General features: G+C 45.1%; 4 protein-coding genes across 9 annotated transcripts in view; 3 read left to right on the top strand and 1 right to left on the bottom strand.

Annotated features, from left to right (window-relative positions):
- Nucleotides 1-15,943, bottom strand: part of LOC118936274 (Wilms tumor protein homolog) — a 22,132-nt gene extending 6,189 nt beyond the window's left edge. Inside the window, exons 1-3 of one of the 2 annotated variants that reach the window (XM_036964162.1) lie at nt 15,072-15,943; nt 8,353-8,475; nt 7,511-7,610 (exon numbers count right to left, since the gene is read on the bottom strand). In XM_036964162.1, coding sequence (XP_036820057.1) covers nt 7,511-7,610; nt 8,353-8,475; nt 15,072-15,501 — 653 coding nt within the window. In that variant the 5' untranslated portion in view covers nt 15,502-15,943. The remainder of the gene's footprint in view (nt 1-7,510; nt 7,611-8,352; nt 8,476-15,071) is intronic. The other variant, XM_036964161.1, reaches the window with a different exon arrangement.
- Nucleotides 15,944-35,240: 19,297 nt separating this feature from the next.
- LOC110506940 (eukaryotic translation initiation factor 3 subunit M) lies at nt 35,241-43,551 on the top strand. The gene is made up of 11 exons (XM_036964045.1): nt 35,241-35,396; nt 36,102-36,234; nt 36,646-36,784; nt 37,009-37,132; nt 37,708-37,802; nt 38,383-38,466; nt 38,580-38,679; nt 38,847-38,928; nt 42,087-42,230; nt 42,587-42,647; nt 43,314-43,551. Exons 1-11 carry the CDS (start codon nt 35,355-35,357, stop codon nt 43,435-43,437), a joined length of 1,128 nt encoding a protein of 375 aa, XP_036819940.1. The 5' UTR covers nt 35,241-35,354; the 3' UTR covers nt 43,438-43,551.
- Nucleotides 43,552-47,340: 3,789 nt separating this feature from the next.
- LOC110506937 (transmembrane gamma-carboxyglutamic acid protein 4-like) lies at nt 47,341-52,622 on the top strand. Of its 5 annotated transcripts, none has more exons than XM_036963545.1 (8): nt 47,341-47,441; nt 47,638-47,680; nt 48,339-48,454; nt 48,578-48,741; nt 48,845-48,872; nt 49,275-49,416; nt 49,789-49,971; nt 50,904-52,622. In XM_036963545.1, the coding sequence occupies exons 3-8, from the start codon at nt 48,343-48,345 to the stop codon at nt 50,929-50,931; spliced, it is 657 nt and encodes a 218-aa protein (XP_036819440.1). In that variant the 5' UTR covers nt 47,341-47,441; nt 47,638-47,680; nt 48,339-48,342; the 3' UTR covers nt 50,932-52,622. The 5 variants fall into 5 exon arrangements, with proteins under 5 accessions (XP_036819440.1, XP_036819439.1, XP_036819438.1 ...); XM_036963544.1 differs by having other exon boundaries at nt 47,370-47,466; XM_036963543.1 differs by lacking the exon at nt 47,341-47,441 and having other exon boundaries at nt 47,473-47,680.
- Nucleotides 52,623-52,831: 209 nt separating this feature from the next.
- LOC110506195 (glutamine and serine-rich protein 1) lies at nt 52,832-68,084 on the top strand. The gene is made up of 13 exons (XM_036963542.1): nt 52,832-53,236; nt 57,409-57,509; nt 57,824-57,973; nt 58,342-61,647; nt 61,897-62,207; nt 62,391-62,507; nt 62,706-62,839; nt 62,939-63,156; nt 63,321-63,458; nt 65,877-65,974; nt 66,068-66,214; nt 66,460-66,555; nt 67,806-68,084. Exons 1-13 carry the CDS (start codon nt 53,130-53,132, stop codon nt 67,944-67,946), a joined length of 5,064 nt encoding a protein of 1,687 aa, XP_036819437.1. The 5' UTR covers nt 52,832-53,129; the 3' UTR covers nt 67,947-68,084.
- The last annotated feature ends 3,600 nt before the right edge of the window (nt 68,085-71,684 follow it).

Here is a 71,684-nt window from a genome sequence, read left to right as displayed (position 1 = left end):
CATGTGAGTCCCCTCTCCTCCCCTTCCACACACCACTTCACCTCTCCCTCTCCTCTCACTCTCCTCCCTCTCCTCTTCCTCTCCTCTCCCTCTCCTCCTTTCCCTCTCCTCTCCCTCTCCTCCCCTTCCACCCACCACTTTACCTCTCCCTCTCCCTCTCCTCTCACTCTCCTCCCTCTCCTCTTCCTCTCGTCTCCCTCTCCTCCTCTCCCTCTCCACCCCTTCCACCCACCACTTCACCTCTCTCCTCCTCTCCCTCTCCTCTTCCTCTCCTCTCTCTCCTCCCCTTCCACCCACCACTTCACCTCTCTCCTCCTCTCCCTCTCCTCTCCCTCTCCTCCTCTCCCTCTCCTCTTCCTCTCCTCTCCCTCTCCTCCCCTTCCACCCACCACTTCACCCCTCTCCTCCTCTCCCTCTCCTCTCCCTCTCCTCTCCTCCTCTCCCTGTCCTCTCCTCTCCTCTCCTCTCCTCTCCTCTCCTCTCCTCTCCTCTCCTCTCCTCTCCTCTCCCTCTCCTCTCCTCTCCTCTCTTTTCCTCTCCTCTCCTCTCCTCTCTTTTCCTCTCCTCTCCTCTCCTCTCCTCTCCTCTCCTCTCCTCTCCTCTCCTCTCCTTTCCTTTCCTTTCCTTTCCTTTCCTTTCCTTTCCTTTCCTCTCCTCTCCTCTCCTCTCCTCTCCTCTCCTCTCCTCTCCTCTCCTCTCCTCTCCTCTCCTACACTCCCACATTGTATCTGTTGTTTTTCCTCTCCATTTCCTTCCTCTCACATTCCTTCTATGACTCTGTACCAGTACCCCCTGTATATAGTCTCCACATTGACTCTGTACCGGTACCCCCTGTATATAGCCTCCACATTGACTCTGTACCGGTACCCCCTGTATATAGCCTCCACATTGACTCTGTACCGGTACCCCCTGTATATAGTCTTCACATTGACTCTGTACCGGTACCCCCTGTATATAGCCTCCACATTGACTCTGTACCGGTACCCCCTGTATATAGCCTCCACATTGACTCTGTACCGGTACCCCCTGTATATAGCCTCCACATTGACTCTGTACCGGTACCCCCTGTATATAGCATCCACATTGACTCTGTACCGTAACACCCTGTATATAGCCTCCACATTGACTCTGTACCAGTACCCCCTGTATATAGCCTCCACATTGACTCTGTACCGGTACCCCCTGTATATAGCCTCCACATTGACTCTGTACCGGTACCCCCTGTATATAGCCTCCACATTGACTCGGTACCGGTATCCCCTGTATATAACCTCCACATTGACTCGGTACTGGTACCCCCTGTATATAGCCTCCACATTGACTCTGTACCAGTACCCCCTGTATATAGCCTCCACATTGACTCTGTACCGGTACCCCTGCATATAGCCTCCACATTGACTCTGTACCGGTACCCCCTGTATATAACCTCCACATTGACTCTGTACCGGTACCCCCTGTATATAGCCTCCACATTGACTCTGTACCGGTACCCCCTGCATATAGCCTCCACATTGACTCTGTACCGGTACCCCCTGTATATAACCTCCACATTGACTCTGTACCGGTACCCCCTGTATATAACCTCCACATTGACTCTGTACCGGTACCCCCTGTATATAGCCTCCACATTGACTCTGTACCGGTACCCCCTGTATATAGCCTCCACATTGACTCTGTACCGGTACCCCCTGTATATAGCCTCCACGTTGACTCTGTACCGGTACCCCCTGTACATAGCCTCCACATTGACTCTGTACCGGTACCCCCTGTATATAACCTCCACATTGACTCTGTACCGGTACCCCCTGTATATAGCCTCCACATTGACTCTGTACCGGTACCCCCTGTATATAGCCTCCACATTGACTCTGTACCGGTACCCCCTGTATATAGCCTCCACATTGACTCTGTACCGGTACCCCCTGTATATAGCCTCCACATTGACTCTGTACCGGTACCCCCTGTATATAGCCTCCACGTTGACTCTGTACCGGTACCCCCTGTATATAGCCTCCACATTGACTCTGTACCGGTACCCCCTGTATATAACCTCCACATTGACTCTGTACCGGTACCCCCTGTATATAGCCTCCACATTGACTCTGTACCGGTACCCCCTGTATATAGCCTCCACATTGACTCTGTACCGTAACACCCTGTATATAGCCTCCACATTGACTCTGTACCGGTACCCCCTGTATATAGCCTCCACATTGACTCTGTACCGGTACCCCCTGTATATAGCCTCCACATTGACTCTGTACCGGTACCCCCTGTATATAGCCTCCACATTGACTCTGTACCGGTACCACCTGTATATAGCCTCCACATTGACTCTGTACCGGTACCCCCTGTATATAGCCTCCACATTGACTCTGTACCGGTACCCCCTGTATATAGCCTCCACATTGACTCTGTACCGGTACATCCTGTATACAGCCTCCACATTGACTCTGTACCGGTACCCCCTGTATATAGCCTCCACATTGACTCTGTACAGTTACCCCTGTATATAGCCTCCACATTGACTCTGTACCGGTACCCCCTGTATATAGCATCCACATTGACTCTGTACCGTAACACCCTGTATATAGCCTCCACATTGACTCTGTACCAGTACCCCCTGTATATAGCCTCCACTTTGACTCTGTACCAGTACCCCCTGTATATAGCCTCCACATTGACTCTGTACCGGTACCCCCTGTATATAGCCTCCACATTGACTCTGTACCGGTACCCCCTGTATATTACTTCCACATTGACTCTGTACCGGTACCCCCTGTATATAGCCTCCACATTGACTCTGTACCGGTACCCCCTGCATATAGCCTCCACATTGACTCTGTACCGGTACCACCTGTATATAGCCTCCACATTGACTCTGTACCGGTACCCCCTGTATATAGCCTCCACATTGACTCTGTACCGGTACCCCCTGTATATAGCCTCCACATTGACTCTGTACCGGTACCCCCTGTATATAGCCTCCACATTGACTCTGTACCGGTACCACCTGTATATAGCCTCCACATTGACTCTGTACCGGTACCCCCTGTATATAGCCTCCACATTGACTCTGTACCGGTACCCCCTGTATATAGCCTCCACATTGACTCTGTACCGGTACCCCCTGTATACAGCCTCCACATTGACTCTGTACCGGTACCCCCTGTATATAGCCTCCACATTGACTCTGTACAGTTACCCCTGTATATAGCCTCCACATTGACTCTGTACCAGTACCCCCTGTATATAGCCTCCACATTGACTCTGTACCAGTACCCCCTGTATATAGCCTCCACATTGACTCTGTACCGGTACCCCCTGTATATAGCCTCCACATTGACTCTGTACCGGTACCCCCTGTATATAGCCTCCACATTGACTCTGTACCGGTACCCCCTGTATATAACTTCCACATTGACTCTGTACCGGTACCCCCTGTATATAGCCTCCACATTGACTCTGTACCGGTACCCCCTGCATATAGCCTCCACATTGACTCTGTACCGGTACCCCCTGTATATAACCTCCACATTGACTCTGTACCGGTACCCCCTGTATATAGCCTCCACATTGACTCTGTACCGGTACCCCCTGTATATAACCTCCACATTGACTCTGTACCGGTACCCCCTGTATATAGCCTCCACATTGACTCTGTACCGGTACCCCCTGTATATAGCCTCCACATTGACTCGGTACTGGTATCCCCTGTATATAACCTCCACATTGACTCGGTACTGGTACCCCCTGTATATAGCCTCCACATTGACTCTGTACCAGTACCCCCTGTATATAGCCTCCACATTGACTCTGTACCGGTACCCCTGCATATAGCCTCCACATTGACTCTGTACCGGTACCCCCTGTATATAACCTCCACATTGACTCTGTACCTGTACCCCCTGTATATAACCTCCACATTGACTCTGTACCGGTACCCCCTGTATATAGCCTCCACATTGACTCTGTACCGGTACCCCCTGCATATAGCCTCCACATTGACTCTGTACCGGTACCCCCTGTATATAACCTCCACATTGACTCTGTACCGGTACCCCCTGTATATAACCTCCACATTGACTCTGTACCGGTACCCCCTGTATATAGCCTCCACATTGACTCTGTACCAGTACCCCCTGTATATAGCCTCCACATTGACTCGGTACTGGTACCCCCTGTATATAGCCTCCACATTGACTCGGTACTGGTACCCCCTGTATATAGCCTCCACATTGACTCGGTACTGGTATCCCCTGTATATAGCCTCCACGTTGACTCTGTACCAGTACCCCCTGCATATAGCCTCCACATTGACTCTGTACCGGTACTACCTGTATATAACCTCCACATTGACTCTGTACCGTAATACCCTGTATACAGCCTCCACATTGACTCTGTACCGGTACCCCCTGTATATAGCCTCCACATTGACTCTGTACCGGTACCCCCTGTATATAGCCTCCACGTTGACTCTCTACCGGTACCCCCTGTATATAGCCTCCACATTGACTCTGTACCGGTACCCCCTGTATATAGCCTCCACATTGACTCTGTACCGGTACCCCCTGTATATAGCCTCCACATTGACTCTGTACCGGTACCCCCTGTATATAGCCTCCACATTGACTCTGTACCGGTACCCCCTGTATATAGCCTCCACGTTGACTCTGTACCGGTACCCCCTGTATATAGCCTCCACGTTGACTCTGTACCGGTACCCCCTGTATATAGCCTCCACATTGACTCTGTACTGGTACCCCCTGTATATAGCCTCCACATTGACTCTGTACCGGTACCCCCTGTATATAGCCTCCACATTGACTCTGTACCGGTACCCCCTGTATATAGCCTCCACATTGACTCTGTACCGGTACCCCCTGTATATAGCCTCCACGTTGACTCTGTACCGGTACCCCCTGTATATAGCCTCCACGTTGACTCTGTACCGGTACCCCCTGTATATAACCTCCACATTGACTCTGTACCGGTACCCCCTGTATATAGCCTCCACATTGACTCTGTACCGGTACCCCCTGTATATAACCTCCACATTGACTCTGTACCGGTACCCCCTGTATATAGCCTCCACATTGACTCTGTACCGGTACCCCCTGTATATAACCTCCACATTGACTCTGTACCGGTACCCCCTGTATATAACCTCCACATTGACTCTGTACCGGTACCCCCTGTATATAGCCTCCACATTGACTCTGTACCGGTACCCCCTGTATATAACCTCCACATTGACTCTGTACCGGTACCCCCTGTATATAACCTCCACATTGACTCTGTACCGGTACCCCCTGTATATAACCTCCACATTGACTCTGTACCGGTACCCCCTGTATATAGCCTCCACATTGACTCTGTACCGGTACCCCCTGTATATAACCTCCACATTGACTCTGTACCGGTACCCCCTGTATATAGCCTCCACATTGACTCTGTACCGGTACCCCCTGTATATAACCTCCACATTGACTCTGTACCGGTACCCCCTGTATATAGCCTCCACATTGACTCTGTACCGGTACCCCCTGTATATAGCCTCCACATTGACTCTGTACCGGTATCCCCTGTATATAGCCTCCACATTGACTCTGTACCGGTACCCCCTGTATATAGCCTCCACATTGACTCTGTACCGGTACCCCCTGTATATAGCCTCCACATTGACTCTGTACTGGTACCCCCTGTATATAGCCTCCACATTGACTCTGTACCGGTACCCCCTGTATATAGCCTCCACATTGACTCTGTACCGGTACCCCCTGTATATAGCCTCCACATTGACTCTGTACCGGTACCCCCTGTATATAGCCTCCACGTTGACTCTGTACCGGTACCCCCTGTATATAGCCTCCACGTTGACTCTGTACCGGTACCCCCTGTATATAGCCTCCACATTGACTCTGTACCGGTACCCCCTGTATATAACCTCCACATTGACTCTGTACCGGTACCCCCTGTATATAGCCTCCACATTGACTCTGTACCGGTACCCCCTGTATATAACCTCCACATTGACTCTGTACCGGTACCCCCTGTATATAGCCTCCACATTGACTCTGTACCGGTACCCCCTGTATATAACCTCCACATTGACTCTGTACCGGTACCCCCTGTATATAACCTCCACATTGACTCTGTACCGGTACCCCCTGTATATAGCCTCCACATTGACTCTGTACCGGTACCCCCTGTATATAACCTCCACATTGACTCTGTACCGGTACCCCCTGTATATAACCTCCACATTGACTCTGTACCGGTACCCCCTGTATATAACCTCCACATTGACTCTGTACCGGTACCCCCTGTATATAGCCTCCACATTGACTCTGTACCGGTACCCCCTGTATATAACCTCCACATTGACTCTGTACCGGTACCCCCTGTATATAGCCTCCACATTGACTCTGTACCGGTACCCCCTGTATATAACCTCCACATTGACTCTGTACCGGTACCCCCTGTATATAGCCTCCACATTGACTCTGTACCGGTACCCCCTGTATATAGCCTCCACATTGACTCTGTACCGGTATCCCCTGTATATAGCCTCCACATTGACTCTGTACCGGTACCCCCTGTATATAGCCTCCACATTGACTCTGTACCGGTACCCCCTGTATATAGCCTCCACATTGACTCTGTACTGGTACCCCCTGTATATAGCCTCCACATTGACTCTGTACCGGTACCCCCTGTATATAGCCTCCACATTGACTCTGTACCGGTACCCCCTGTATATAGCCTCCACATTGACTCTGTACCGGTACCACCTGTATTTCGCCCCGCTGTTGTTATTTACTGCTGCTCTTTAATCATTTGTTTTTCTTATCTATTGTTTTTTTTAGGTACTTTCTTAAAACTGCATTGTTGGTTAAGGGCTTGTTAGTAAGCATTTCACTAGAAGGTTTACTACACCTGTTGTATTCAGCATTTCACTATAAGGTCTACTACACCTGTTGTATTCAGCATTTCACTGTAAGGTCTACTACACCTGTTGTATTCAGCATTTCACTGTAAGGTCTACTACACCTGTTGTATTTGGCGCATGTGACAAATAACATTTGATTTGATTTGATTTAGCTCTGTGTACAGTCTCAGACGTACACCTCCTTCATACCCTGGTGATCTCACTTCCTTCCTACCCTGGTGATCTCACTTCCTTCCATTGGTCATAAGGTCCTCCTCCCTCTCAAAGACAGACTGACATTTGATGAGCTCATCAAAGGCCATTGAAAATATATATATATATATATATATATTATTATCTCTATAGGACTTCCTGGTTGAAATATAAATACAGTACAATGAGTACTATCTGTGATCATCACTGGAGTCAGATCCTAAATAACTATGTAGTCAAAATGAACCCTGGTATCCTAGCAACGGTAGCACAAACATGTACAGTGTAATGGTATGAGAGTCAGGCGTATGGATCTCAAGCTATAGAGATCCAAGGTGATGAGGAGGTTTGTGAACAGAAAGGTACCTGTTATAGTTCCTCAGCAGTAGAGCCTGGCTGGTTGGACAGTTCTCTGAGGGGGGGTGGCAACCAAACATGGGGGGAGGGGCAGGGTACTGCTGGTCACCTGCATAGCATACAGTAAATGAACCAGACAAACAAACCAATGAATTAGCATAAAGACCTGTTGGACAGTAGTTACAGCACGATGAAACCACATGCTCAATATAACACCAGATTGGTCTGTTTACCAGCTGACTATCTCTGCTGCTATATCCCCAGGAGTCACAGAGAAAAGATATGTCATCCCCAAACACAGACACACACACACACACAGACAGGCAGACAGACAGACAGACAGACTCCCACACAAACACCAATAAAAACACGTTTCCTCTAAACAATGATCAAAACAGCAGTCCTCCCAGAGGTGGTAAACCAACCCAACTCCTTTTGAAGGACCTTCATAGCTCCTTCTCTGGCTCAGTTGTGGATTGGTCCCCTGGTGGCGGTCAACATTCCACCAAGTCTCTCATAAAGCTGTTTCCTTATAATTTCCAGAGCCAGTATATTAATTTGACCAAAATGAAAAGAAAACGTACACAGCTTTGAATAAGAGCATAGCGAGAGGTGGTGTTAAAAACACAGAGAGAGAGGTTGAGGGGAGACAGGGAGAGAGAATGGATGATAGTCATTTATAGCCCTGTAACCTCTGGGTGACTTCCTTACTAACCTTGCTGAGACCTCAGAGTCTTCATTGTTTGTGAGGTTAACTTTCACATGCTGCACAAACACACACAAACACTAAAACACACACACACTATCATACACACAGGTGGACAGGAAGTGTTAAGGACAGTGAATGTTACCCATGGTAGTTGGAGGGGACAGGATGTCCTCGTGTTTGAATGAATGACAGGAGAACTGAGGGGAGTGTTGAGACGGAGTGTGACCATAGCTGGGAGCCCCGTCCAGACCTACTGTCCCATAACCTACAGAGAAAAGACACATTATAAAGACAATACTTTCTCAGTTTCACCATCATGGCAACATTTTGGAGGAAACTGTGAGTCTCCGGGAGCCGGACGGATATCTGAATCCTCATAGCAACATCACTGTAGTAAGTTTATGACACCACTGAACCCCGTCTCCCTGGAAGGTTTTCATTCACGGTTTCAGTAAAGCTGGAGAGGAAAGTTGGCATCCAGAGAATATGAAGGTCAGTAAATCTAAGGACCAAGTGGTGTGTGTGTCTGCACTTGCTCATACACACAAACGCACAAGCACACACACTCACACGCACACACACAAGCATGCACATATTCACGCACACACACTTGCGCATGCACACACATACACACACGCACACACTCACCCACACATGACATTAGCAGGACAGGAGTCAAGGGGAGTGTTGGACAGTTCCTGAGGAGACTGACTCACCTACACGTCTCTAAATCACTGGAGCCCTTAAAGTCCCACACTGACCCTCAGACCACTTCATCAAAAACTACTTTCCACAGAATCAACAAACTCTCAGTGCTCAGTGGGTCTGAGCCTCACATTACCAATCACACAGGCTAAACCCTATATGAGCCTCACATTACCAATCACACAGGCTAAACCCTATATGAGCCTCACATTACCAATCACACAGGCTAAACCCTATATGAGCCTCACATTACCAATCACACAGGCTAAACCCTATATGAGCCTCACATTACCAATCACACAGGCTAAACCCTATATGAGCCTCACATTACCAATCACACAGGCTAAACCCTATATGAGTCTCACATTACCAATCACACAGGATAAACCCTATGAGCCTCACATTACCAATCACACAGGCTAACCCCTATATGAGCCTCACATTACCAATCACACAGGCTAAACCCTATATGAGCCTCACATTACCAATCACACAGGCTAAACCCTATATGAGCCTCACATTACCAATCACACAGGCTAAACCCTATGAGCCTCACATTACCAATCACAGAGGCTAAACCCTATGAGCCTCACATTACCGATCACACAGGCTAAACCATATGAGCCTCACATTACCAATCACACAGGCTAACCCCTATATGAGCCTCACATTACCAATCACACAGGCTAAACCCTATGAGCCTCACATTACCAATCACACAGGCTAAACCCTATGAGCCTCACATTACCAATCACACAGGCTAAACCCTATATGAGCCTCACAATACCAATCACACAGGCTAAACCCTATGAGCCTCACATTACCAATCACACAGGCTAAACCCTATGAGCCTCACATTACCGATCACACAGGCTAAACCCTATATGACCAATGGAAGTATGAATCAATACTGAAAATAGACTATCTTTGTTGACAAATTATCATGTTTATTGCTGTTGTCAAATTTGATAACGTCTCAATAATAGCACACAGGAAACAGAGAAATTAAATATAAATTCAGATAAATATCAGTTAAACAATTCCCCTGACTTATCTTCTGGGGTCAGATCTTGGGGGAACAAGACCCCAAATACTATTGGGACTAATAAAAGACCCCAAATACTATTGGGACGAATAAATAAAAGAAACCCGTAAGTCAGCGCTTGTCTCATGTCAACATTTGTTTTTAAATGAAATTAATGAACAATATGGGATTCGGAAATTGGAGAGAAATATAGACCCTAGATATTCTTTTAGGCTTTGTGTAAATCTTGGAGTAAACATCTTAACCCAATATATAATTTTGATTTAGAAAAGCCTGTTTCGGAGCGGATCATTGCAATTTGGGCTCAGGATAGGTTTCTCCTTTGGAAGGAAAAGTGTTCTCAAGGTCTGGCTAATTGTCACGATAGTCGTAATCATACTCAGACCAAAGCGCAGCGTGATATGGGTTCCACATCTTTTATGATAAGTGAAGTGCACAACAAAACAACAAAGAAGAAACGAAACGTGACGTTCTGGAGTGCTCACAGGCAACAACACAAAAACAAGATCCCACAAAACACGGTGGGGAAATGGCTGCCTAAATATGATCCCCAATCAGAGACAACGATAAACAGCTGCCTCTGATTGGGAACCATACCAGGCCAACATAGAAATAAACAACCTAGATAGGAACACCCTGACCTAACCGAAATAGAGAATAACAAGGCTCTCTATGGTCAGGGCGTGACAATAATAAAGTAAGGCTAAGTGTTAGTCTGCAAAAAGTGTGTTTGAATGTGAGGTGTTTTTGAGGAAACTACATGAAAACACTCAAACATTATCACACATAGAACACATAACATCAAATGTTACAACATTCCAGAAATCCTAAGAATCAGGCGTGTGTTTTCACGTGTGTGTGTGTGTGTGTGTGTGTGTGTGTGTGTGTGCGTGCTTGTGTGTGCGTGCTTGTGTGTGTGTGCGTGCTTGTGTGTGTGTGTGTGTGTGTGTGCATGCATGGATGAACACACGCGTGTGCGATGCGTGCATTAGTGCGTGCTGTGCGCAGGTGTGTTATCAATTTCTATGGCACAGACAGTGACGGTCCAAGGTAATGTCCTTTTCCCACGCCCTGTATGGCGACTATACTGTTAGCTTTACTAGTCAACATCTTCACACCTCTTTAAACAACTTTTGAGGGCTTCATAGAGCATACATAAAGGCTTCATAAACACTACATAAATGCTTCACTAATCATCTTTAAGCTTATCTCACGCTCTGTAAATGGTGTATGAACATACATAGTGTGTTTTGTCACATTTGGCAATTCAACCTACAATGGTTTTGTCACCCTTTATACACCTTCTATAGAGTATGACATACGCTTATAAATTATTTGTGAAACGTTTATGTAGTGCTTATGAAGCCTTTATGTATAGTATATAAAGCCTTTATAAGGTCTACTTTATTTAAGGGGGGACCGAATAAACAGTAATATGACTGTAACTAGACACAGTAAGAAACTGTACAACTAGGAAAATTATACAGGAAAATGTTGTCTTCCAAACAGGTTAATTTAAATCAGGAAACATTATGATAGGAAGGTTTTTATTTGATCATTTGTCATCATACTGCATTAGTATTTTAGTTTGTAAAAAAATATGATTACATTGTTTTTACTGAGGGGAAACACTGATAATGTAGATAAACTGGGAAGATATGATTACATTGTTTTGAATGAGGGGAAACACTAATAATGTAGCTAAACTGGGAAGATATGATTACATTGTTTTGAATGAGGAGAAACACTGATAATGTAGCTAAACTGGTAAGATATGATTACATTGTTTTGAATGAGGGGAAACACTAATAATGTAGCTAAACTGGTAAGATATGATTACATTGTTTTGAATGAGGGGAAACACTGATAATGTAGCTAAACTGGTAAGATATGATTACATTGTTTTGAATGAAGGGAAACACTAATAATGTAGCTAAACTGGTAGGATATGATTACATTGTTTTGAATGAGGGGAAACACTGATAATGTAGCTAAACTGGGAAGATATGATTACATTGTTTTGAATGAGGAGAAACACTGATAATGTAGCTAAACTGGGAAGATATGATTACATTGTTTTGAATTAGGGGAAACACTAATAATGTAGCTAAACTGGTAAGATATGATTACATTGTTTTGAATGAGGGGAAACACTGATAATGTAGCTAAACTGGGAAGATATGATTACATTGTTTTGAATGAGGGGAAACACTGATAATGTAGCTAAACTGGGAAGATATGATTACATTGTTTTGAATGAGGAGAAACACTGATAATGTAGCTAAACTGGTAAGATATGATTACATTGTTTTGAATGAGGGGAAACACTAATAATGTAGCTAAACTGGTAAGATATGATTACATTGTTTTGAATGAGGGGAAACACTGATAATGTAGCTAAACTGGTAAGATATGATTACATTGTTTTGAATGAGGGGAAACACTAATAATGTAGCTAAACTGGTAAGATATGATTACATTTTTTTGAATGAGGGGAAACACTGATAATGTAGCTAAACTGGGAAGATATGATTACATTGTTTTGAATGAGGGGAAACACTGATAATGTAGCTAAACTGGTAAGATATGATTACATTGTTTTGAATGAGGGGAAACACTGATAATGTAGCTAAACTGGGAAGATATGATTACATTGTTTTGAATGAGGGGAAACACTAATAATGTAGCTAAACTGGTAAGATATGATTACATTGTTTTGAATGAGGGGAAACACTGATAATGTAGCTAAACTGGTAAGATATGATTACATTGTTTTGAATGAGGGGAAACACTGATAATGTAGCTAAACTGGTAAGATATGATTACATTGTTTTGAATGAGGGGAAACACTGATAATGTAGCTAAACTGGGAAGATATGATTACATTGTTTTGAATGAGGGGAAACACTGATAATGTAGCTAAACTGGGAAGATATGATTACATTGTTTTGGATGAGGGGAAACACTGATAATGTAGCTAAACTGGTAAAATATGACATCATATGAATTCCTCCCTTAATGGACTGAATCCTAATTTGAGATTAGTGTGCATGGTAGGTCTGTCTTTCATATGCACGTCAATGCTGTGTTTACTCTCTCATCTCAGCTACGGATTCGGCCCATTATGAATTTGAATTTGAGTTGAACAATTCATTAGGGAAAAGTGAACATAAAATTGTATTATGAAGTTGGTGGTTCGAGCCCTGAATGCTGATTGGCTGAAAGCCGTGGTATGTCAGACCGTATATCACAAAATATGAATTTTTATTGTTCTAATTATGTTGGTAACCAGTTTAAAATAGCAATTAGGCATCTCGGGGGTTTGTGATATATGGACAATGTACCACGGCTAAGGGCTGTGTCCTAGCACTCCGCGTTGCGTCGTGCATAAGAACAGTCCTGTACCGTGGTATATTGGCCATATACCACACCAACTCGGGCCTAATTGCTTAATTAAACAACATTTTGTATTATAAATAGATTTTGTGAACAACAAGTTTATCATGCTTATTATCATAGCTATAATAATGTTGTACCAGCCACCACATCTATGAGGTAGAATATGTGTCCATCGTTGACAACATTATTTTGTGATAGCTAGGTAGAAATAGATTCCGTTCATTATGTCAGGGATTACTATGATGTAACAATGTTCCTGTTTATGTCATTTAAAAAAATATATTATGATTTTTTTACAAACAAAAAAAGTAAATGCAGAATGATGAGAAATTATCAACTGAACTGAAATAGCTGATGGTTTGAAATTAGCTGAATAAAAAAGAAGACAGTTTTACAAAATACTGTCCAGAACTACAGCATCAAAACAATATTAATTTGTAAGTTTTACAAAATACTGTCCAGAACTACAGCATCAAAACAATATTAATTTGTAAGTTTTACAAAATACTGTCCAGAACTACAGCATCAAAACAATATTAATTTGTAAGTTTTACAAAATACTGTCCAGAACTACAGCATCAAAACAATATTAATTTGTAAGTTTTACAAAATACTGGGGGGGATAAAGGGGAAATCTGCAGTTGCTACATCCATTTGGGGATTTATAAATGATGTACACATTGATTCTTCAATAATATAATTTATAAATGCCTCATGAGCTTAGTTCAACGGTCCTACCCCATCAGAACCCAACATATAATCTTGTTTTGCTACAATGTTTGTAAATAAAGTAAATGTAAATAAACACTACAGTATATAGCCTCAAATCATGGTTAAAACTATCATTTGTATATCATGGATGGCCAGTTCTTGCATCCATAGCTCTGTCTATGTATTTGAGAGAGGTTACATTTCTCCAGCCCTGTCCCTCAGCTTTTAACCAAAACAGGGATGGGGAAAACGCATTGTTATTGTTTCAACCGCTAATTGCCCCTTTAACTTGGATATTACAATCAACAATACATTTACAGCTGTATTTAAATTAGGTATTTTTTTAAAACACTGCTTTTTGTATTATTATGTTTCATTATTTTGAAGCACTATGTTCTTTGAGAATAAAAGTGAAAGTGAACGTGTTTGAACACAGGCTGAGGGAGACCTCTAGGCCATATTGTTGCATTAACTCCGTGAGTCGGGCCAGCGATAGGAAAACTGACAGCTCTCTTCCCTGTACAGGGCAGAACGACCCTGTCTAGTACAAAACATCCTGTTCAGACACAACACTGTGGACAAGGCCCAAACATCAACTCTGGACAATTACACCCAATGCAAATAGACACAGTCCAACACATTCACACAATGACCCAGGAAGTAGGGCATGGCCACATGAGAAACTCACAGACACACTCCGTCACTGACATCAGACAGTGTAGGTGCAACGCTGATGGCCTAACAATCAATCAATCAATCAAATGTATTTATAACTCCCTTTTTACATCAGCAGTTGTCATAAAGTGCTTATACAGAAACCCAGCCTAAAACCCCAAACAGCAAGCAATGAAGATGTACAATAACTTTGGCCTTGAGTGGTGAGGAGTAGACAGCTTAGCTTGAGCTGAATTCAAGAGATGCTGCAGAGGATAGAGTGAGCCCAGAGAGGGTCAATGAGGTGGCTATAGAGGAGGAGAGAGGGGAGCAGAGAGCAGCCTTACCCTGGTTCCTGTGGGTCGGCGGGCTGTCCACACAGCCTGGGAGGTAGGCTCCATTAGGAAACACCCTGGACTGGCTTGGAGCTGGCTCACCGAAGGCCCCAACCCGACAGGGGCTTGTCCCAGTGAACTGGCCAGAGAAGTGCAACGTGAAGGCCCCCAGGCCACAGTGAGGGTCCTCCAGAGGGTCCGTGGAGCCCCAGCCAGGCTCCTGCTTGATGAGGGAGTGGTGGGAGGGCAGGGAACCGTAGGGAGAGCCAGGGTGGAGGTCCAGGTAAGGTGCCCACTGAGGGGCACCCCCAACGGGCAGGCCACAGCCCCCGCTGCTCACTGATAGGGAAGGTACGGAGGGCACCGGGGGTAAGAGAGAGCTCAGGTCTCGCACCTCGGAACCCATGGACCCCATCATCCCATACGGCTCTGTCAGCATCATGGAGGATGGCAGGAGATGGACCCTGAAAAACACAACCCCCTGAGAGGCAGAGACTGGAACAGACTCCTGAGGCGCAGAGAGGAGGATAGTCGAAAAATCTAACTATGTATGGGTGTGAGAGCCTCCTTAGGAACAGTGAAGAAAAAGATTGAAAAAATAGTCAAGGCAACTTCTCTTCGGTGCGATTTAACCCGGAACTGAACGCAAAGTCAAAAAGTCCACCAACGAACCATCTTTTTCCACTTGGATCCTCTCTGTTTCAGTCCATTTCAGCGATCGTCCAATGGAGTCGTAGAGTGTTCAGGTTGTCAGTTCAGTGGACAGGCCAGAGAGTGTAGTATCACAGCCGTGTGGATGCTGTGCTGTGTGGGAGTGTGTGTAGTAGTAACAGTGCCTTGTCTCTGAGTGTGATGTCTGGTTTTCCTTACACTGCTGAAGGCTCTACTGCCTTACTCACAGGCCAGGGGGAGGAGCAAGGACCGAAAGGATGACTCCTTCACTTTATCCACTACAGGCATACCATAGAGATATATAGAGGACTCTATTGCCCAAAAGCTCATTTTAACATGGGCAGCACTATGGAGGACTTTCACCATTTTGAAGTTGTCAACTGGTTGGGACTTCCTATGGGTTAAGGAAGGTCGCCAGGAGGGATCAGCCAATTAATTTTATTTGTGAGCAAACATTCCATAACTGCAGGGGGCAAATCTTTTACCAGATAGGGGGTGGCAGGTAGCCTAGCAGTTAAGAGCATTGAGCCAGTAACCAGAAGGTCACTGGTTCAAATCCCTGAGCCGACTAGGTGAAAGATCTGTCGATGTGCCCTTAACCCTAAATGCTCCTGTAAGTCGCTCTGGGTAAGAGGATCTGCTAAATGTAAAATTGTTTGTACCTGTTTAAACAACAATCTCCCGGTGGCAGTACACACCTTTTCAGTTTGTTTACCGACTCGTAGTAGTAGAATAAAACAGACTACTTCGAAATGGAAGTGGCCTCAATGGCCCTGCCCATCATAATGGGACAGATACAATGATGTGATATCTATCTAAGTCTATGAGACACATACACTCACTAAGCTGTGTGTTTGCATTTTTCATCACTTTTGATATAAACTTCTAAACATGGATCATTCTAAACATGGATAATTCTAAACATGGATCGTTCTAAACATGGATGTTCTGAACATGGATCGTTCTAAACATGGATGTTCTCAACATGGATGTTCTAAACATGGATCGTTCTAAACATGGATGTTCTGAACATGGATCGTTCTAAACATGGATCGTTCTAAACATGGATGTTCTCAACATGGATAGTTCTATACATGGATCATTCTAAACATGGATAGTTCTAAACATGGATCATTCTAAACATGGATAGTTCTATACATGGATCGTTCTAAACATGGATCATTCTAAACATGGATAGTTCTAAACATGAATGTTCCAAACATGCATTCCCTAAATGTCCTTTCATTCTGACATGTTTCACACATAGAAAAGTCTCCTTAGGTCCACTACATATGAGCTTATTGGACATTTTACAATTACAATTAACTTTTTTATCAGGCTATTAAAATATGTTAAGCAGTTAAAATTCTGTTTTGTTGGGTACAAATAACCAAAATACAGCATTTTCAATCAAAGCCTACTGTTTGCTCTACGATATTGTCCACTTATTTTGCACAACTTTGTCATTCTTTTTAATATAAAGATTTATTAGCCGTGTTCCGTTGGAGCACAGCACACGCATTTTGTTGCCAAAGCTTCGTGTAAAACTTGCTGACAGCTTTGGGAGAGCTTGAAGCGAGGGCCCAGCTGCTCCTCAGTGCGCGGGTGTTTCATCCACATTCATCCACACAAGAGACGTATTCGCTGCTAATAAGCACAAAATACAGAAGATCCGCTCACAGTCAACATAAAAAAAAATCTACAAATAACACTTGTGTCGATAGATAAATTCCATTATCATCGAAAAATGTATCAAACTATTACAAAATATAGCGTCTAAATAAAGCCTAAATATAGTCTATTATCAGACTGTTTAAACAAATTACAAATGGTTCCACGTTAAAATTAGGATAGGGCTAAACATATTTCCCGGTCATTCTTTTAATTACTTATTAAATCATACAATTATTACGAATCTATATTGTTATATATGCCTACTTACTTACTGTGTAATGGGTAAAATGCACAATCCCCGTAAATACAATTTTAAGAAATATGTAGGCCTAGTCTGCAATGAAAAACAATTGTTCATATTCACTTCTTGAACTAAATTAAACTGAAACGAATTATTTACTGGCTGAATTGGACAGTTTGAATTGGATGGGACCTTATTAAAAATATATTGACGCTTACGACAGCATCTTTGCTGCTGCTGCCGTTTATTACTATATTGGTTGGTTTGCCAAGGGATATTTATCTTTGACTAGAGAGGTGATGACCCAGGTTTGGATAGACTGGGACAAAGAGGAATGGAGCGACAGGATTCTGGAACTCTGGAAAACTCCATAGCTTCTGAAGATTCATGAAGATTCAAAGGTTTTCCCTCACAGCAAATTGTCCAGTGTTAAATCAACACTGAGAGCGTCAAATGTAACACTGGTCCAGTGTCTCTACTAGTCCACACTTTTCAGGTCAACACCTTTCAAGTGAATTGTAGAGTTTCCACCGTGACTGTATTTGATAGTGACATGACATAGTGACATGGTTGTTCTCTGTCCTGTGGCCTTCACCAAGGGAGATCCTAAGTGAATATGTTATCTTGAAAATACAATTATTTAACACAATACAACACATATTTCATAAGGCCTTCTTTTGAGGGCCTAGTTTTACACTAATACAGTGACCTGAAACTTGTGGTTTACAGGCAACATCAGACCTGCAAGTAACATTATGCTGGCTTGCAAAGTGATGTGTAATCCATATTGGAACCAGCCAGAGTGGCTGGATTCAGAATGGCTGCCAGGTGCGAAGACTAAGATATGAAACTACAGTATCTTAACTGGAACAACCATTTCCGTAAAGGGTGTGATAAGTCCAAGTAACCGTTTGGATTAGTTTAGAATTCTTTTTTATTTATATTTGAGTAGTAGAATGTTAATTAATCAATCAATGCAAAACATAGATATTGAAACAAACAATTATAAAAACCAACCTGCAATAGAGCATGCTGGGAAATATGATAGTAATAGCCGTGGTTTTGGTTTAACGCTGGTTATTAAACAGACACTGAGGTTATTTTACACCAAATGAGCTTTAATTTAACACTTACAGAGTTAAAGATGCACTATGCAGAAATAACTCTTCCATTTCTTGGTTGATAAAATTCTAATAGTTTGCCTAATTTCAGTTTATATGACAAAACAAGAAAATATAATGTAGAGAATCATTGTACCATCTAAACTGCTGTGAAATACATTTTCCAGAACCAAAAATATTGTATTTACAGCTGTTTGAAGCTGGTGTACAAAAACGAAAGTGAAAGACACAAAAAATAAACTTACAAACGGAAAGCATAGAAATAGCACACATAGAAGGGATTTGCCGCTTCTTAGTCTTGCTTTTGTAACTCATATTTTGTGTGAATTTTGTCAGGTCGCCCAACACGTTTCATATTGCAACTTTAATTTAAAACCTGAATTACCACTAGAAATGTTACACTGAAAATTCAACACTAGGGAACACTAATCAATTTGCTGTGTCTCCTTTTGCTCACTGATAATTACCAATACACACGTGGAAATAATTGATTTAAAAAAAAGTAGTTTAGGTCATTTAAGGGTATCAAGAGAGTAGTGTTTTAGAAAATGCATGTAAAAAAACAAGAACAGGTGTAAAAAAATGAATTCACTTCCTGACTGAATTAAAAACTTAATTGACCCCAATTCTGACACCAAGCCTCACTAATACCCTGCATCTAATACTTATCAAAAGTTCCCTCATAATTTAAAGTGTCAATCTGCAGTTCAAACAACAACAAAGCGGATCCTTTCCCCCGCCACCTTTTTGGGTAAACAGCTTAGGGATGGGGGTGGGGAAATAGAACCATTCTCAAATTCATAGATGGGGCTGTGGATGCAAAGACTGACCATCCATGAGATCAGAGTGATAGTTTTAACCATGTTGTGAAGCTTTATAGTGTTTGATTACAATTACTTTAAAAACAATGGCGTAAAACAATCTTTTTTGGGGGGGGGGGGGTTCTGATGGGGTTAAACAGTCTTTTGTGTTGGGTTCTGATGGGGTTAAACAGTCTTCTGTGTTGGGTTCTGATGGGGTTAAACAGTCTTCTGTGTTGGGTTCTGATGGGGTTAAACAGTCTTCTGTGTTGGGTTCTGATGGGGTTAATCCGTCTTCTGTGTTGGGTTCTAATGGGGTTAAACAGTCTTCTGTGTTGGGTTCTAATGGGGTTAAACAGTCTTCTGTGTTGGGTTCTGATGGGGTTAAACAGTCTTCTGTGTTGGGTTCTAATGGGGTTAGACAGTCTTCTGTGTTGGGTTCTGATGTGGTTAATCCGTCTTCTGTGTTGGGTTCTAATGGGGTTAAACAGTCTTCTGTGTTGGGTTCTAATGGGGTTAAACAGTCTTCTGTGTTGGGTTCTGATGGGGTTAATCAGTCTTCTGTGTTGGGTTCTGATGAGGTTAATCAGTCTTCTGTGTTGAGTTCTAATGGGGTTAAACAGTCTTCTGTGTTGGGTTCTAATGGGGTTAAACAGTCTTCTGTGTTGGGTTCTGATGGGGTTAAACAGTCTTCTGTGTTGGGTTCTGATGGGGTTAAACAGTCTTCTGTGTTGGGTTCTGATGGGGTTAATCAGTCTTCTGTGTTGGGTTCTAATGGGGTTAAACAGTCTTCTGTGTTGGGTTCTAATGGGGTTAAACAGTCTTCTGTGTTGGGTTCTGATGGGGTTAATCAGTCTTCTGTGTTGGGTTCTGATGAGGTTAATCAGTCTTCTGTGTTGAGTTCTAATGGGGTTAAACAGTCTTCTGTGTTGGGTTCTAATGGGGTTAAACAGTCTTCTGTGTTGGGTTCTGATGGGGTTAAACAGTCTTCTGTGTTGGGTTCTGATGGGGTTAAACAGTCTTCTGTGTTGGGTTGTGATGGGGTTAAACAGTCTTCTGTGTTGGGTTCTGATGGGGTTAAACAGTCTTCTGTGTCGGGTTCTGATGGGGTTAATCAGTCTTCTGTTTTGGGTTCTGATGGGATTAAACAGTTGAACTAAGCCCGTGAGGCATTTATAAGTTACTTGTATATTCTTCAAGAATCAATAGGTATATATTATGAATTTAAAAGTAAAAAAAAAATAGATGTAGCAATCGCAGATCCGTCCTTTACGATACATGACCCTAAACATGAGGCTCTTAATGATGATAATGTATTGAAAGAATGTGAACGTAATCCAGTGGTTGCTGCATCCCTGATGAAGGGAGTTAATGATAAGCTCCACACCCTGTTTCTCCTCTCATGACTGTGGCTAGCGGTCCATGTCTGACTTTACTCTGCATGGGTCTGAGGTGTGGGCTAGGCCCTAGTAGGATGAGTGCCTGCCTCGGGGAACTGCTACCCAGGAATTGAGTGAGGTTAGTGGGCCGCTTCTCGTCACCACCTCCTCTCCTACCACCACCTCCACTATGTGGAATTTCAGTCTTGTACTCCAGAGAAAGTCACTGACCCCTGATTCAACTGGGGGAAGGAGGAAGGGAGCGGGAGCAGTCTGTCATGAATGGATAGCCCAGTGTGTCAGAGTGTGCTCTGTTTTATCATTATCCAGGGGATTAAAGCTACTGGAGAAAGTCCTCACTTTGTCATTAGACTGAGAAATACATACAGCAGACTCTCACAACCCTGTAGAAGTGAAGAAATCAACATATCTGGGTGAGAAGACAATAAATTAAATGAACTTCATTTATCCATGTAGGAACATTGTTTCTGGGCTGAAAGCGGCGATGCAGACAACATACACCAACAGACAGGACAGATTCTTACATTAACACACTTCCTGTTGCTGGACTCAAAAGACATGGAGTGCTGATGAAGCATTATTGCTGTTATTCTGTTTTCAGACAGAGTGACGCAACACTATGGCCTGGATGAAGAAATGTTCTTTCAATGTTTTCCCTTTTCACAACGTTTGCCAAGAAAGTGTCACAGTTCCTATGTTATGTTGGTTATTGTGGTGAAGGGACGGGTGGACTGGACACACAGAGGCTGATTCACTGCTTGAGTTAGAGGGACATATTTACTAAGAGTTTGCACCATGACTGCACCATGACCTCCAGTTATGTAGTAATTGGTCATTAATAAATCCATATTTACGATAAATCCAACACCATTTTAATCTATTCACATCCTTGAAATGATAAGGTTGTGGTGATGAAAAGAACAGTGTGCTCTCTGACTCACTCTATTTCTGGGACAAAAAAATTGTGCAAAGGCAGCTTTCTCTCCCGAAGGAGCACACAGACATTCTGAAAACGTCCAGGCGGCCATTTTGACAAATTACAGCAAAAGAAAAAGAATGGATCCCAATACAATTCTAATGTATTTCTTCCCATCCACAGCAAACAACAAATTATCTAGTGTACTAATATATATAGAAACCCAGTGTACTAAGCACAGAGAAGTGTTCCTGACATCAGCATGGAAACACAGTGTACTAAGCACTGAGAAGTGTTCCTGACTCTAATATAGAAACCCAGTGTACTAAGCACAGAGAAGTGTTCCTGATATCAGCATGGAAACCCAGTGTACTAAGCACAGAGAAGTGTTCCTGACTCTAATATAGAAACCCAGTGTACTAAGCACAGAGAAGTGTTCCTGATATCAGCATGGAAACCCAGTGTACTAAGCACAGAGAAGTGTTCCTGACTCTAATATAGAAACCCAGTGTACTAAGCACAGAGAAGTGTTCCTGACTCTAATATAGAAACCCAGTGTACTAAGCACAGAGAAGAGCCATTTGTTACAGTGAGTCATCAGTTCCTCCATATCTGCCTTCTCCTCTCTCACCACAGAGATAGTGACAGACAGTCAACAACATCAAAACAACTGAAGATCCATTGTACTGTACACTTCAGCATATCAATAAGTATACACTTGGGGCAGCAGGTAGCCTAGTGGTTAGAGTGTTGGGCCAGTAACCGAAAGGTTGCTAGATCGAATACCTGAGCTAACAAGGTAAAAATCTGTTGTTCTGCCCCTGAACAAGGCAGTTAACCCACTGTTCCTAGGCTGTCATTGTAAATAACAATTTGTTCTTAACTGACTTTCCTAGTTAAATAAAGGTTAAAACAGTGTCCCTACAATCTCTCCAACATTAGCAAACCTCCAAAAGTTACCCAGCAAGCTAGAAAACACAATTTCCTATATTATTTTCATATCAACTCTCAACATACTTCAAAGTGAGCTGGGTATCAGAGTGGAGATAAGAAAAGGGGAGCTAGCATGAGACACAGCACTGGTCACACTCCCTCCGGTCACCCCCACCTAATCTCCCTGCTTTAGTCTCTCAGTCCCCCACAACATGATACAGCAATGCTCTCTCTCTTTCTCTCTCTCTGTCTCTCGTTCAACTCTCCCATTCAACTCTCTCTGTCTCTCTCTCTCTCTCTCTCTCTCTCTCTCTCTCTCTCTCTCACAAACACAGGAGACAGCCTCAGATAGCACAAAGACAATATACTAGATGAAATAAAGTCAGTGCTGAATGACAAACTTCTGAAATGAAAACACGATAAGACCAGACGTCTGAAGTCCATAGTGAGTGTATCAAATGTGCCAAAATGTATCAATCAAGGCCTCAGAGTACATTTCAAGGGACGATAACTAGGGATATGTCAAAGGTCAAAAACTACAGACATTCCAATCAGTATCACATGTGGTGATAGAAGTTTGATATGAAACAGTGGATGATATGAAGGGAAGACTAAACTTGATGGTTTCCAATGAGAAGCTGTTTCCAAGAGTGTCTGGAGACACAACGAAGTACAGCATCTGTTGGAGCTGGCACAAGTTCAGAGGAGAGGAAGGCAGAAGAGATACTGGGACTATTCAAGAGGACCAACATATAATATGTTGTAGTTGGACACTGGATTAGGCCCATATACTACTAGCAAGAGTGGTGCCATTCACACATCCCTCTATCCCTCTCTCTGCCCACGCTCCAGCTTCAACAGCCTGGAACTATAGTTCTTCTTGAGGAAAAACTCCAGCTCCAAATTATAGTCTGGGAAATGGGACAGGATCCCTCCAAGCCAGGGTGGTCACAATCACCCAGACAGTGGATGGGATGACTGAGGGTCGTTATGTTGGCTAATTACTTGGTAAGAGTGATGGATACTTCTTAACCTAAACAATGTATACTAACATTTCTGACTCCCAGTACTCTAATACTGAGGCTCCATACTCCAGTACCATGCCTAACAGGCTACAGTGCCTATCAGACTACAGTGCCTATCAGGCTACAGTGCCTATCAGGCTACAATGCCTATCAGACTACAGTGCCTAACAGGCTACAGTGCCTATCAGACTACAGTGCCTATCAGGCTACAGTGCCTATCAGGCTACAATGCCTATCAGGCTACAGTGCCTATGAGGCTAGAGTGCCTATCAGGCTACACTCCCAGTACTCTAATACTGAGGCTCCATACTCCAGTACCATGCCTAACAGGCTACAGTGCCTATCAGACTACAGTGCCTATCAGGCTACAGTGCCTATCAGGCTACAGTGCCTATCAGGCTACAGTGCCTATCAGGCTACAGTGCCTATGAGGCTACAGTGCCTATGAGGCTACAGTGCCTATCAGGCTACAGTGCCTATGAGGCTACAGTGCCTATGAGGCTACAGGGCCTATCAAACTACAGTGCCTATGAGGCTACAGTGCCTATGAGGCTACAGTGCCTATCAAACTCTATGAGGCTAGAGTGCCTATCAAGCTACAGTGCCTATGAGGCTAGAGTGCCTATCAGGCTACACTCCCAGTACTCTAATACTGAGGCTCCATACTCCAGTACCATGCCTAATAGGCTACAGTGCCTATCAGACTACAGTGCCTATCAGGCTACAGTGCCTATCAGGCTACAGTGCCTATCAGGCTACAGTGCCTATGAGGCTACAGTGCCTATGAGGCTACAGTGCCTATCAGGCTACAGTGCCTATGAGGCTACAGTGCCTATGAGGCTACAGGGCCTATCAAACTACAGTGCCTATGAGGCTACAGTGCCTATGAGGCTACAGTGCCTATCAAACTCTATGAGGCTAGAGTGCCTATCAAGCTACAGTGCCTATGAGGCTAGAGTGCCTATCAGGCTACACTCCCAGTACTCTAATACTGAGGCTCCATACTCCAGTACCATGCCTAACAGGCTACAGTGCCTATCAGACTACAGTGCCTATCAGGCTACAGTGCCTATCAGGCTACAGTGCCTATGAGGCTACAGTGCCTATCAGGCTACAGTGCCTATGAGGCTACAGTGCCTATGAGGCTACAGTGCCTATCAAACTACAGTGCCTATGAGGCTACAGTGCCTATCAAACTCTATGAGGCTAGAGTGCCTATCAAGCTACAGTGCCTATCAAACTACGGTGCCTATCAAACTACGGTGCCTATCAGGCTACAGTGCCTATAAAACTACAGTGCCTATCAGGCTACAGTGCCTATCAGGCTACAGTACCGATGGGTCTACAGTGCCTATGAGGCTACATTGCCTATGAGGCTACAGTGCCTATGAGGCTACAGTGCCTATCAAACTACAGTGCCTATGAGGCTACAGTGCTTACGAGGCTACAGTGCCTATCAAACTCTATGAGGCTAGAGTGCCTATCAGGCTACAGTGCCTATGAGGCTAGAGTGCCTATCAGGCTACACTCCCAGTACTCTAATACTGAGGCTCCATACTCCAGTACCATGCCTAACAGGCTACAGTGCCTATCAGACTACAGTGCCTATCAAACTGCGGTGCCTATCAGGCTACAGTGCCTATAAAACTACAATGCCTATCAGGCTACAGTGCCTATCAGGCTACAGTACCTATGAGTCTACAGTGCCTATGAGGCTACATTGCCTCTGAGGCTACAGTGCCTATCAGGCTACAGTGCCTATCAGGCTACAGTGCCTATCAGGCTACAGTGCCTGTCAGCCTACAGTGCCTATGAGGCTACAGTGCCTATCAGGCTACAGTGCCTGTCAGCCTACAGTGCCTATGAGGCTACAGTGCCTATGAGGCTACAGTGCCTATCAGGCTACAGTGCCTATCAAACTACAGTGCCTATGAGGCTACAGTACCTATGACGCTCACTGGTTTACCACAGCAGGTGTTAGTGAGTCAGAGCTCTGGAAGGATACAGACGCCCATCATCAGCTCTTTACAGTAACACTGTCTTCACCCTGCCACACCCCAACAGATGTGTCTGTCTGAGGAACACACCCAGCAAGTTCAACTGTGTTTATTAGTCATATACACATCATATACGTGGAGTACAAAGTGCAACAATAGAAAAGTACTGAAGTGAATAAAAGAGTAGTAGAAAATAAAAGCTTCATGAATAATAATAAGATACTAATATAATACAACAAGATACTAATATAACACAACAAGATACTAATATAATACAACAAGATACTAATATAACACAACAAGATACTAATATAACACATCAAGATACTAATATAACACAACAAGATACTAATATAATACAACAAGATACTAATATAACACAACAAGATACTAATATAATACAACAAGATACTAATATAACACAACAAGATACTAATATAATACAACAAGATACTAATATAACACAACAAGATACTAATATAATACAACAAGATACTAATATAACACATCAAGATACTAATATAACACAACAAGATACTAATATAACACATCAAGATACTAATATAACACAACAAGATACTAATATAATACAACAAGATACTAATATAACACAACAAGATACTAATATAATACAACAAGATACTAATATAACACAACAAGATACTAATATAATACAACAAGATACTAATATAATACAACAAGATACTAATATAATACAACAAGATACTAATATAACACAACAAGATACTAATATAATACAACAAGATACTAATATAATACAACAAGATACTAAACAACAAGATACTAATATAATACAACAAGATACTAATATAATACAACAAGATACTAAACAACAAGATACTAATATAATACAACAAGATACTAATATAATACAACAAGATACTAATATAATACAACAAGGCACTGAAAGGAATTGAAGCAGGATATTTCTACATGTTCTGGGGTGTTGACATTGTGCAGTAATATACTACACATCAGCAAGTATCTGAGATAGCTTGTGTGGTTTTCCTTCTTTTGCAAAGTCCTGTTACCTGTTACCTACAGGGAGTTTGGATGTATTTTGATGATGATGGTGGTGATGATGATGGTGATGATAATGGTGATGATGGTGGTGATGATGGTGAAGATGACAGTGATGATGGTGACAATGATGGTGGTGATGATGGGGTGGTGGTGGTGATGATGATGGTGATGGTAGTGATGTTGATGATGATGGGGAAGATGGTGACGATGATGGTGGTGAAGATGGTGGTGATGATGGTGATGATGGTGGTGATTATGATGATTATGATGGTGGTGGTGATGATGATGGTGGTGATGATGATGGTGGTGATGATGGTGACAATGATGTTGATGGTGATGATGATGGGGATGATTAAGATGATGAAGATAATGATGGCTAGGGGGAAGTGTGTTAGGTCAGACGTGGTTTTAAAAGTGGTCCATATGTCACAGTGAAGGAGATGGCTCACCACATATCAGTTTACTGTGTTCCAGTAAGAGGCCAGTTGTTTTCTTACTGACCTCCACTAGAGTGCCAAGGAAGCAGCACACATATAGATCCACCCACTCTCTCCCCTTTTACTAAGCTTATTTCTAAGAAATCCTGACGGAGAGTGAAAATGAGGATGATGTTATTTTATATTTCTAAATCAGTGCTTTCCGAGTATTCAGACCCATGAGACAGGTTGTCAGCACAGTCATCCAGAGTCAATGTGTGAGGATGATATGTTTGTGCTTCTGGGTCTGAGTCTTATCTTAGTGTGACCAGTTTCCTGAGGTCATTCGCCAGTGGAAGTTGATTAAATAAATGGCACAGTTCAGGAGAAAATCTCAAAGTCAAGTACTTTAACATGCCTCAAGGTATACTGGGAAATGAATACCCCACTCAACAACAGGGTATGTATCTGCTGTAATTACATTTGTGATCAAATCAAATCAAAACAAGTGTAGACCTTACATTGAAATGCTTAATTACAAGCCCTTAACCAACAATGCAGTTTTTTTTTTAAATACCTAGAAAAAAGTTAGAAATAAAATAAACAAATAATTAAAGAGCAGCAGGAAAATAACAGTAGTGAGGCCATGTACAGTGGGTACCGGTACACAGTCAATGTGCCGGGACACTGGTTAGTCAAGGTAACTGAGGTAATATGTACATATAGGTAGAGTTATTAAAGTCACTATGCATAGATAATAACAGAGAGTAGCAGCAGCGTAAAAGAGGGGGTAGGGGGGCAATGCAAATAGTTGGGGTAGTCATTTGATTAGATGTTCAGGAGTCTTATGGCTTGGGTGTAGAAGCTGTTTAGAAGCCTCCTAGACTTGGTGCTCTGGTACCGCGTGCCGTGCGGTAGCAGAGAGAACAGTCTATGACTAGGGTGGCTGGAGTATTTGACCATTTTTAGGACCTCCCTCTGACACTGCCTGGTATAGAGGTCCTCGATGGCAGGAAGCTTGGCCCGGTGATGTACTGGGCTGTGCGCACTACCCTCTGTAGTGCCTTGCGGTTGGAGGCCAAGCAGTTGCCATACCAGGCACTGATGCAACCCGTCAGGATGCTCTCGATAGTGCAGCTGTAGAACCTTTTGAGGATCTGAGGACCCACACCAAATACTTTCAGGCTCCTGAGGGGGAATAGGTTTTGTCATGCCCTCTTCATGACTGTCTTGGTGTGCTTGGACAATGTTAGTTTGTTGGTGATGTGGATGCCAAGGAACTTGAAGCTCTCAACCTGCTCCATTACAGCCCCGTCAATGAGAATGGGGGCGTGCTCGGTCCTCCTTTTCCTGTAGTCCACTATCATCTCCTTTGTCTTGATCACATTTAGGGAGAGGTTGTTGTCCTTGCAGCACACGGTCAGGTCTCTGACCTCTTCCTATAGGCTGTCTCGTCGTTGTCGGTGATCAGACTGTTGTGTCATCGGAAAACTTAATGATGGTGTTGGAGTCGTACCTGGCCGTGCAGTCATGAGTGAACAGGGACTACAGGAGGGGACTGAGCACACACCCCTGAGGGGCCCCCGTGTTGACAATCAGTTTTGTTACCTACCCTTACCACCAGGAAGTCCAGGATCCAGTTGCAGAGGGAGGTGTTTAGTCCCAGGGTCCTTAGCTTAGGAATGAGCTTTGAGGGCACTATGGTGTTGAATGCTGAGCTGTCAATGAATAGCATTCTCACATAGGTGTTCCTTTTTTCTAGGTGTGAAAGGGTAGTGTGGAGTGTAATAAAGATTGCATCGTCTGTGGATCTGACTCTTGCCATTTGGTCAGCGCATGTTTGGAGTACACGTCCTGGTAATCCGTCTGACCCTGACCTGTTTAAAGGTCTTACTTACATCATCTGCAGAGAGCATGATCACGCAGTCATCCGGAACAGCTGATGCTCTCATGCATGTTTCAGTGTTGCTTGCCTCGAAGCGAGCATAGAAGTAATGTATCTCGTCTGGTAGGCTTGTGTCACTGCTTTCCTTTGTAGTCTGTAATAGTTTGCAAGGCCTGCCACATCCGACAAGCGTTGGAGCCGGTGTAGTACGATTCGATCTTAGTCATGTTTTGATTCTTTGTCTGTTTGATGGTGTGTCGGAGGGCATAGGATTTTTTATAAGGTTCAAGGTTAGAGTCCCGCTCCTTGAAAGCGGCAGCTCTACCCTTTAGCTCAGTGCGGATGTTGCCTGTAATCCATGGCTTCTGGTTGGGGTATGAATGTACAGTCACAGTGGGGACGACGTTATCGATGCACTTATTGATGAAGCCAGTGACTGATGCGATGTACTCCTCAATGCCATCGGAAGAATCCTGGAATATATTCCAGTCTGTGCTGGCAAAACAGTCCTGTAGCTTAGCATCTGCTTCATCTGACTACTTTTTTTATTGACCGAGTCACTGGTGCTTCCTTCTTTCATTTTTGCTTGTAAACAGGAATCAGGAGGATAGAATTATGGTCAGATTTGCCAAACGGAGGGCGAGGGAGAGCTTTGTACACATCTCTGTGTGTGGAGTAAAGGTGATCTAGATCTTTTTCCCTCTGGTTACACATTTAACTTGCTGATAGAAATTAGGTAAAACTGATTTAAGTTTCCCTGCATTAATGTCCCCAGCCACTAGGAGCGCTGCCGCTGGATGAGCGTTTTCCTGTTTGCTTATGGCTGCATACAACTAATTGAGTGCGGTCTTAGTGCCAGCATCGGTCTGTGGGGGTATGTAGTGTTGTAACTTTAATGTGTTACAGAGTTAATGTTTAAGTTTATTCTTTGAGCTGTATCTAAAGATATTTCTTTAGATTTATTTGCATATGTAATTGTATTGGGTTGTGTTGAATTACGCTTTTTGACTGCAAGTCCCAGAATGCCTTGCGAGAGGAATGAGTGATAACGCGCCAATTATGTGCAGGTGCGGGGGATTGTGGCTGACTTTCCAACAGCATCTTACCTGCATTGCTCTGTACCAAAACAATTGTTGTTAAATGTAACGTAAACAAGTATTCTTACAAAAATAAGCTTTCGTATCAAACCCGACGTCCCGAGTCATTACTAAGAAGTTAGTTAATCTAAAATGTAGACAGCTACGAAATATACAGATAAAAACTCTCTAGGTAGATAGTGGGGTCTACATTGTATCATGAGATACTCTACCTCGAGACTTCCTTAGACATCATGCACCAGCTGTTGTTTACAAATATACATAGACCGCCACCCCAGCGTCTGTGATCTGTGATGATATCGTATGCGTGCCACACTACGCTCTAGTCACACAGTATCCTCCCCAACAAAAAAATCAAAACATATTCCTTTTTCCTTCTCCTTTCTAAACCCAGTCTCTCTTTGTCGTCAATGAGTGTATGTTGTGTAAACACTCTATGATGACAAGAGGCCAATCTATCATTCCCAAGCCCCCTTCCCATTTCCGCTGCACTGACTGGGTCCTTCAGATGGGATTCTTAGCAGATTGGGGCTCCTTGTTCATGACATTAGGTTGAAACAGAGCACACATATTCCACAAAGGGGAATTAATGACCTCAGATAGCTCAATGCTAACTGTTCACCCACAGTTTGATCGTTAGCCAACTTCTCAGTGATATGGAGTTGGTATGTGCTCATTAAGAGATATGGCATGTGACTGATGTCAGTGTTTTATACCGTATGTTTCTTTTGTGGACATAGTTATGCCCACTATGTAAATGCATCCTGGTAAAACAGTGGTCCTATGTGGCAGATGAGGGTTTGAAATGCTATTCTCCTGAAGGTGTAAAATAAAAGTCCACATGTGGCTTCTGTGTGTGTGAAATAGGAAACTAATGTTTCAATTAAAAATATTTTGTCACCTCGTTTAGGGTATCTTTTTTCTTTCCCAATCTGGCAGGTCAGAGATCCATCAGATCGTGACTCCCTTTCAGTATTGATTATCTCGTGTCTGGCCAGATAAGGGATCACAGTCATTGAACCGCTATCTAAGCAGACCACAGACATGCAGCATCTATCAAGATACACACAGGCGAGCACAGACAAACATGCATGTGAAAACACACACACACAGGGAGGCAGATTGTCATGGGAAATCATTCCGACTACGCCAAAGGTCATGTCTGATGCTTTGAGAGAAAACAAGTAATCAACTAGATGAACAACATAAGGTCTACATGTTTATTTTAGATTGAGTACATTGTGTGTGTGCAAGAGGTGTAGGGAGGGGTAGAATATTTAGGGGGGTCAGCATCATTGCATACTTCTATCATAACGCTGAAAAGTTATGACAGAATACATCTGCTTCTCACCATTACAATTCTACACCAAGATAGACCTCTGACTGGCACACAATGGCATACAATACAATTTAGGATTAGTTTACCAGCCTCAAATCCTAACCTGAACCATTCAAATAAAACATGTAAATCACACTTTATTTGTTGCACGCACCGAATACAACAGGTGTAGTAGACCTTACAGTGAAATGCTGACTGACAAGCCCTTAAACCAACAATTCAAATAGTCTGGGTAGCTGTTTGATTAGCTGTTCAGGAGTTTTATGGCTTGGGGGTAGAAGCTATTAATTATTCCTTGTGGCGCCAAGACTTGGCGAGTCGGTACCTACATACAGGATGAAATGGCAAAACCATAGAGCCGTTTTTTAGGGGAAACTTGGTCTTATTCCAGTGCTCACTCAAGCGAGGCGCTCTTTGATGAGGTCACTGCTAGTCTGATAGATGAGCCCAGGGCAGGGATTGGACAGTGGTTGGAGAGGTGAGGAGGACAGTGGGAACCAGATGGAGAAAGTTGGGCGGCCATGTTGTGTGATGATGATCATGAGAGCGATTTACGTGATGGGTTAGTAGGTGGGTAGGCTACACTTGGCTGAGAAAACAGACACCTAAACTAAATCCTCTCCTAATACAGCCTTTTCTTTTCACACCCCCATAATGTCAAAGAGAAGACGGGTTCATCTCTGCCATTGCTATAGCTGATGTCATTGAGGACATTTATGCTGAATTTCTGAATAAGTCACACTCTGATAGCAGTGGGGCACAGCACACCTAAATGATCTGCTACTCTGAAACAGTCATGTACCAACCATTTCCTGTGAACAAACTCTGACGATGAGTCACACACATACTGCAATAGCTAATGGGGCTGACTGACCAGTCATTTTCTACTGAAATGTGCGCTAACACTTCAATACACACAGACACACACACACACACACACACACACACACACACACACAGACACACACACACAGACAGACACAGACACACATAGACACACAAACACATACAAGGTATATTGGGTCAGAGTGAGGTCAGCCTGGCTAAGAGAAATAAGACAGACAGATTGTTACACAGTGGACCAAGTAATGTTTCAGTCCAATGAACCTGTAAGACCATGCCTCATAATGTCTGCGGCTTATACCCTGACCACAGCCTTCATTTGCGATCAAATTTTGGTTTAATTTTCAACTAACGTGAATTCAACAAAACGTTTCACCAGATCATTGGATTTAGGTTAAAAGTTGGGTGAAAAAACATAAACAATTCCCTTATGCTGATGACGTTTTGCAAATCCAATCAATTTTCCATGTTGATTCAACGTCATCGCTTTGAATTTCTTTGTTGAAATGACGTGGAAACAACATTGATTCAACCAGTTTTTGCCCAGCGGGATCTAACCATAGGAAGACATGCCCTCTCTGTTACATACAGAGGATCATATCCAAACCTGCCGTTTTAATGCTTCTTCTAAAAAAGACAAACAATGTCTCGTATGCATCTGGAGCTTCAAAACCATAAAAAATACCCTTTTATTCTGCAGTTGAAATACAACAGGCACTTGACAACAGTTGTTAATCACCTAATGAAATGCTCAGAGTTACACAAGCAAGCACACTTTGGGAGTAGAAGCGGCCATAAATTCCTGGCTGTGACAGCCAAAGAGGGCAAGGAGAGAGTGAGGGGGGAGCTTGGTGCTTGGTACCAGGCACTCTCAGGCTGATGAGTGTTACACATTGTACAGGGGCCATGGTGAAACACTCCACCGACCATTTACCCCTAGCTCCCTATTTAAGATCCTTATCCTACTAAACATAATAAAAATTAACTTGGTTGGTCTAAACTTGGTTTAAACTGTAACTGCAACGTGAAATATCTGACTGGCAGACTCTCCAGGAATTATGGTCTGGCCGCTCTCTCTCTCCATTTCATGATGTGAAATGTTCCTGTAATCAAAGAGGAATTACTTGTTATAAGCAAACTGTGACCTATGTGCAGTTCATATCTCACTGCTATTAGATCAGTTAAAAAGCCATTTCTATGCTACGTCAAAGTGTCTCAAATGGGCAACATACATAGACATGGATTACAGCAAACTGCTCTACATGTTATAAAGGAAACAGTACTGTATGGCTGAGTAAAGTTGAGACAGTTAACCCACCAAGACTTGGTATCCAAGGTCAGGATAGTATCCGTTTTATGAGACAGTGAAGAGGAAAGAAGAGAACACCATTGTTTGGGAGTGGAGGGTGCTTGGCTTTACTCTTAACGTGAAGATGTATGGCTTTACACCCCAATAGCTTGTAACCTGAGCCAGCTTTTAGGGGCAATTGCATCTCCAGTTACTCTTAAGCCCCCCCACCTCAATCACTCCAGGAGAAAGTGGCCTGCCTCTGCGGCTGACTAAATCACAGCATCCCACTTGATATACAGGCCCTGGTGCCATATCGCTGGGTCAGTGGGAGGGCTGTGTAAATGTGCTCCCCTCTGATGCTCACATTGTTTCCGGTGTCAACTCTGGGGAAAGTCATGGTGGTCCGAACAGAGAGGTAACTCAGCCAGATAACCTCCGTCCGAGGATCACCTCTACCACTGTAACTCTCAGCCAAGACATCCTGGGACTAGCCCCCCAGATGATAGATTGATACCTGGATAAGAAGAGGAGAAAGGATGGCATGGACCATGGCAGTGGGTCTCGTTAACTTGTGACCCTGACCATACACTTTGAACCCAGTCTGTTCTTTTTGGAGCGCTCAAGCTGAGGTTATCCATTTCCAGATGGTGCATAAGTCATCTAGCAAAATAAACAGAATTATATGATTCCACTACCTGTTTCACACATTCAGTATCTCGGGAATCCTTATTGAAATCCTTCAATAAAAGTGTTTATTAACAAGATTGTAGGATGTTCTCAAAGAAACTGGGGCTTGGGGCTCCCGAGTGGCGCAGCGGTCTAAGGCACTGCATCTCAGTGCTAGAGGTGTCACTACAATCTAGAAGAAAAAGAAACGCACACCTATTAAGACGAGGTGCTGGCTAGCGGAGTAGAAAACTTGAAAATAAAAGAGAGCCGCACACTCTTGGAGCTCAGATGCAAAAATGTAATACCAACGTTTCGACAGCCAAGCTGTCTTCATCAGGGTACAATCACAAACACTGCGGGATGACCCTGATGAAGACAGCTTGGCTGTCGAAACGTTGGTGTTACATTTTTGCATCTGAGCTCCAAGAGTGTGCGGCTCTCTTTTATTTTCAAGAGGTGTCACTACAGACATCCTGGTTTGAATCCAGGCTGTAACACTCCGTGATTGGGAGTACCATAGGGCAGTGCACAATTGGCCCAGCGTCGTTTGGCCAGTGTAGGCCATCATTCTAAATAAGAATTTGTTCTTAACTGACTTGCCTAGTTAAATAAAGGTTACATTTAAACATGTAACAACTGGTGGGGGGAACAAAAACTAAATGGTTACATTGTATCATAATTACATAATCAAACACGAATAAACATTAAATCGTTTGGCCATATGTTGTAAATGTAGAGGTTAGGCTACCTAAGCATTTTGTATGAAACAATATGAGAAAAAGTCCAGTCCAGCTGAATTATCACTACGGTCACTTTAACAGGATGACCCGGAAGTGCATCATGTTTGCCGGTCGTAAAGCGTTCTCTTTTCCGGTGGCCTCAGCGGTAGTGCGAGCGTGGATTTGATCTAGGCTCACTAAAATAACTATAAAATGAGTGTCCCAGCATTTATCGACATAACCGAAGAGGACCAGGTACGATTGAAGTGTTTTAGTAATAGTTACAAAATAATGAGCACATGATATGTAACGTTACGACAAAGGATGACATGCCAGATAACATTAGCATGCTACCGTTAGCCATGAGTCGATGACTATGATCAGTACACTAGCTAGTTAGCCTAGCTGTTTGTTAGCAAGTATGCTAACTTTACAGCTGGTTCCATTTTCACCCCCAGTTAAATGGATCTAGATCTCTTTGTAAACTTTAGCTATATCCCCGTGATTTATGTTTACTTAATACAACGTATTGCCAGCTGATGCATTTGTTTTACACGTAACTAGGATTGTACGTTAGGTAACTAGCTAACAGTTAGTTGCAGTCTACAACATCAACAATTTTTTGTCATTGTGCAGCCTTAATCAAATGTACAATTTAAATATCTTTAATGACAGCTGTTAAGTAGTGCACGTTTTGTTATTGGACTAAGTGTCATCGCTGTGTCTGTAGTTTAATCTGGGGTGTATTCATTAGTCTGATTCCGTTGAAAACTTTTTACAACGGAAAACATGTACTGTTTACTCAAGGAACCAAACAGAAGCAAATGGGAAAGGACCCAATAGAAACTGTAGTTTTCGTTGCAGAACTTTTTACGTTTGGTTTCACAGACAAAATGTTTCGCATTGGAATCCAACTAATAAATACACCCCTGTTCTTTTATAACGTGTTGTTGTTGACAGGCCTCAGAGCTCAGGGCCTACATCAAAGCCAAAGGAGCAGAGATCTCAGAGGAAAACTCGGAAGGTGGTCTCCATGTGGACCTGGCTCAAATCATCGAGGCCTGTGACGTCTGCCTCAAGGACGACGATAAAGGTGAGTGACACCAGGGAAACGCTAACCTATAGCCAGTGGCACTTCTAAAGGACTGCTCACATTGGTGAAGTATCCATGTAGAGAAGGCAAACATGCCCAAGGCATCTACAGATACACCTGTCTGCATGATGTCAGCACACACATGAACTGTAAACTGTCCTCTCTCACTCTTCTCTTTCTGTCTGTCAGCCCCTCCCCCTCCTTGTCTTGTTCCCTTAATTCATCTGCTGTTTCTACCTCTGCTGTTTTCCTTTCCATCTCCCAACCCATCCTGTCCTTTCTGTTTTCTCCTGGACCCCCACTTATGTTTGTTTTTCTGTTTCCTCCTAAAAGTGGCTGGTATGAATGAGTCTTGAATGATGATGAATGGTGTCATTGTGATTGATAGTTGTCTCTCTCTCCTCTCTGTAGAAGTGGAGAGTGTGATGAACAGCATAGTGTCGCTGCTACTCATCCTGGAGACGGAGAAACAGGAGACCCTGATCGAGAGTCTGTGTGAGAAGCTGGTCAAGTCCCGAGAGGGAGAGAGGCCTTCCCTCAGGATGCAGCTGTAAGTCCACACACTCATCTATCTCTGTTCTCTACTAGTCTCCCTGACCGGTGAAGTATGCAGCCACCCACTAGATGCCTGGAGCACTCGGACATAGTTAATGGAGTCAGCGACCCAAGATTTGGGTTTGTTTATGCACGATGGAAGAAGTGGGACCCTTGTAAACACTAACCGTAAGCCATGTCTTAATGGTCAAGTTAACGTGTATGGTTTTGGTTGTGTAGGCTGAGTAACCTGTTCCATGGTATGGATGAGACAGCCCCAGTGAGGTACACAGTCTACTGCAGCCTCATCAAGGTAGCAACCACCTGCAACGCCATCGCTTTCATCCCCACGGACCTCGACCAGGTACGCTCACCGTGCACACTCGCCATATACTGTCACACTCACCGTGCACACTCGCCATATACTGTCACTCTCACTGTGCACACTCGTCATACACTGTCACTCTCACTGTGCACACTCGCCATATACTGTCACTCTCACCATGCACATTTGCCATATACTGTCACTCTCACCGTGCACACTCGCCATATACTGTCACTCTCACCATGCACATTTGCCATATACTGTCACTCTCACCGTGCACACTCGCCATACACTGTCACACTCGCCATATACTGTCACTCTCACCATGCACATTTGCCATATACTGTCACTCTCACCGTGCACACTCGCCATACACTGTCACACTCACCGTGCACACTCGCCATATACTGTCACGCTCACCGTGCACACTTGCCATATACTGTCACTCTCACCGTGCACACTCCCCATACACGGTCACTCTCACCGATGTGCTCATCCAATCCGCTCACACCACACTTTACCAGTCACATGTAAGGGCTCTGTGCAGGAACAAGACCTTGTAGAGGGAGGATGATTGACGTTTCCATGGCTCTGCTTGTGTGTTTGTGGTTCAGGTGCGTAAGTGGATCACAGACTGGAACCTGAACACAGAGAAGAAACACACACTGCTAAGGCTGGTGTACGAGGCCCTGGTCGAATGTAAGAAGAGGTAACTAACTACACACAGCCTTGTGGTGTCTTCGACACAGTCTGGTGCCTGGTGGTGTCTTCGACACAGTCTGGTGCCTGGTGGTGTCTTCGACACAGTCTGGTGCCTGGTGGTGTCTTCGACACAGTCTGGTGCCTGGTGGTGTCTTCGACACAGTCTGGTGCCTGGTGGTGTCTTCGACACAGTCTGGTGCCTGGTGGCGTCTTCGACACAGTCTGGTGCCTGGTGGCGTCTTCGACACGGTCTGGTGCCTGGTGGCGTCTTCGACACGGTCTGGTGCCTGGTGGCGTCTTCGACACGGTCTGGTGCCTGGTGGCGTCTTCGACACGGTCTGGTGCCTGGTGGTGTCTTCGACACGGTCTGGTGCCTGGTGGTGTCTTCGACACGGTCTGGTGCCTGGTGGTGTCTTCGACACGGTCTGGTGCCTGGTGGTGTCATCACTTTCTGTTATGATTGTTTATTTTCCATATTTTTCTAAAAGTAATTCCTCAGTACAATGGGATATGTGTTGTGTATCTGCAGTGTTTGTATTTTTCTTGAGCTGGTTCTTGTGTCACTGAGTGTGTGTGTTCCTCTGCAGCGAGGCTGCAGCTAAGGTGATGGTGGAGCTGTTGGGGAGTTACACAGAGGACAACGCCTCACAAGCACGCGTTGATGCCCACAGGTACACACATACACACCTCTATCCTACTGTTATCCTACCATCATAACTACAAGATCTGACACGTGACTGGCTGTCTTTGCTGTCACTCACCCCTCTCTGGTTCCTCCCCCCAGATGCATTGTACGAGCCCTGAAAGACCCCAACACCTTCCTGTTGGACCACCTCCTGGCCCTCAAACCTGTCCGCTTCCTAGAGGGAGAACTCCTCCACGACGTGAGTACTGAAGCCCAGCTCAGGGAACAGCTCATCCTGCTGTTAACAAGGCCGTGACATTTGAACTCTGAGGATTTAATAGCTTCATATGAATCCATTCATAACAATGATGCTACATTATTACCTGATTGTTTTAACAGTGACTTCTCTCGCTCCTTCATTCACAGCTCCTAACCATCTTTGTGAGTGCAAAGCTAGCTGCCTACGTGAAGTTTTACCAGAGCAACAAAGACTTCATCGATTCCCTCGGTGAGTGATCAAGACTCAATGGGGCTACCTCGCGGCTAGTGACCTGACTGCAGAGATCAAATCCCTTGGGACACACACACACCCTGCCTAGCCTAAATCGCTGACCTCTGTGGATACAGGGTTGGAATGTGTGTGTCAGCAGTGTCTCTCTGTCCACACACTGCTGAGAACGTAGGGGTCCAATTAACATGGTTGGTCCTCCCACATAAGTCAGGTGGTATTGGCTCTCACTGCAGACATGGTGGTGTTTGTGTTAATATGCCTAGTCACTGTAGTTCCACACTGCTGGGCACAGAGGCAATTAGCCAATGGACCCTCCCTGAGTCAAGTGGAATTGAGTGTGCTTGTGTGTTCATCACAGAACGATTACTTCTTGGAGTTTCCCTCCAAGGTCTCCCTGAGAGTTTGAACCATAGTCAGTTACATTCTTCATCAACCAGCCAGTTGACAATTAATGTGCATTCAGTAATTATAGTTAATGATCTCATGATTAATGGTACCTAAGAGTTGGTGACCTGTCATTTATATCTATTTCATTGTCATGTCTTGTTATTCCTGTGTTTTAATAACTCTCTTCCTGTCCTCAGGTGTTAACCATGATGTTAGTCCTGTCCCCAGGTGTCAACCATGATGTTAGTCCTGTCCCCAGGTCTCAACCATGATGTTAGTCCTGTCCCCAGGTCTCAACCATGATGTTAGTCCTGTCCCCAGGTCTCAACCATGATGTTAGTCCTGTCCCCAGGTCTCAACCATGATGTTAGTCCTGTCCCCAGGTCTCAACCATGATGTTAGTCCTGTCCCCAGGTCTCAACCATGATGTTAGTTCTGTCCCCAGGTCTCAACCATGATGTTAGTCCTGTCCCCAGGTCTCAACCATGATCTTATCCTGTCCCCAGGTCTCAACCATGATGTTAGTCCTGTGTTTTATTGACGGTCTTCCTGTCCCCAGGTGTCAACCATGATGTTAGTCCTGTCCCCAGGTCTCAACCATGATGTTAGTCCTGTCCCCAGGTCTCAACCATGATGTTAGTCCTGTGTTTTATTGACGGTCTTCCTGTCCCCAGGTCTCAACCATGATGTTAGTCCTGTCCCCAGGTCTCAACCATGATCTTATCCTGTCCCCAGGTCTCAACCATGATGTTAGTCCTGTGTTTTATTGACGGTCTTCCTGTCCCCAGGTGTCAACCATGATGTTAGTCCTGTCCCCAGGTCTCAACCATGATGTTAGTCCTGTGTTTTACTGACGGTCTTCCTGTCCCCAGGTCTCTTCCTGTCCCCAGGTCTCAACCATGATGTTAGTCCTGTGTTTTACTGACGGCCTTCCTGTCCCCAGGTCTCAACCATGATGTTAGTCCTGTGTTTTACTGACGGTCTTCCTGTCCCCAGGTCTCAACCATGATGTTAGTCCTGTGTTTTACTGACTGTCTTCCTGTCCCCAGGTCTCAACCATGATGTTAGTCCTGTGTTTTACTGACGGTCTTCCTGTCCCTAGGTCTCAACCATGATGTTAGTCCTGTGTTTTACTGACTGTCTTCCTGTCCCCAGGTCTCAACCATGATGTTAGTCCTGTGTTTTATTGACTGTCTTCCTGTCCCCAGGTCTCAACTACGATGTTAGTCCTGTCCTCCCCAGGTCTCAACCATGATGTTAGTCCTGTCCCCAGGTCTCAACCATGATGTTAGTCCTGTCCCCAGGTCTCAACCATGATGTTAGTCCTGTGTTTTACTGACTGTCTTCCTGTCCCCAGGTCTCAACCATGATGTTAGTCCTGTGTTTTACTGACGGTGTTCCTGTCCCCAGGTCTCAACCATGATGTTAGTCCTGTCCCCAGGTCTCAACCATGATGTTAGTCCTGTCCCCAGGTCTCAACCATGATGTTAGTCCTGTGTTTTACTGACTGTCTTCCTGTCCCCAGGTCTCAACCATGATGTTAGTCCTGTGTTTTATTGACTGTCTTCCTGTCCCCAGGTCTCAACTACGATGTTAGTCCTGTCCCCAGGTCTCAACCATGATGTTAGTCCTGTGTTTTATTGACGGTCTTCCTGTCCCCAGGTCTCAACCATGATGTTAGTCCTGTGTTTTATTGACGGTCTTCCTGTCCCCAGGTCTCAACCATGATGTTAGTCCTGTGTTTTATTGACGGTCTTCCTGTCCCCAGGTCTCAACCATGATGTTAGTCCTGTGTTTTACTGACTGTCTTCCTGTCCCCAGGTCTCAACCATGATGTTAGTCCTGTGTTTTACTGACGGTCTTCCTGTCCCCAGGTCTCAACCATGATGTTAGTCCTGTGTTTTACTGACGGTCTTCCTGTCCCCAGGTCTCAACCATGATGTTAGTCCTGTCCCCAGGTCTCAACCATGATGTTAGTCCTGTCCCCAGGTCTCAACCATGATGTTAGTCCTGTGTTTTACTGATGGTCTTCCTGTCCCCAGGTCTCGACCATGATGTTAGTCCTGTGTTTTACTGACGGTCTTCCTGTCCCCAGGTCTCAACCATGATGTTAGTCCTGTGTTTTATTGACTGTCTTCCTGTCCCCAGGTCTCAACCATGATGTTAGTCCTGTGTTTTACTGACGGTCTTCCTGTCCCCAGGTCTCAACCATGATGTTAGTCCTGTGTTTTATTGACTGTCTTCCTGTCCCCAGGTCTCAACCATGATGTTAGTCCTGTGTTTTACTGACGGTCTTCCTGTCCCCAGGTCTCAACCATGATGTTAGTCCTGTGTTTTGACTGTCTTCCTGTCCCCAGGTCTCAACCATGATGTTAGTCCTGTGTTTTATTGACTGTCTTCCTGTCCCCAGGTCTCAACCATGATGTTAGTCCTGTCCCCAGGTCTCAACCATGATGTTAGTCCTGTGTTTTACTGACTGTCTTCCTGTCCCCAGGTCTTAACCATGATGTTAGTCCTGTCCCCAGGTCTCAACCATGATGTTAGTCCTGTGTTTTACTGACTGTCTTCCTGTCCCCAGGTCTTAACCATGATGTTAGTCCTGTGTTTTATTGACGGTCTTCCTGTCCCCAGGTCTCAACCATGATGTTAGTCCTGTCCCCAGGTCTCAACCATGATGTTAGTCCTGTGTTTTATTGACGGTCTTCCTGTCCCCAGGTCTCAACCATGATGTTAGTCCTGTGTTTTATTGACGGTCTTCCTGTCCCCAGGTCTTAACCATGAGCAGAACATGGCTAAGATGTGTCTGCTGACGTTCATGGGCATGGCGGTGGAGTTTAAAGAGATCTCCTTTGGCACCATGCAGCAGGAGCTGCAGTTAGAAGAAGACCAAGTAGAAGCCTTCGTCATCGACGGTACCAACACCGCCTCAAATCCAATCTGACCCACACACACTCTCTCTAATAATACTATACTCCCCTCTGACAACGCTGGAATTCCCCCTCAATGCAACAGTCCACCTAACATCTATAAACACAAAAAGTTAAAACGGTCAAAACAGGATGTTGTCTGTAGATTTATTTTTTTTGACAAATTGAGGAACCAAACTGTCCTAGGAGCAGACATGTAGGAGTTAGTATCCTTATTGTTACTGTGACGTTGGTCGCCCTCTCAGAAGTCTGTAATGTGTTTGAGGGTTGCCTTGACACACGGATACTCCCTCTTGTCTGCCGCCCACCTCTCTCAATGTCTTCCTGTCTCTTGTCTGTAGCTGTTCGGACTAAGATGGTGTACTGCAAGATTGACCAGACACAGCGAAAGGTTATCGTGAGGTAAGCCAAAATAATCATCTTTAAAAAACGTGCTATTCTAATCAAGTGTGTTCTGCGATGTCAGCGGCTGCGTTTGGCAGGCTGAAGCTGTGTCGTATTACGGCGCAATGTAGCGAAACCAAAAACAGAAACTGCCGTTGTAGTAGTCCCTCCCCTTTTCTTCCGTTTGGTACCTAATGAACGACCCTGTAATAGAGACACTGTAGCAATCAGTTCAAGGTTTCTGACAACCGTTCTTCAGAGCTCCCCACTATAAAACCATAGCGATGGTCTTTGTTCTTGTGTTGCTGTACAGAAATACTTTTTTTCACCTTTTGGAGGCTTTTTTTGCCAGTTGAGTATCAATGCTATTGTTGATGGGTTTCTGCAAAGGAAATCTAGACATCTATTTTTATTCTGTGCTACAAAGCAGGTTCCCTTTGACTCTGATCTGATTGGTGCTTACAGTTGTGGTATGTTCAATGCATATCTATTAATAATAGGGTTTGGTTGTGTGTATGACAAGGAAAATGTCTTCCCTCTAGGTACTTCAGACGTATTAGGCACTACACTGTCAGAGGGAGACTCAAAGCTCTTAAGATTTCCAATGATACCTTTCAGGGTTGCCAGGTATGGCATTATGCTCCCCTTTCCCTAACCAGGTGTCTTTATCTCTGCCCCCATCAGCCACAGCACACACCGCACCTTCGGCAAGCAGCAGTGGCAGCAGCTCTACGACAGTCTCAGCTCCTGGAAGGGCAATTTGGCAACTGTGAAGACCAGCCTCCAGACCCTGTCCCCCTCTGCCTAAGATCTCTCTCTCCAAAACCCTCTTTAAAAAACTTCCCCCTTTGTTAAACTCCCTTGGTTGAATCTTCTGTCACCATTTTTTTATTCACCCAATAAAAGACTAATTGAGATCTTCCATGGTTGTTTTGCTTGTCTTAATACCAGATGTAAATCATGTCTAGCTGTTTACAGGGGCAAGTGGTAGCGCAGAAGTTTCAGCATCACATGCGAACATCAGCAGTGACCGTGTTCTCCAGAGAAGCTGCTGTCTGTTGTGTGGTTGTTCTTCACCTGGCGACCCGGAGCATCTGGCTCTAGTTAGACCCAGAGTGGCCATGTGAGATGGGGGGTGACGGGGCCTGTTACTGAGGGTGACAAATGGGTCACCTGATTAAGAACTTTATAGACCCTACTCTTATCAGTGCTATAAACCTGACTCCTCAGCTGAGGTCAGAGCAGTGTTACTTTCAGCACTAGGTTTTTAGACTTTGGGTGAGGTGTTGGGAAACTGATCTAGTGTCAGTTTGATGTTGTTACACAGGTTAGGAATACCGTGTCCTATCTCAATGGTCTCCCACCTCTAATACAAAGCAGTTTTATGATTTCACTCAAGATTTACTGTAATATTTATGGTATGACTGGTCTTCTCTTTTTCTGTGCCACTTCCACAGAAGACTAGCGACTGGCATTGACCACATTCCTTGCACTAGCCTGGTCCATCTTATTTCATGCAAAATGTCAACAGGAAACGTTAAAACACTTCAACAGCTCTGGACACTGTTGGACAATTCTGAATGATAAAAGAGAAAATGTTCACAAAATACACTAATGAGCTGACCAGAATGGAATTCCACTCCCTCCTAATGCTGTAAGAGGACAAATGATTGGCTGTTACACTGGTGTGTTAGAATGTGATCTCTAGCAGCATTCCAGAGCATTATGTTCTGAACTGTGCTGGTGTATGTGTTGGATCAGGCATTAGATATGAAAGGGTTCTCTCCCTCAGGGACTAATGAAATGTAGTTGATGAAGCACAGAAGTTGACACCACTGCTGTCATACTTTTGATGACAAATTGCCTGACAACGTGCCTTTACATTGTAATGGACTTTTTCCAAAATGATTTTGCATCACTGCACAGTTAATTTAGACAGCAGAAATACAGCGGTGGTTTGTCAGTCAAAACTAAGTCTACTTTGAAGAGACATGAGGAAGGGAGCAACACCATTGTTTGCCAGTCTACTGGGCAGAGCCAAAAACCAAACAGAAACCTGTGTGTTAATGGTGATGTCACAGCTCTGGCCCAGCAGCGTCTGCAGAAGCTCAAGGCTCACTCCTATCCCAGAGTCCTCTGGGAGAAGCATCCCCTGGACTTTTCAGAGGGAGTAAATCACACAACACTCCTCATGGTCACCACCAGCAAGGTGGGGTACAGAGAAAGCAGGTTTAGACTAATGTAGTGAGACAGTTCGGTTTACTGAACACTGTGGAAGTCCCCATTAACCTGCCCCACATCTCTCTCTGTACGAGTCTTTCTCCATCTGTCTATCTCTCCTGCTCTACCCCCATATCCCTCTTTCTCTCCCTCTCGGCTTTAAGTGTGTATGTACTGACATGTATGTGTATCTGATTGATGAACATGCACACACTACATATAACTTGTAAAGCCTTTTGTCTGTAATGTATTTGTCTTTATATGTCGAACCCCAGTAAGACTAGTTGTTACTGATGAGGATCCTAATCAAATAAAACAAATCTCAAATCTCTCTCTGTTTCCCTTTCTCTCTCTCTCTCTCTGTTCCCCTCTCTTTCTCTCTCTCTCTCTGTTCCCCTCTCTTTCTCTCTCTCTCTGTTCCCCTCTCTCTCTCTTTCTCCCTCTCTGTTCCCCTCTTTCTCTCTCCCTGTTCCGCTCTCTCTTTCTCTCTCTCTCTCTGTTCCCCTCTCTTTCTCTCACTCTCTCTCCTCTCACTCTCTCTCCACTCTTTCTCTCTTTGTTCCCATCTCTTTCTCTCACTCTCTCTCCCAATCTTTGTTTCCCTTTCTCTCGCTCGCTCTCTCTTTCCCCTCTATCTCTCTCTTTCCCCTCTTTCTCTCCCAATCTTTGTTTCCCTTTCTCTCCCCTCTCTCTCTCCCCCTCTCTTTCTTGAACTCTGTTTCTCTATCTTCTCTCACATTGTTTTTCTCTCGTCCTTTCTCCCCTCTCACTCTCTCTAATTTGTCTCTCGGGTCCTAAGTTACTGCTTCATGGATGGTGTGTCATGTGAGATCTCCCAGCTGTAACTTTCACGTCATTTTCCAGTTGGTTTATCTGCTTTCATGACCCGTCTTATCATGGTTGGAAGCTGGTAGTTAGTTCCACGCAGTTCAGTGCTGAAAAGCAAATGAGCTGATACTCATATGGTAACCTGGCTACTCACCTTAAAACAGTTTTAAGGTGAATTTGATCTCCCGTGTGTTATGTGAAATGCGTGTACTCCACTAAATATGAACAGTATGCATATGGACAGCAGTTACTTTTAGAATGTTATCCAGTTCGTTATGCCTTAAAGACTATGGATGTGTGTAAGAAGACAGACTCTCAACAGATCATGCTGACTTGGAATTTCCCCACCGCTGAGAATATGATCCCTTTTCCAGAGCAGGGTGCTCAATCATCACAGCCTTGCCTCAGAGTGCATGTTTAAAGCCTTTCTGTAATATCATCTAGCGTCAGACACTAGATAAGTTAGGAATTTCACTTTTGCATCAGCCTTTCATTCTGTGTATGAACATTCCTTATAGCAAATCTAAAGCCGTGACAGTGTCCAGACACACAGCAGAGCACAGGACAAGACATCCTATTAACTTTCAATTAGCACCATCTCTCTCTTTATGTATGTCTCTCGCTATCGCTCTCTCTCGCCATATCACTACCATATCACTACTTTACATAAATAGTGGCCTTGCACCCATGATGGAGATAAACCTATTTAGACAGAGTGCACAAGACAAACACAAGTGTAATGACACTGACAGGAGTGTTGACCTGGCAGGAGCAGGCTATTTGCTCTGATTATAATACTAACACGTTACAAGCGTGTCTTGGGGGTTTGTGATACGTTTGTAGCGAGTCTTTGGGGTTGCTGTTGTGACAGGGATCTTTTATGACAGAGTGTAGCACAAGGAAGGTTGTCTTATCGAGAACACACACCTCTGCTCTTCTGTGTGCTGAGAGGAGCATGAACCTGTTTGTTTTAACCTGGCTAATTTATACACTCATATTGAAAGGACAGAGGCAGCATTGTGGATACCACAAAGAGCACTCTGGATAAAATGTTTAGCCATTTGGGGTGAAATATTACATGCACAGGTTTTTCCCCCATTAAGAGGTCGTTAAACTCGGCTATCCTAGTCAATCCCAGTAAATCTCAGGGATAAAGGTCAATTTGCTGAGACAGGTCGCGAGGCAGACCCATTCAGAATCCAGGCCATGACGTCATGGTCGCAAAAGGAAATGTGCGTCACTTGAACAGATCTTGTGGAAAACTGGGACACATCCGTTAGATTCAGAGAGGACATGTTTCCCTTTCTACAACGTGTAATACAATGTTTAGTCAAATATATGCCTCTGGCCTCTCTTAGATATGGACTTGTGTTTTCTTTTAAATAAATATTACAAAAGTAAATTGAGAGTGGAAACCAAGCCTTACAGTAGAATGTGATTTCATGTTTTGGTGTGACATTACATGGTATTTTTTAGCCACAATGACATCCATTAGTTCCCACATTTCCCTGATTGTGAAGTGCCTGTTTCGACAGTGGAGCATGAGTAGGCATATCCCTTTCAATTAATAATATGTCTGTTTATTTGTTCTAGGCTAAATGTAAAGTAGACGTTTTTAAAGGCTCTGGGAAGTCTACTACTCTACTTGATTCACTCCTGTGCCGATTCTCTCTTGTTTAGTGGTTTCAAGTGCCACCTTGTGTTTTTACTGAACTGTAGATCAGTGTATCCAGGTGAAAAGCTTGATTAGTCAGGTCTGTACAGGTAGGTAACTACTACAGAACAGGAGGTGAGCTCACATTTCTTGGGAGTACAAGAAAATGTAAAAAAAATTGTTGGGAGTAAACAGAAACCTCGCGCTTCCTGGAATATTCTACTTGTATTGATTTAACGAATTATAATATTTTGTAATGCGGTGTTGTTGATTATTGACGATACGTGTTCTGATTGTTTTTATAAGGAAATATAACATCAAACACAGCTGTTATCGGCGAACGTTCGAGGTAGGTGGTTTCATTTCAGTTTCACCTGTCAACAATCAATGTCATTCATACCTGCTCAGTAACTTAATTTCGTGAGGTAGCCTGTTTTCTTCCGCTCTTCTTGGATTTTACACGTTTTAAAGTTAAAGGTGCACTATGTAGAAATTGCTCTGCCATTTCCTGGTTGCTAAAATTCTAATAGTTCGCCAAGTATAGTGTGGAGAATCATTATATCATCTAAACCGCTGTGAAATATCATTTACATAACCAAAAATATTGTATTTTCAGCTGTTTGAAGCTGGTGTACGAAACCTAAAGTAAAAGAGTTTAAAAAACGACATTTTTAAGAACAGGAAGCATATAAATAAAGCACATAGAACAGATCTACCGCTTATTAGACTTGCTTTCAATGAGAATTACAGATCTACAATTCATACTTGTATACGAATTTGGTCGGGTCGCCCAAAAAGTGACGTTTCAGTGTGAACAATTTAAGGTGTAAAATTAAAACTTACGTTTTTAAGGAAAGAATTGCTAAGCAATCAACCGATAAACTGTATAGGCTTCTGAACAGCTTTCTGGTGAAAACTGGGTGTGTCTTGTTGTCACTAACTTGTGAAATGCACGTTGTAACTTCTTATCTAATCTCTATGACCTATGCTCAAATCATTATCCGCAGGTGAATGGCGATGCTTTTGCATTTATTCATACTGTATCAACTGCTTCCCTGTGGAAACTTTGCTTGTGTGAGAAAGTTATTACACACCACAGGGACAGAGAACCAATCAAAAGAAGGTGAGACATGAGTTTCCAAACATCTTCAAATATAATTTTGTTATATTCCTAAATTATGGTATTAAAGTATTGTGTTTAAAAGTTTGCATCATTTTGTTCCACTCGTGTGATTGAGTCCCCTAGTTTTCGTGCAAGAGGAGCAGGCAAATGCATTCTTAGGACGCCATCTATTGGCCAACCGATTTGACTTTGAGCTCTTCACTCCTGGGAATTTGGAGAGGGAGTGCTTTGAAGAAGTCTGCAGCTACGAGGAAGCACGAGAGGTCTTTGAAAATGTCCCTCAGACTGTAAGTGATGCTGAGAGGGTGTTCAGGCAGTGGTTCAGGCAGTGGTAGTGGTAGGCCCAGTCTCATGACCACAACCTGATGTTGTCTTTATGTAACTTCGCAGGATGACTTCTGGAAAAAGTACACCGAGGGTAAGAGAAGTATGACTAAGTACATCTACATGTATGTCGCAGGTCAACTATTTTCCATTGTACTACTATTAATCGCACAGACTTTTCTAACTACACTGATGGGTACAGGGTGGCGGAAGACACCCTCAATCAGGAGGACGAAATGCAAAACCTAATGCAGCCTATAGCCCAGCGGTTCAACTCAGGCCCTTAAGTTCTGCAGTCCAGTTTATTTTCTCCTTGACAGGTTTATTAGTCCATAAATGTTACAGGATGGCTGGAGAGAAACCTGGTTACAGTCTAGTTTAAAAAAAGCACCATACACTGTGACTCTTTAGGAGAGTTAGCAGCATATTTAGGAATCTTGCAGTGTGTCATACATGCAAAAATACTTCAGTTGGTTGTTTTTGTGTGATCCCACAGATGAGGACACGCGGCCATCGCGGCTGGATGTGACTGCCCTGCTTGTGGGTCTGATCGCGGCAGGGGTGGCCATCGTCATCTTCGGCCTGTTGGTCTGGTACTTCTGCAAGGGGAGTTGTAAGGATAACCTCTCACGTGCAGGGTGAGTTAGATGAGGGGTATTATGTTGACTGAATGACAGTGGTCGCTGGATCAATAGTTTGAATAAGATCAAATGTTATTTGTCACATGCGCCGAATACAACAGGTGTAGACTTTACTTATGCTTACTTACAAGCCCTTAACCAACCATGCAGTTTTAAGAAAAATAAGGGTTGAGGAAAATATTTGCTAAATAAACTAAAGTAAAAAAATAAAAAAAATAACGAGGCTATATATAGGCGGGTCAATGTGCAGTGTTACAGGTTAGTCGAGGTAATTGAGGTAATATGTAGATAGGGGTAAAGTGTGTGTGTGTGTGTATACGCACACATTCTTCAAAGGGATACTGCATCATTCCTGACTGTCTCTTCCAGCTCTGTTAGGGTGCGTCCAAGGCGCAGTAATGCCTCGCTGATCATGCGGAGACTGGATGAGGTCTCTCTGCAGCCTGTGCTCCTGCCCCCGCCGGAGGAGATTGACCCCCCAGGCCTGCCCTCCTATGAGGACGCCATCGGCAAATCTGGAACGCACGACGCCCCACCTCCTCCTTACCCTGGGTATACACACGCATGCTCATGTACACACACACACACATGATTGTGCCGGTTGCTGCAGAGGAGGTCAAAGGGGAGTTTAAAAAATTAATTATTATTTTACCTTTATTTAACCAGGTAGGCTAGTTGAGAACAAGTTCTCATTTACAACTGCGACCTGGCCAAGATAAAGCAAAGCAGTGTGACACAAACAACAACACAGAGTTACACATGGAATAAACAAACGCACAGTCAATAACACAATAGAAAAAATCTATATACAGTGTGTGCAAATGAGGTAAGATTAGGGAGGTAAGGCAATAAACAGGCCGTAGTGGCGAAGTAATTACATTTTAGCAATTAAACACTGGAGTGATAGATGTGCAGAAGATGAATGTGCAAGTTGAGATACTGGGGTGCAAAGATACAAAATAAATAAGAATATGGGGATGAGGTAGTTGGATGGGCCATTTACAGATGGGCTATGTACAGGTGCAGTGATCTGTGAGCTGCTCTGACAGCTGATGCTTAAGAGTGAGTGTTGCCGACCTAAAATGGCTACCTAGTTAGCTGTGCGGGCTACTAGTGTTCAATCCGTGACATCACTCGCTCTGCGACCTTGAGCTGGTTGTTTCCTTTGCTCTGCAAGGGCCACTGCTTTTGTTGAGTGACAGGTAATGATGCTTTGTGGGTAACAGTTGTCGATGTGTTCAGTGTCCTCCCTGGTTTGAGCCCAGGTTGTGGGAAGGAGATTGACACAACCAACACTGTTACACATAAACCCAAAACTTGCTCTACCTATCTGAATTGAATTATAACTACAAAAATGTTCATACATTAAAATATTTTTCAAAACATTTTTTTGTACAATTTTATTTTGGTTTATAGACAGTAGGGATCTTTCTAACCTTGCCTTGTTAGGTGAACAACATGTTTACTTTGTTTCTTTCCCACAGGTCTCAACCTGGAAGTATTCGACGATAGCACCTTTGACCTCGCTGGATGAATGTCTCCATGTTGAGCATCATCAAATGCTACTAAAGAGGTTTAGATCTATTTACCTGACATGGTTGTTCTCTACCGTGCATGTTCAACATGTGATTTTATTGGATTGTATGTAATACCTTGTGATAATTGTAGATCTGTGTGACTGATTACCTCTTGACCTCTTCCGTTACCTGCAATTTGAGATGTTTAGCATATTTATCTATTTGTACAAATGTTTAGACATTTTTCTGCATGTGCCAAAGTTGATTTATTCCTCATCACTTTATTCCTCACTTTTGAGTTGGACCTGCTTTAACCCATAACAACTAGTGAGGTAATACTTGACATGATAAATCTTAGTTTAACTGTAACCTGTCAACTGCTCTGCTTTTATGAATGGAAAATGAAGCATGAGAAACCGTATTGAGTATATACCAGTGTCGGCTGCTGAGGGGAGGACGGATCATAATAATAGCTGGAACGGCGTGAATGGAATGGCATCAAGCACATGGAAACCATGTTTAATATCATTCCACTGATTCCGCTCCAGCCATTACCACGAGCCCATCCGCCCCAGTTAGGGTGCCACCAACCTGTGGTATACACACAAGTCTGCCTACTACTGTAGCCTGTTGGTTAATGACACAATATGAGCATAGTGTTAGGACAGACTGAGATAATTGACACTTCCACATTCTCTGAATCACATTAGATGTACAGTGGCTTCTAAAAGTATTGGGACAGTGACAATTTTTTTGTGACAAAGTTAGATGCACAAATATCATCCCAGTCGGCACTTTAACCTCCTCGTCGTATAATTTCAAAACCAAAGTACATAGACAAAATGTGTCACTGTTCCAATACTTTTGGCGCTCACTGTATGTGTAGTAACTGCTCAAGTAGACTGTGTGAGTTTGATGACATCACACTCAGTGCTTGACTTGGACTGAAATACTATACGTGCCTGTACTCATTTACCTGTACTGTTGTTTATATTATATTTTATATATATATGTATGCCTGTGCAGGAGCTCTGCAATACTTTTGAGCTAATATTCTATAGGCGGTGCAGAAACTGAAGCAGTAGAACATTGTTGGTGCCAGTACTCAGTTCCGGTGAGATCCTGCCCACGTCAAGCACAGATCACATGCTATGCTATTATGAGTGTCCCAGGAAGTCTTTGCTCTTTTCTGAAGCTATTCATTAATGAAGAAGAAACCTATCCGTGATATTTAATGAAGTGCCTGTTAAATTGTCATAACAGGGTGCACTTTCTTTTAGGGTTTTACAACCACAGGTTGGGATAATTCTGTTTTTATTTCTGGACACTGTTGAGTAGTGGGCTGTTTCTTTACCCATTCATTTGTAAAATAGGATATTGAATTAATACTGCTCACATCTGAGCATGACTTCTGTAAGGATTAGGAGGTATAGTGACACATAGATCTATGAATGATGTCAATGGTGAGGTTGACATCATGGGACAATGTACTGTATGTGTGCTGATGATGCTTGGTTTGACTGATTGTGTACTTTTAAGTCTATGAAACATGTTAACTGTCAGAGGATCATTTCATAAATTGACATTTTAATGATTGTCTTGTCTCTCTGAAGAATGTTTGAATGGTGAAGTGTTAATGTTTGCAGCAACACCAAAGGCGATCATTATTTTGATCATTAAATTGTCTGCAAATTATATCACGATTTCTTACATAATTATGTGACCGTGCAAAGGTTTAAAAAAAAGTATGTGCAAAGGTCGTGTTAAAAAATATATGATCAGTGATATGACTGACTTGATGTCATTTCAGACAGGTAAAAACATTTCACAGAAAGAAATATTGCTCCATTATTATACTGAAGGAAAATTATGAGAAAGAACTCTTCCAACTCAAGCAGGGTTGGCGGTGCATCATGGGAAATAAACCAACATGGGGACCTGATCCAAGTACCAAACCACCATGCAGTGCCTGCACAGTTTTTGATTAAGGAAAACGAACAATGATTATCATCATAACCTCATGCTAAAGAGAAGTGGTTATAAAGTTTCAGGACTAAACAGATGAACTTGACGGCGCCTAGTAATCTATGGTCCGGGAGAATGTGATTGTTTTGTCCGGCGCCGCGCTCGTATGTGTGCCTACTGCTTCACAAAGCGCCATCGGGGAAGTGCATCACTCCCAGCCTTCGACGGATGATGGACCGGAATTACCCGAATTCCAGTTTCGCAGACCCGCTGGCTCCACCAGCACAGACCGTAGCCTGGGCCTATGAGCGGAGCACCGCAAGCATAAAGCCAAGGTAAATGAGATGAAGGAGAGGGCGGGTCACCTTTCACGGAAAATTCCGGTGATGGAAGGCCTAGCACAACAAACAGAAATGTGACGAGCTTTTAAAGTTAACGCGTCGTGTTATGGAACAATTGTGTGGAGGGCTTGACATATGAATATAAAGTTACTGATCACTCATTGAACAGTGTTTTGGAAATGTTGGACACCCCTAAAATCTGTAGCACGCCATCAGCTACGTAGCTGTGTTGCACGTTAATTGTCAATATGCACAATTAACTATCTACATGCAAGAATGCAATTATGTCGAATAGTTCAATCAAGTATTCGATCGCTTAGAATGAACCATCTTTAACTAGGAAAGAAGTCGCCAGACAGGTCCGCTTAATCACACTGATGTACGGGTATATTTGCATAGCTAGCTAGATACGTTGTTGCGCGTAAGGTTGTCAAATCCGAGGTGTTTAATTCGCTGATAATCTGGTCATTGACATGGTCTCAATTTTTAGGAAGTAGCTTGACTGGTTGGATTCTGTTTTGACTGAAAGTGAAGTCACAGAAAGACTGGTGTTTTGTACAGTTTGTTGACAGCTGTCTGACGTCTACATCGTGGTCAACTCTGAATGTTTACTTCTTCAGAGCATCGCTGTCATTTGACCATTGAACAAAATGATGAATATGAAAGTCGTGCTTGTCACACGTATATTTGGGAGGCTCAGTGGTGTGGTTGATAATGTGTATTTTTTTGGTCCACTCTCTGTGTGGAGTTAACCTGAATTGCCTGTTAAAATATCCTGTTTTATAAATGGATAGCGCTGAAAATGTGGGACACCAGCTGCCCTAGTTATGGTATCTGCTGAGTACAGACACACAGCGAGAGACTAAGTGAAGTTAGTCCGTGCGTAACAGTTGATCAGATATGTGGATGTTGAGGTTCAGTCTAGCTAAACCCTAACTACCTGTTTAAACCCTAAACCCTAACTACCTGTTTAAACCCTAAACCCTAACTACCTGTTTAAACACTAAACCCTAAACCCCAACTACCTGTTTAAACACTAAACCCTAACTACCTGTTTAAACACTAAACCCTAAACCCTAACTACCTGTTTAAACCCTAAACCCTAACTACCTGTTTAAACCCTAAACCCTAACTACCTGTTTAAACCCTAAACCCTAACTACCTGTTTAAACCCTAAACCCTAACTACCTGTTTAAACCCTAAACCCTGAACCCTAACTACCTGTTTAAACCCTAAACCCTAACTACCTGTTTAAACCCTAAACCCTAACTACCTGTTTAAACCTGTTTAAACCCTAAACCCTAACTACCTGTTTAAACCCTAAACCCTAACTACCTGTTTAAACCCTAACTACCTGTTTAAACCCTAAACCCTAACTACCTGTTTAAACCTGTTTAAACCCTAAACCCTAACTACCTGTTTTTTGACATTAAGTTGAAACACATTTAACAGAATCATGTCTCTCGTCTTGGCAGACTGGGCTCTTCAACTCATTTCCACCTGGATGAAGAGAGGAGCCCTCGTTAGTGGTGTGAGTGGGGAATCTCTGTCCAGACATGAACTGTGGAGCCCCACACAGTGCCTCTGGGCGGCTGTGCCACCCACCCTCCTCCTTCCACCTCCCACCCCCAGGGTCTGAGGAGACAGGGAGAAGTAAAGGGAGAGCGAGGGGCTGGTTAGAGATCAGTCACTTCTCAGGTTATGGAGGGAAACTGAGATTGACACCCTTAGGGGGGAGCGTGGGGTCTTGTTTTAACCTACTCACCAACACATGTTTAGTTGAACAGTTTTAGGGGTAGGTAAGTTAAATCAGGGAAGGTCGCATATCAGACAGGTGGGTTTTAAAACAGTTTGTAGTTTTTTTTTACGGTGAAGCTGTTCGTACTAGTTCTATGTCATTACATTATGAAAGTAGGCTAGACTGAACATGCTTGAAGCCTGTTCCTGAGTTCTCTCTCCAACTGCTCATTGTCCCTGTGACTGTTCTAACCTCCAGGAAAAAGGACTTGGAAAGCGTCTGTCTTTAGAGAGAACGGTGGATTCACTCTAGAAAATAGACTATCCCACTCAGGGAGGAGGTGGAGATCACCACCTCCTCATCATCCCTGAGTGCGATAATGTCTTCCTGACCTTTTCACTTTCTCTTGTCTGTGTGAAAGCACCAGCGTTTTGGTTGGTTCCTCCAAACTGATCAGTGAGAATCAGCGTTTTGGTTGGTTCCTCCAAACTGATCACAGTGAGAATCAGCGTTTTGGTTGGTTCCTCCAAACTGATCACAGTGAGAATCAGCGTTTTGGTTGGTTCCTCCAAACTGATCACAGTGAGAATCAGCGTTTTGGTTGGTTCCTCCAAACTGATCAGTAAGAATCAGCGTTTTGGTTGGTTCCTCCAAACTGATCAGTGAGAATCAGCGTTTTGGTTGGTTCCTCCAAACTGATCAGTGAGAATCAGCGTTTTGGTTGGTTCCTCCAATCTGATCACAGTGAGAATCAGCGTTTTGGTTGGTTCCTCCAAACTGATCAGTGAGAATCAACTCAGGGAATTTAGCTTTGACTTGGGTCCTAGTTTGTGACTAGTTTATCTCTCCCTCACCCTTTTATTGTAGATTAGTAGGGATGTGTTAGTGAAACACAGGGACAGAGAGAGAGAAGCAGATGAGATGACTCCCAGCTGAGCGTTTGTCTCCTGACTAGAACATCAGTCAGTCTGCTCTGTGTTCATCGCACCGAGACGTCTCGTATTATCTGAATAATAGGAAATGGGACATGTTCGGCTCCATTTTGTTACCATGTGATGAACAGACTGACTCGTTCTGGGGTCTTTTGGGGTGGGGGCGGGGCGCTGTGACGATGTCAGTATAACAATATTTATTTGAAAGCGAAAATAAAAACATGAAGCAGACAACTCTTTGGTACTTTAAAAACCTGCTGTATGTAAAATATTGTGAGCTACAGATGGAAAATAAATAAATGTGACTCTGGATGACATAATGTTTGCTTCCAACATTAGGACTGTTTTCCTAAAAAAGTAAAATCCGCTTTGCGTTTTGTTTCCTTGTCAAGATACTAATGAGTATTGTATCGTACCGGCCCTAGTTGTTTTTACCACACGTTTTGATGGAAAGTAGTAGCTAGCTGTTTGTACAGGGCCTTTCATTCTCAAGTTCTTATACTGACAAGGCTGTTTTGATGCTCCAGTGAATTGTAAAGTGCGGAATTAAAGTTTCATTGGATGCAAATAACCCAAGGTTCATAAGGTAGTCTGTCCTCTTAAAAAGTCTCGCTCTCTGTTCTTCTTCTGCCTCCACTTCTGTGTGTGGGTTAGGCCTTTGTAGGTTTCAAGACTGAGGCCGACATAAAAATATCCCAGAGCTCTCATTCATAACCCTGTTATGACTTGTAACAATCTCCTCAACCTGCTTGGGTTCCCCTGTACAGTGTACATGAATAATTCACCTCTGGCCATGCCAGTCTCTTTGTGTCACTCTGGGGGGCTGTGGAAAGGGCATGAGAGAGCACCAGCTGGTTGTCTAGCTACACTGACACTATTCATGACAGTGCAGGTTGATAGTGCTACATGTTATCCTGTGGTAGTTCAGCTGTGAGGAGGGAACAACAAGTGTGTCTGCTCTCATGTTGTGTGTGATCCCTGTTTAGTACAGCAGTCTTCATATGAGCTTGTCTGACACCCTGTTATAATCAATACTAGTGTTTCTATAAAAATAACGTGTCATGTTTGAGTTCTGTCAACGTATATCATTTTCTAATCTGTTTAACTCTGTTTCTAATGCTGAACAAATAATAACCTCTTATGTGACTATCAATTATAATATTATCAATGGGTGAGAGATGTTTTTATATATCAAATGAGACCCGTCCTGCACCACATTTTTAAGGGCCTCCATTGTGCCTGACACACTTTTGTAAGCTTGCATCATGGGCCTATAAATACTGTCTGGGTCTCTGTGTGACAGGGCAAGGCCCAGGGGGCTGACAGGGGCACAGTGTGCTGTTGTGATAGTGCTCACATCGTGTTGTTGATGTGTGGAATAAGCTTGTCTGGTTTAGTGCCTCAGGCATGGTGAGGTTGCACAGTAAAGGTGCAACATGTGCGTGTCCTAATGTATATGTGTGTGTGTGTGTGTGTGTGTGTGTTCCTTTCCGCAGTGCCAGTTATGGTGCCACACACCTGGAGTCGGAGCTCCTCCATCGGCAGACCTACGCCTGCACCCAGCTGCCCACCTACACCACTACCCATCACCCTACAGGTAAGATTTAATGAAGGACTACGAGACTTGTTTAATGAACTGTAGCGGGCTGCCACTCTGTGTTGTTATTGTAGGAAGACCATTAGGAGAATGTTACTGCGCCTGCATCAGTAACCGGTCATGTCTAGATGGATACAACTTTTGTAAAATTTGACATTTTTTCAGCGAACCCGTTTCTTAACCTAATTCACCTAACCTGCTCCGAAAAGTACATTTTTGACACAATCTGTATCCCTTCTAGACATAACCTCAGTAACCTCATGACATGTTCTCTGTCTCTCTTCACCGCCTCCCCCTTCTTCTACCTCTCCCAGGTCTGTCGGGGGGGTTTGACTCAGGCACTAACACTACTGAGACCTCTGTCATGAACTTCCTGTCGGCCATGGAGTCTAGAGCCCTGCAGCAGGCTGGTCCTGTCGGGGCCTCTCTGCTCCCCCCCTTTAGGACCACCACGTGGCAGACCGGTGAGGTCACACACAGTATATACACACACCAAATGGCTGCCATTTTACACACTTGGTTTTGAGTTAATTATTTGTTGTGGATTTATGAATTGTTCTGTGCGTCATGGATTCCAAAGAAAATGACATTTTGAATTGAGGCACCAGGCTGGTTTCAATTGGGAAATGAGACCTGTATCCATTCCACTCAGTTCATATATTACACATCGTTGGCCTTGTTCTCTTTCTACCTCTCTCTCTCATGTTTGGTTCATCTGTCGTATGTGAGCTGTGTTAGCGGCTTGTTTTTGTCTGTATCATTTTGTATTTTGTTTGGATGTGAACTTGCCCGAAGATTTATCTTTATTCATCTTTCTTTTTTTTTCACTTAGGCGCCAACCCCACCACAGAGCTGTTCCTCACCGGTGCCCTTCCTACCAGCGCCACATTCCCCTACCCTGCCCCCCTCTCCTCTTATCAGCACCCTAGTGCCTTCCCCTCGCGGAGCTACGCCACCAGCCCCTCCCTGGCCCTCCAGGACCACGCCTTCAGCACCTCCACCAACGGCCTGCTCTCCTCCCACCTCGACCCCCTGCTGCAGCTTAAACCCAGCCAGGCCACGCTACCTACCTCCCTGGCCTTCGACCGCCTCCCCACCCCCTCCCTGGGCACCGCCCTCCCTCCCCAGTCATCCACATATCGCTCGGCCCAGGAGTCGGCCCCTCACCTCCTGCAGCCCCAGTTTGGGCTACTGCCCTTGGCTACCCAGTCAGCCCCCCAGCCTTACGGGGTGCCCGTCTTCTCGGGCTCCATCGAGAGAGCACTCCAGCGGGAATGTAGTGTGATCAAGCACCACCAGAGGCCTTCTAGCAGCAGCCACACTGTCTCGGAGCAGCTGCCTGGCTTGCAGCATTCCCTGCAGGGCTACCTCGGCTCAGGCAGCGGGGAGGGGGATGGCTCCTTCCAGCAGGACCCCTCAAGGCAGACCACAGTGCCCTGCAGCACCTCCATGGGGACGGACTCCTCCCAGGGGGTCAACGGTGCGCAGCAGCCTAAGACGGGTGTGCAATCTCAGGCCTACCCCTCCTCCATCCCCTCCCCCTCTGGGTACTGCTCGTCCTCCACGGGTGCCAAGACTAAAGACTGTTCTTCCAAACTGGCCCCAGATGGCGGACCCCAGTCACAGGGTGGATCTCCAGAGAGCTACCCCTCCCCAGGGCAGGGGCCTGGGTTGAAGCATGGTTCGGTGATTGCCAGCCAACAGACTCAACCATACACATCGGCCCCGCTACCCAGTCTGCTGTCCACTCTCAGCCACTCTCAGAGTTACATCACCTCCCAGGCTTACTCCTCTTCCTCCTCAGACCTCCTCAGGCCTTCTCTCTATAAGACTCTGCCCTCCTTCTCTGGCCATTCAGGCAATGTAGCGTCTGTCAGTCAGTCCCTGGTCTACTGCTCCAGCCCTGGGCAGAGCCAGGAGGATGTGGGCCAGTACAGAGCCCAGGTTCAGGGCCTGTGTCTGGGCAACCCCTCTCAGAGCTCCCCTGCCAGCCACTCTCAGGGTGCCCCTAACGTGAGCTACCTGTCTCAGGGGCAGGCTTCGGTCACTCAGTCTCAGAGCTACGCCGCAGGACAATCCCTCAGCGCCCCCTACCCCTCCGCCATCGCCCAGAGGTTACCCACATCAATATCGGGCCAGGGCTACACCCCCTTCTCTTCAGCCCCTCCCCTCGCCTTACAGAACAACTGCAGAGCCTCAGTACAGGACCTAAAGCCAGCCTACTGCAAACTGAAACTGGAAGGAGAGATCCCCATCGAGGACCTCCAGGCTCTCCAGCAGGTCTCTTTAGAAACCTCCAGCCTGGGGGGCAGTGACAATGTGGTCTACGTAGTCTCCAAAATGGATGACCGTTACAACACTCAGAGTGTGATCCGGAGCAACTCGCGAGCCGAAGACCAGCTCATAGGCACAAAGACTAGGACCAACGCCCAGCTCATGTCTTCCCATGAGGAGCTCAAACAGCACTCACTCCTGCTCAAAGGGCCCGAGCCACGGCAACAAAATCACCAGGCCAACGCCCAGTCTGCCCTGAACCACACCCAGAACCAGTACATCAGGGTCCCCAACTCTCAGGTTCTACTGGAGCCTAATCGGGACCAGCAGATGGTCCTGATCCAACAGCCTCTCATCCACTGTGGTCTCAACCCTTCCAAGGTGCAGCTGACCCCGGGGTCAGGCCAGGTCCAGTACCTTCACATGGAGGGAGATCATCTGATCAGCGTTAGCCTTAATGGTAGCCAGAGCCAGCCTGGGGCAGTAGGACAGAACACCATCACGGACTCCTCCATACTGCACCTCTCTTCGCCAAAAGACCCTTACAGTCAGTCGACCAATCAGCAGCAGTCGCAGGACGCTAAGCACCATTTCGCCCTGAGCTCCATCTGCTTCCCAGAGTCCATGCTGCTGGCGGACGAGAGGAACATCCTGTCCAACGTGGATGACATCCTGGCTGCCACGGCAGCCGCCTGCGGTGTCACGCCACAGGACTTTGTCAAAGCCACGTCCGGTGCTGCTGAGGGCGGCATGCCCGACCCCAAGGGTCATTTCCAGACTGGGGACACCAGACACCAGTCACCTAGTTTCTCCTCTTCATCTTCCCAGACCTCCATCATCACCAACACTAACTCCCATAACACCATGACCCTGACACTCAATGGCTCTCCTATGAGCTCAGACGGACACCAGTTTCCTAAAGGGGAGGGGCATCTGGGGCAACAGTACTCAATGTCACACTCGCACACCACTGTAGTCGACCCCAGGCACGACATGGGCGCCGACAAAGGTTTGCTACGGAAGCCCGGAGACGAGCCAAACAACATTTCACCCAAAGGACAGTCTGTTTACCTTAGCAACAGGGCCGATGGCAACCCCAACGGAGGCCACTCTGAGAATGAGTACCACCTGGCTGGCCTGGGGTACGACCCCTCAGGGAACCTCAACAGAGGCAAGGCCAATAAGCAGAACCCCAAAGGGTCCAAAGTCATCAAGAGAGAAGACGGCCTTGACGAGTGTCCCTCTTCTGACGGCTTTGTCAACCCCAAAAAGAGGGTGCGCTCCAAGGCTTCGGCCAAGCCACCCGTTCCAGAGGAAGAGAACATCCAACCAAGGAAGAAGACAGTCCAGGCCAAGAGGCAGAACTCCCGGGGCAGCGACCCCACCAGCTCCCCTTCCACCTCGGAGGCGGCCTACGACAGCTACCAGCAGCAGGAGAGGATGAGGCAGAAGATCCGTGAGGTGGAGGAGCAACAGCCAGAGGTCAAAACAGGCTTCATCGGCTCCTTTCTGGACTTCCTCAAGTCAGGTCCCAAACAGCACTTCTCCTCATCCCCCGTACGGACCCCCAGTCGCTCCCGCAGGCCCTCAGCTTCGTCCAAGCGGCCACTGTGCGCCATACCGCCTCTACCTCTGAAAATACAACCCCCATCAGCCCCGTTGATAGGCGATGAGGGCCTTGGGGTTGCGGGGAGCTCTCAGCAGCAGCGTCTGGAGGAAGAGCTCCAGAAGAACCTGGAGACACTGCCATCATTCAGCTCAGACGAGGATGAGAGCAGCGCTGGAAAGAACCAGGCCCTCCAGAACAGCATCAGCTCAGCCCTGTCGGCCCTGGACGAGCCCTCAGACAGGACACACACAGCGGGTAAACATGGAATGGGCTGCCCTCACAAGCCCTTAGGATTCAGTCATCTGGTTTGTTAGTTATCAGTGTAGTGTGAGACAGCATTGTGTCCTGATTGGATACCATTTAAATAAAACGCTTTGTTTTTTATCTCCAAAAACATTTTCATAAATCAAGGAGGGCATTCATTAGTACCATGTTAATTCCAGTAGTTACATTTAACATCTAATACCCTAACCTCTATCCCCTCTCTCTTCTCTCCATCAACAGACAACAGACTCTCCAACTCTCCCCTGAAGCCAGACCAGGCTCCCAGCATGCCTCACTCAGCCTCCAAAGCCCAGGAGCAGCAGACGGATGCACCGAAGGAGTCCTCGACAACCGTCTTGTCATCATCGGTGACTGGGTCGTCGGGGCAGGAGGGGGCGAAACCGGCCCCCCCAGGCCAGCTGGCCGTCCAGCTGACCAGCGTGGCCATAGAAGGACTGACGGACGAAGAACTGTCGGACAGCGGGGGAGAGGGCATGTACCGCGAGAGGGACGAGTTTGTGGTCAAAAACGAGGACACCGGGAGCCTGAAGGTGGGAGGGATGGGAGGGGATTTGTGTGAAACCTTGGCAGAGATTCACATTTTTTTCTTTTTTTCCCCTAATGCAGTTAGTCCAGATATATAAAACATATTTGTGTCTCTGTCTGTCTGTGGTTTGTTCTATTGATCCATGCTGAGACTTGTTCTACTCGTGTGTGTGTGTGTGTGTGTGTAGGTGACATTGACAGCCGGACAGGAACCCCCAGCCATCTGGAAGGTCCAGAAAGCTCTGCTGCAGAAGTTTGTCCCTGAGCTGAGGGACAGCAAGAGAGTGTTCTCAGCCACTAACAGTGTAAGGACAGGTGTACATCTGATTAGACACACACACACCTATGCATGCACATACACACACTACTCATGAACACACACACACTCACAGATGATGATTAGTGTGTTTGTATAAATCCCCATAGAGTTTGAATTCTTAACATTATTCTGTAAGCAGAGTAACATGAATCCACTCTGTTGTGTGTGTCTACATCCGTTCTAGTATCTGGGCTACTTTGGTGACGCTAAGACCATGTACAGGAGGGTGTACGTCAAGTTCCTGGACACGGTCAACAAGAAGGAGTACGTCCGGGTCTGTAACCGCAAACCCCGCTGCAAGCCCATGTCCTCCATGAGGTACTGATATCTGTTCCTCTACTTATTTACCTCAGTCTGTCTCATCTTCATCATTCTGAGTCTGGTTTCATTCATTTCTACCTTCATTCTCTCCTCCAGAGGCTGTCAGGCGAAGACACTGCTCGGTCTGAAGACTCCTCCCCGCTCAGTGAACTCTGACCCTCTCGCCACGCCCACATCACAGAAGTCCCAGTCCAAGCCTCGCACCAAGCAGCCCAAGACCAAGGCAGAGCCCCCGCCCAAGAAGAGGAGGAAGTGGAAGGAGTACTCTCCGTCTCCCTCTGAGTCCTCTCCTGAGGATGAGGCTGAAGATGATGGTGAGGGTTGATGCTTTAGAGAGCCTACATTTAGGCTCATTCCCATGGGTTTGATGACTTGATGGAGCTCTGCAACTTCCTGTTATGTGCTGTTTTATCTCTTGTTCTTCCCTCTCCCTCGTTCCCTCTGTTAATTCCCTCTGTCTTTTCTCTCTCTGTCTCAGAGTTCACTCCTCCAGTGCCGTTTTCCTCTCGGTTCCTCAACACCAGGACCATGAAGGAGACGTTTAAGAGCTTTGTAGAGCTGTTGATCAGCGTCGCCCTGGATGCAGACGTGATGAGCGCTCTGGAGAGGGAGAACGGTGGGTATACCCCCAACAGAGGGGGAGAGGGGGATGGTTGGTACCCTTCCAAGGGTTCCCAAACTGTTACAACTGTTACTGTTACAACTTTCAACAGTTACATGAAAGCCGGACTGAGTTCCTTAAAAAAAGATTTGGGAACGACTGCCATAGGGGGGTTAGGGACGGAGACAGGTGTATTCACGGAGGAGTAATCAGGTCTGGCATACCTGAGGGGGAGAGAGTGAGAGGGGCCGGAGACAGGTGTATTCACGGAGGAGTAATCAGGTCTGGCATACCTGAGGGGGAGAGAGTGAGAGGGGACGGAGACAGGTGTATTCACGGAGGAGTAATCAGGTCTGGCATACCTGAGGGGGAAGAGAGAGAGGGGACGGAGACAGGTGTATTCACGGAGGAGTAATCAGGTCTGGCATACCTGAGGGGGAGAGAGAGAGGGGACGGAGACAGATGTATTCACGGAGGAGTAATCAGGTCTGGCATACCTGAGGGGGGGGAGAGCGAGGGGACGGAGACAGGTGTATTCACAGAGGAGTAATCAGGTCTGGCATACCTGAGGGGGAGAGAGAGAGGGGACGGAGACAGGTGTATTCACGGAGGAGTAATCAGGTCTGGTATACCTGAGGGGACGGAGACAGGTGTATTCACGGAGGAGTAATCAGGTCTGGCATACCTGAGGGGAGAGAGAGGAGACGGAGACAGGTGTATTCACGCAGGAGTAATCAGGTCTGGCATACCTGAGGGGACGGAGACAGGTGTATTCGCGGAGGAGTAATCAGGTCTGGCATACCTGAGGGGGAGAGAGAGAGGGGACGGAGAAAGGTGTATTCACGGAGGAGTAATCAGGTCTGGTATACCTGAGGGGACGGAGACAGGTGTATTCACGGAGGAGTAATCAGGTCTGGCATACCTGAGGGGGAGAGAGAGAGAGGGGACGCAGACAGGTGTATTCACGGAGGAGTAATCAGGTCGGGAATACCTGAGGGGGGGGAGAGAGAGGGGACGGAGACAGGTGCATTCACGGAGGAGTAATCAGGTCTGGCATACCTGAGGGGGGGGAGAGAGAGGGGACGGAGACAGGTGCATTCACGGAGGAGTAATCAGGTCTGGCATACCTGAGGGGGGGGAGAGAGAGGGGACGGAGACAGGTGCATTCACGGAGGAGTAATCAGGTCTGGCATACCTGGGGGGGGGAGAGAGAGGGGACGGAGACAGGTGCATTCACGGAGGAGTAATCAGGTCTGGCATACCTGAGGGGGGGGAGAGAGAGGGGACGGAGACAGGTGCATTCACGGAGGAGTAATCAGGTCTGGCATACCTGAGGGGGGGGAGAGAGAGGGGACGGAGACAGGTGCATTCACGGAGGAGTAATCAGGTCTGGCATACCTGAGGGGGGGGAGAGAGAGGGGACGGAGACAGGTGCATTCACGGAGGAGTAATCAGGTCTGGCATACCTGAGGGGGGGGAGAGAGAGGGGACGGAGACAGGTGCATTCACGGAGGAGTAATCAGGTCTGGCATACCTGAGGGGGGGGGGGGAGAGAGGGGACGGAGACAGGTGCATTCACGGAGGAGTAATCAGGTCTGGCATACCTGAGGGGGGGGAGAGAGAGGGGACGGAGACAGGTGCATTCACGGAGGAGTAATCAGGTCTGGCATACCTGAGGGGGGGGAGAGAGAGGGGACGGAGACAGGTGCATTCACGGAGGAGTAATCAGGTCTGGCATACCTGAGGGGGGGGAGAGAGAGGGGACGGAGACAGGTGCATTCACGGAGGAGTAATCAGGTCTGGCATACCTGAGGGGGGGGAGAGAGAGGGGACGGAGACAGGTGCATTCACGGAGGAGTAATCAGGTCTGGCATACCTGAGGGGACGGAGAGAGAGGGGACGGAGACAGGTGCATTCACGGAGGAGTAATCAGGTCTGGCATACCTGAGGGGGAGGAGAGAGAGGGGACGGAGACAGGTGTATTCACGGAGGAGTAATCAGGTCTGGCATACCTGAGGGGGAAGAGAGAGAGGGGACGGAGACAGGTGTATTCACGGAGGAATAATCAGGTCTGGCATACCTGAGGGGGGGAGAGAGAGGGGACGGAGACAGGTGCATTCACGGAGGAGTAATCAGGTCTGGCATACCTGAGGGGGAAGAGAGAGAGGGGACGGAGACAGGTGTATTCACGGAGGAGTAATCAGGTCTGGCATACCTGAGGGGGAAGAGAGAGAGGGGACGGAGACAGGTGTATTCATGGAGGAGTAATCAGGTCTGGCATACCTGAGGGGGGGGAGAGAGAGGGGACGGAGACAGGTGTATTCACGGAGGAGTAATCACGTCTGGCATACCTGAGGGGGGGAGAGAGGGGAAGGGAGTGGAATAGTTGTTTGTAGAATTTAGGAAGCTGATCACATTGTTTCTGGGGTTCAGATGAGCTGTTGCTGCCCCACATGAAGAGAGTGGACGGGATGATCTGGGACAACAGGAGACGCCTGCTGCCCAGACTACGAGTGGGACAAGTCTTTAAGGTTTGCGTTTTAGCATTCTCCTGAAAATAAATATAGGCCTCTGCCTTCCTCAACAACCTTTTATTGAGTACCTCTCACATTGTCTCTCCTCAGACGGCGCTGGACAGCTTCCCAGAGATCTCCGTGGTAACAGAGCTCAACAAGGATGGGGAGACTCCAGCCTTTAAGGTGCGGCTCAGTGGGAAGGCCTACAACAGGAAGAACATGAAGCCTTCCAAGTCCCCCAGCAAACTGCCCCTGGTAAGAAGAGGCTCTATGTTGACACTGCTATTTACAGTGCAGGCCAGAGGGAAAGAAGAAGCCCTTTCTGCTTTTGTCCAGTAGAGGGCGTCCTGCACTCAGTTTGTGTCTCTGATGCAACATGTTTCTGTGACTGCTGGATGTGAATGCATTTAGTTTTTTATGCTTACTTGACCAAACTGTGAAGTTTGCGTGGAGTGTTTAGGAAAATGTAGTGTAATGAACTCTGTTCTCTCTGTCTCTAGGAATACACAGTGGACCAGCAGAAACCACAGTGGTTCTCCCTCTACCATTCTCTACAGCATTACAAGTACCACACATACCTCATGTGTCAGGAGGAGGTGAGACAACACTCTGTGTCTCTGTGATTGGCCGAGTGTGACCACATGTCCCTGCATGTTGGTCCTTTGTCCTGCAAGCAAACAATCATGTCCCACATTTTATCAACAGATTAAAACTCCCTCCCACCAGGCTACACTGTCCCCCAAAGTCATCCAGTTGTCCCACATTTGGGTGTTTTAAATGTGGTCACCCTAGTGGGGGCATGCATGTGCTCTGTGTGTGCCCCAGTGGGTCTGTGGTGGAATACTTCAGGGATGCTAAGAAGAAGACCATGTACAGGAGTGTGTCTGTGGACAATACACCCTAGCCAGCTGTCTAGTTGGTCCACATTGCCCTCAGTCTAAACAATACACACTAACCAGCTGTCTAGTTGGTCCACATTGCCCTCAGTCTAAACAATACACCCTAGCCAGCTGTCTAGTTGGTCCACATTGCCCTCAGTCTAAACAATACACACTAACCAGCTGTCTAGTTGGTCCACATTGCCCTCAGTCTAAACAATACACACTAACCAGCTGTCTAGTTGGTCCACATTGCCCTCAGTCTAAACAATACACCCTAACCAGCTGTCTAGTTGGCCCACATTGCCCTCAGTCTAAACAATACACACTAGCCAGCTGTCTAGTTGGTCCACGTTGCCCTCAGTCTAAACAATACACACTAGCCAGCTGTCTAGTTGGTCCACATTGCCCTCAGTCTAAACAATACACACTAACCAGGTGTCTAGTTGGCCCTCGGTCAAACCTCCAACGTGATATTTTGACTGCAGAACTGAGACGCTGTATCAGCAATGACCACTGAGTGTCATGTTCAGTTTAGAATAGTCTTGAACCTAGGTTATCTCTTCAGTAACAACCCCTCTGTATGTGTAATTGTTTGCGGCTTGTGCCTTTGTCAGGCAATATGTCACGCCCTGGCCAGTGAGGGCCCTGGCCAGTGAGGGCCCTGGCCAGTGAGGGCCCTGGCCAGTGAGGGCCCTGGGCACGGTTTGGTTGTACAACTGAAACCCATGATTGGCATACAACTGTTGTGTGATACCAGGGTTGTTTAGTTGGCACAGAAACGCTGGTGTGGTGGATGTGTGGGTTGTTTTGTGGTTGACGTGTGGGTTGTTTTGTGGTTGACGTGTGGCTTGTTTTGTGGTTGACGTGTGGCTTGTTTTGTGGTTGACGTGTGGCTTGTTTTGTGGTTGACGTGTGGCTTGTTTTGTGGTTGACGTGTGGCTTGTTTTGTGGTTGACGTGTTGCAGATTGCGTCATTGCGGGTGCAGGCTGGTGACATGGGGCAGGAGGAGACGGTGCAGCTGTGCATGAGGAACGGAGCCTGGGTGGAGGGCCTGTTCGACCGCTTCGGAGAGCTCCTCAACCAGGTGCAGCAGGCCTGCCTATAGCACAGACTAAGAGGGAGAGAGAGAGCTGGAGGGAGAGAGGCCTGCCTATAGCACAGACTAAGAGGGAGAGAGAGAGCTGGAGGGAGAGAGGCCTGCCTATAGCACAGACTAAGAGGGGGAGAGAGAGCTGGAGGGAGAGAGGCCTGCCTATAGCACAGACTAAGAGGGGGAGAGAGAGCTGGAGGGAGAGAGGCCTGCCTATAGCATAGACTAAGAAGGAGAGAGAGAGCTGGAGGGAGAGAGGCCTGCCTATAGCACAGACTGAGAGAGAGAGAGCTGGAGGGAGAGAGGCCTGCCTATAGCACAGACTAAGAGAGAGAGAGAGCTGGAGGGAGAGAGGCCTGCCTATAGCACAGACAGAGAGCTGGAGGGAGAGAGGCCTGCCTATAGCACAGACTAAGAGGGAGAGGGAGAGAGGCCTGCCTATAGCACGGACAGAGAGCTGGAGGGAGAGAGGCCTGCCTATAGCACAGACTAAGAGAGAGGGAGAGAGAGCTGGAGGGAGAGAGGCCTGCCTATAGCACAGACAGAGAGAGAGCTGGAGTGAGAGAGACCTGCCTATAGCACAGACTAAGAGGGAGGGAGAGAGGCCTGCCTATAGCACAGACTAAAAGAGAGGGAGAGAGAGAGCTGGAGGGAGAGAGGCCTGCCTATAGCATAGACTAAGATGGAGAGAGTGAGCTGGAGGGAGAGAGGCCTGCCTATATCACAGACAGAGATGGAGGGAGAGAGAGGCCTGCCTATAGCACGGACAGAGAGATGGAGGGATAGAGATGCCTGCCTATAGCATGGACAGAGATTGAGGGAGAGAGATGCCTGCCTATAGCATGTAGGGAGAGAGACATAGTGAAGGACAGATAGGGGGAGGTCTGCCTAAAACAGAGACTGAGAGATGGGAAGGGGTCTATAGTGAAGAGAGAGAGCAGGGGGGGGGGGACAGAGATGTCTTCCTACAGCCTAGAGAGATGGAATAAGAGGCCTGCCTATAGCCTGCCCAGACAAGAGAGGCAGGGGAGCTATAGTCAGCTGACAGAGCATCAACCTCTTGCCCTCCTGTTTTAATCTACTAACTGGATGACCAGAGGAAGCAGAGGTGTCTGGAGATCAGCGCTGTCACCATGATGAGAAGAGGAGGGTCCAGCATTTCAGCACTACCTGATTGGCTAGACGCTTCTGAAACCACAGAGTACGAGGACAATCTGGGTTTTGTAGTAAAAAATATATGTAACTAGCAAACTGCTAGTGGACCTTTTCATAGACCTATTTTTCTTATGTAGTTTTGTATTTGTTTTGCAAATCATGAAAGATCGCAACCAATGAGCATGCACTAGATAGGCAGAGATTAGCATAGGAAATAGAGGACAGCCAATCAGAAAGCAGACCCTTGACTACCTACAGCAAACTTTTGGGTTCGATTCAATCGGTTGCGCTGACGATTAGCGATGTGGCGTAATTTTAAAGGTAAATACTGATTGAGCCGACATATGCAGAGTTTACAGTGAATGCAGTTTCCGCGAAAACACAGGAACATCACTTTTACATTTCTATCGTGCTGAGATCTTCAGCACTACAGATTGAATCAAGTCCTTAGTCCGATATTTGATGAGTAAATGAAGGGGCAGGGGTTATTATATAAATATATATTCATAGATCTATATGTAAAACATGTTTTCTCACAATGGATTGCCAAATTTCTATACATATAATGTACATTTTGTAAAAAGAGCAGTTTTGTCACATTGATTCTTTCCAGGAAGAATTTTATATAATATAGATACTTACCTTTTGTGCTTCAAAAAGTCATTTTCTCATGACGAGTTGTGGATCCGAACAGAGTTGGTGCAATTCTAACACGGCTTTTTGTCTTTTATTCTAATGAAATGCTATTACCTAACTGCTGTATCTGAGGTCAAATGAGAAGAAAACAGAAAAACAGCCTTTATACTCGTGTTTTTCTTTACAAATGTACATTTTATCTCACTTATAGATGTATTTTTCACAGAAGAAAATTGTGGTCATAATTGTTTCTTGTTCATTACAGCTTGCAATGCACTTTTCATTGTTTTTCAGAGAAGATTCCCTATGCGTTTATTTCGATTACATATTGTATACTTACATATATAAATATATATCTCTCTTAAAGGTCTAATGCAGCTGTTTTGTCTCAATATCAAATCATTTCTGGGTAACAGTTAAGTACCTTACTGTGATTATTTTCAATTAAAATGGTCAAAATGGAACCAATGGCTTCTTAGCACAGAGCAATTTATCAATCAAGAATGTTCCCAGGACTGTGGGAGTGGTCTGAGGGGGGAAGGGAAAATGAGCTGTTATTGGTGGAGAGGTTTGGAACTTTGTGTAACCTAGTTTCAATAAGAATGAGTCTTATTGGTCTAACTCATTTCAGCAGGTCAAAACTCCATTCCACCAAAACAGTTGGAAATGTCAGGCAGTCTTTTCAAACAGCTCTCACACTAAAAGGGCATTGTCGTCATTTTCACAATTTCACAGTATTATTTCAACCTCTGTGGAAATGTAAAACAGAAAAATCACATTCTTGACTGCACTGTGCTTTTAAGATCATTTTTCTTTAAGGGTTTGCCTCCATTTTGAACAGATTTATGCAGACCGCATTTTAATAGTTTTTTTCTTTTCAAGTGTAGCTGCTGATTTTTCTGATGTGAAAATACATTTCCTACTAAACATAGACATTGAAATGGTTGAATGAATCTGTACGTGTCTGTTTACTTCAAGGTACTGCGCTGTCATTGAGATGTCTGTGCGTGTCTGTTTACTTCAAGGTACTGCGCTGTCATTGAGATGTCTGTGCGTGTCTGTTTACTTCAAGGTACTGCGCTGTCATTGAGATGTCTGTGCATGTTTAGAAAACAGGATTCAAGCCATGACTAGGTATTGTGGCGGGTTTTAATTGACCAAATGTTTTACCTCCTACCCCTTTCAAGACAAAACCGTATAAAGAAGATGGTGTTTTTTGTCTAGATATGACAAGGCCATATGACAGGAGACTGGCATTATGAGCTGCACATGGTGGGTAAATGTTTCACATACCACAGTAGTACTCTGACAGGCCGTTTACTTAAAATGTACACTAACCACTCCATTTACTGAAAATGTACACTTAACCACTCCGTTTACTGAAAATGTACACTTAACCACTCCATTTACAGAAAATGTACACTTAACCACTCCATTTACTGAAAATGTACACTTAACCACTCCATTTACTGAAAATGTACACTTAACCACTCCATTTACTGAAAATGCACACTTAACCACTCCATTTACTGAAAATGTACACTTAACCACTCCATTTACTGAAAATGCACACTTAACCACTCCATTTACTGAAAATGTACACTTAACCACTCCATTTACTGAAAATGTACACTTAACCACTCCATTTACTGAAAATGCACACTTAACCACTCCATTTACTGAAAATGTACACTTAACCACTCCATTTACTGGAAAATGTACACTTAACCGGTCCGTTTACTGAAAATGTACACTTAACCGGTCCGTTTACTGAAAATGCACACTTAACCACTCCATTTACTGAAAATGCACACTTAACCACTCCATTTACTGAAAATGCACACTTAACCACTCCATTTACTGAAAATGCACACTTAACCAGTCAATCAACATTCATCTAGAACCAAATCTCTGACAAGAAAGGCATATTTTTAAGGGTCAGTTTGACTGCATGTTTGACTG

The sequence above is a fragment of the Oncorhynchus mykiss genome, chromosome 26 (genome assembly GCF_013265735.2).
Source record: "Oncorhynchus mykiss isolate Arlee chromosome 26, USDA_OmykA_1.1, whole genome shotgun sequence".
Classification (NCBI taxonomy): domain Eukaryota; kingdom Metazoa; phylum Chordata; class Actinopteri; order Salmoniformes; family Salmonidae; genus Oncorhynchus; species Oncorhynchus mykiss.
Note: the sequence above shows the minus strand (reverse complement) of the source record. Positions and strands in the feature narration are given on the sequence as shown.

Excerpts from the sequence above, each read along its gene's own strand:
- LOC110506940 (XM_036964045.1), top strand. The coding sequence starts at position 35,355 with ATGAGTGTCCCAGCATTTATCGACATAACCGAAGAGGACCAG. Across the intron at positions 38,467-38,579 it reads GCACGCGTTGATGCCCACAG|ATGCATTGTACGAGCCCTGA; the intron begins GTACACACATAC and ends TCCTCCCCCCAG. Across the intron at positions 42,231-42,586 it reads AGAAGCCTTCGTCATCGACG|CTGTTCGGACTAAGATGGTG; the intron begins GTACCAACACCG and ends TCTTGTCTGTAG.
- LOC110506937 (XM_036963545.1), top strand. The coding sequence starts at position 48,343 with ATGGCGATGCTTTTGCATTTATTCATACTGTATCAACTGCTTCCCTGT. Across the intron at positions 48,455-48,577 it reads AGAGAACCAATCAAAAGAAG|TTTTCGTGCAAGAGGAGCAG; the intron begins GTGAGACATGAG and ends TGAGTCCCCTAG. Across the intron at positions 49,417-49,788 it reads GATAACCTCTCACGTGCAGG|CTCTGTTAGGGTGCGTCCAA; the intron begins GTGAGTTAGATG and ends TGTCTCTTCCAG.
- LOC110506195 (XM_036963542.1), top strand. The coding sequence starts at position 53,130 with ATGATGGACCGGAATTACCCGAATTCCAGTTTCGCAGACCCGCTGGCT. Across the intron at positions 57,974-58,341 it reads GACCACCACGTGGCAGACCG|GCGCCAACCCCACCACAGAG; the intron begins GTGAGGTCACAC and ends TTTTTCACTTAG. Across the intron at positions 62,508-62,705 it reads TGTTCTCAGCCACTAACAGT|TATCTGGGCTACTTTGGTGA; the intron begins GTAAGGACAGGT and ends CATCCGTTCTAG.